The sequence below is a fragment of the Bidens hawaiensis genome, unplaced genomic scaffold (genome assembly GCF_021521415.1).
Source record: "Bidens hawaiensis isolate Kalapana, Puna unplaced genomic scaffold, B.hawaiensis_p1.1 tig00016775_1, whole genome shotgun sequence".
In the NCBI taxonomy this organism is placed as follows: domain Eukaryota; kingdom Viridiplantae; phylum Streptophyta; class Magnoliopsida; order Asterales; family Asteraceae; genus Bidens; species Bidens hawaiensis.
Window position 1 is genome coordinate 29,745 of NW_027492544.1, and position 72,089 is coordinate 101,833.

The following is a 72,089-nucleotide window of genomic DNA, read 5'->3' on the forward strand; positions in this document are numbered from 1 at the left end:
TGTGCCGAGTCTAGAGACTCGTTAAACGTTCCGATACTTAGAAAATCTCTTTGTTATTTTAGAACGCTAGAGAGTTTTCTACGACGCGCATCACTTGGTGATCTAGATCGGATATTCTTCGCAAACAGTGAGTTCACTTACCCCACTCTTAAACTGTTTTCAAACGTTTTTCACTTGGGGGAGATAACATACTCCGATAAACATATTTTCTGAGATAAACGCATATGAAAGATTTTGTTATAAATTATATATCACTTGTAAAGGCTAAGCGGCATACGTAACATTTGAAGTCCCACACATCGGACCGGTTAATATTTGGAATAGCGAGTCACTTTTGGGTAGTACTACTGGGTTTGACAAACCCCACCCGACGCTAAGCTCAACTGGAGGTTGAGTGGGTGTAAATTTTGGCTAACACTTACCATGGTCTGGAGGACCTGGTGACGGGCACTTGATTAACAGTCAGCTTCGATCGCGAACCACTTAGCGATACTTGTTGTATAGATTAGCTACCTATCGATATATAATTTGACATAACACTATCTGGTAATGCAAAACACTTAAACGCTGTAACGAGGTTACACACTCAAACGTCGTAACGGGGTTACGCAACACTTAAACGCTGTAACGAGATTACACACTCAAACGTCGTAACGGGGTTACGCAACACTTAAACGCTGTAACGAGGTTACACACTCAAACGTCGTAACGGGGTTACGCAACACTTAAACGCTGTAACGAGGTTACACACTCAAACGTCGTAACGGGGTTACGCAACACTTAAACGCTGTAACGTGGTTACACACTTAAACGCTGTAACGTGGTTACACACTCAAACGTCGTAACGGGGTTACGCAACATTTAAACGTCGTAACGAGGTTACGCAAAACGCTAAACGATTTATCTTATTTTACTTGTGAACTCACCAACCTTGTGTTGACACTTTTAGTATGTTATTCTCAGGTAGCCGAGGCGGGCGGCGGTTTAGGAGCATGCATTAATTGAAAACATCTTTACTCTGCAAACTTAATTTTAACATTTACATTTGGTTTTAAGTCGTCCTGCGTGACGCAACTTTTGAATTAAGGTTTTACGCTTCCGCACTTACTTTCATTTAAACGTTTTTCTTTGGTTTGGTTATAACTAATGATTCCGATCCTGCCAGTTCACACCCTCTGACGGTAAAACTCCGTTAGTGGATTTTGAGGGTGTGACAGTGTTGGAAGCCGATCCCATTGAAAAGGTGAATACGCCCTACTTTTACAAACTTGTTTTAAACAAACAAACGTGTTATGTGTAAAAACTTTATATGAGGCTACGTGTCTCTAAAAACATTATAAATAAGAGTATAAGCCAGCCCTCAGGCTATGGTATACGTTTGTCTGGATCCTTACATATGTGGAACGCGGTGGGCACATCGCACCACGCTTGGTCACAACCTCCAGCCACGATGGGCCGGACCTAAGTTATGTCCGAGTGAGGAATGGCCATGTGTATATTTATGGTACCTAAGTTATGTCATAAACGCTGCGGTGTTTCGCTGAGGTGACCTAGTGCAGAGACTCGAGTTTATGATGATTGTTTATCTTGATTATTCCTAAGCCAAGATGGGCCGAGACTTACGTGGTCTCGAGGGGTAATTAAGTAAAGAAAATATTTTAAGCGACAGCATATTCACCAGCATTCGTTGCTGACGTATTTTATTTACATTTTGCAGGTAATCATGAGTAGAGCTTGAAGGACGAAGAAGCTCAAGTATCCGATGGCTCGGATAACTTTTCTGTAAATATAAAAATGTGGTGATTTTGTAAACTTATAAACAAGTAAAACCAAACGAGACTTTCATCTCGTCTTTTGTATTGTAAATATTTATAATATCGATCCTTTGTTTTTATAAAGTCTTCCGCTTAAAACCGTAACTCTGATTTATTTACAAATATGGTACCAACTATGGTTCACACTCCTAGGCCTAGATTGGGGGTGTGACAGGAAGCAATGCAATCGAAGATAAACTCATTCTTCAAACCTAATTATTCTCCGGCGATACAAACTGAAGTCGTAGATGTATTTGATAATATGATACATGAAGAAGAAGAAGAAGAAGAAGAAGATTTCACCAGAGAACCTGAAGTTCCGGTTGTATACACGTGACGTACAGCAAACCACAAAATAAATAAAAGGAAAAAGAAAGGAAATGAAAGAAGGAAAACTCCATCCCACATTGGTGGAGGAAAGGAAAGGGGAGGCTTCCACCTTAGTATAAATAGGAGTGTAAGTATCTTGTTCCACATCGCTAGATTATAAAACTAGTGAGCTCTTTATAAGAAAGGAAATTTCTATGTTAATGTTCTTATAAGACATATCACACCCAGTGGTCCTAGCGGAGGGTGCGAAGCACCCGAACGCACACGCGCACGGGCTCGGGCTCGGGCTCGGGCGAAGTGCGATGGGCGCAATGTGGCGCTTTTCAGCTTACTGCACAAGAAGCGGCCATGATTCCAGACGTCATTGCGGGTACGTTCCTTATCAATAACGTTTACGCTAAAGTATTGTTTGATTCCGGAGCAAATCAAAGTTTTATAAACACGAAGTTTTGCCAAGCCTTAAATCAACCATTAACCAAACTTAATCGAGTCTACACGGTAGAAATGGCTGATGGAAGTTCCATTTATATTCATGAAGTACTTCAAGAAGAAGACATAAACTTACTAGTCTACAAGTTTAAAGCAAATTTACTCCCAATGAATTTGGTTGGATTTGATGTCATATTAGGAATGGACTGGTTAGCAGCCAATCATGCTCGAATCCTATGTAATACAAATTCTATTGAAATCCGTACGCCAACGGGAAAAATCATTACCATTCAAGGAGATAAAATGCTCAAGCCAAGGAAGTTCATATCAGTAATAAAAGTGGCAAGCTATCTAAGGAAACAAGGCATAGCATATATGATTTCTGTAATCATTAGCGCCAAAGGAAAAGAGCTAAAGGCAATTCCGGTAGTATCGGAATACTCTGACGTCTTTCCAGAAGATTTATTCGGACAACCGCCTGATCGTGAAGTGGAATTTAGAATCCATATAATACCAGGAGTAGCGTCAGTTGCTAAAGCACCATATAGATTGGCGCCAACAGAGATGTTGGAATTAAAGAAGCAATTATATGAATTGCTAGAAAAAGGTTTCATACGACCTAGCTCATCACCCTGGGGAGCACCAGTACTGTTTGTCAAAAAAGAAAGATGGGTCGATGCGTATGTGTATCGATTATAGAGAATTGAATAAAGTCACAATTAATAATCGGTATCCTTTACCGAGAATTGATGATTTATTTGATCAACTCCAAGGAGCTCGATATTTTTCTAAAATCGATTTACGCTCAGGATACCATCAATTAAAAGTGCAAGAAGAAGATTTTCCTAAAACAGCTTTTAGAACAAGTTATGGTCATTATGAGTTTACAGTCATGCCCTTTGGTTTAACCAATGCACCAGCTGCATTCATAGATATGATGAACCGAATATGTAAACCATATTTGGATAAATTTGTAATCGATTTTATAGACGACATACTTATTTATTTCAAAACTAGTGAAGACCATGTTAAACATCTTCATACACTTTTGACACTATTGAGGAAAGAGAAGCTTTACACTAAATTCTCAAAGTGTGAGTTTTGGTTACAAGAAGTACAGTTTCTAGGACACTTGATTAACCATGAAGTTATTCACGTGGACCCTGCTAAAATAGAAGCTATTACTAATTGGGAAATTCCTAAAACTCCTAAAGAAATTCGAAGTTTCTTGAAATTAGCAGGATATTATAGACGCTTCATTCAAAACTTTTCCTGAATAGCAGTTCCGTTAACCAAGTTAACGTGTAAGAATGCCAAGTTTGAATGGGGACCTAAGCAAGAAGAAGCTTTTGTAACTTTGAAGCAAAAGTTAACAAATGCTCCAATACTTGCACTACCAGAAGGAACTGAAGACTTCACAGTTTGTTGTGATGCTTCTAAATCAGGATTAGGATGTGTACTAATGCAACGTGAAAAATTTATTGCTTACGCATCTAGACAATTAAAGAAGCATGAAGAGAATTATACAACACATGACTTAGAATTGGGAGCAATAATTTTTGCCCTAAAGATCTGGAGACACTATTTATATGGTAGTAAGTTTACTATCATAAAAGTTTAAAATATATCTTTGGGCAAAAGGAGCTTAACATGAGGCAAAGACGCTGGATGGAAATTCTTAGCGACTATAATTGTGAAATCCTATACCGTGAAGGTAAGACAAATATAGTAGCCGATGCATTAAGCAGAAAAGAGCATGAGAAACCTAAAAGAGTGCGAGCTCTAAGGTTAGAACTTCAAATCAATTTAATTGATGAAGTAAAGAATGCTCAGAAACAAGCAATAGAAGAAAAAAATATTGCTGATGAGAAAAGAAATGGTACCATTGATCTACTTGTCAAAGGAAATGATGAAATTCTCCGAATGGGGAACAGGATCTGGATACCAATCATAGGAGGATTACGAGAAAAGATTCTCGAAGAATCCTATAAATCCAAATACACAATGCATCCTGGAAGAGATAAAATGTATCAAGATTTGAAGAAAATCTATTGGTGGATAGGAATGAAAAAGGACATAACTAGTTATGTTTCAAAATGCTTAACTTGTTCACAAGTTAAAGCATAACATCAGAAGCCATCTGGATTACTTCAACAATTAGAAATGCCATAATGGAAATGGGAATTAATAATAATGGATTTTGTTACGAAATTACCTACCACAAGAAGAGGTAATGACATAATTTGGGTAATTGTGGATAGATTAACAAAATCAGCCCATTTTATACCAATGAAGGAAACATTCAAAATGGAACAATTAGCTAAGCTGTATGTAGACAAAGTTGTCTCATTACATGGAGTTCCATTATCCATTGTATCGGATCGAGATAGCCGTTTTACTTCTCATTTTTGGAAAAGTTTCCAAGAAGCTATGGGAACAAAATTAAACTTGAGCACAGCATACCATCCACAGACCGATGGTCAAAGTGAAAGGACCATACAAACATTGGAAGACATGCTGAGAGCATGTGTAATAGATTTTGGTGGAAATTGGGATGACCATTTACCATTAATAGAATTCTCCTATAACAAAAGTTATCATACAAGTATTAATGCTGCCCCATTTGAAGCCCTTTATGGACGAAGGTGCAGAAAACCAGTATGTTGGGCAGAAATAGAAGGAAAACAATTATCTGGTCTTGAAATCGTACAAGAAAGTACTGATAAGATAAATCAAGTTAAGGAAAGATTAAAGACCGCACGAGATCGTCAGAAAAGTTATGCTGATCATCGACGTAAACCATTGGAATTTCAAGTGGGAGACAAAGTGCTACTGAAAGTATCTCCATGGAAGGGAGTAATCCGATTCGGTAAAAAAGGAAAGTTAAGTCCAAGATTTGTTGGACCATTTCAAATTCTCAAACAAATTGGACCAGTAGCCTATCAGCTAGAATTACCAGAGGAAATGTCAGGTATACATGATGTATTTCATGTAAGTAACTTAAGGAAATGTTTAGCTGATAAAACACTAGAAGTACCCCTTCAAGATATAAAGGTAAATGAAAAGTTGAAATTCGTGGAGAAACCTTTGCAAATTGAAGATAGAAAGATCAAGAATCTCAAGCATAAAAGAATAGTTCTGGTCAAAGTGAAGTGGGATTCAAAGCGTGGACCAGAATATAATTGGGAATTGGAGTTTGAAATGAAACGAAAGTACCCACACTTATTCCAATCAAATCTCGAGGACGAGATTCACAATAAGTAGGGGAGACTATAACAAACCGCAAAATAAATAAAAGGAAAAAGAAAGGAAATGAAAGAAGGAAAACTCCATCCCACATTGGTGGAGGAAAGGAAAGGAGAGGCTTCCACCTTAGTATAAATAGGAGTGTAAGTATCTTGTCCCGCATCGCTAGATTATAAAACTAGTGAGCTCTTTATAAGAAAGGAAATTTCTATGTTAATGTTCTTATAAGACATATCACACCCAGTGGTCCTAGCGGAGGGTGCGAAGCACCCGAACACGCACGCGCACGCGCACGGGCACGGGCTCGGGCGAAGTGCGATGGGCGCAATGTGGCGCTTTGATGGCGCACTTTGCACGCCTTAGTATTTTTGTCTCATCGCGTACCGCGATGACGTGTAACCTTATACAAATATATGGCGGCGTAGCGATACGCGATAGGCGGATATAGCTACCCATCGCGTACCGCGACATGGAGGTTACGCAGACGAGACACGTGGCAGGCCTAGGGCTGACTCGACATAGCTACAAGATTTTTCACGATACGCGACGGCTTTCTATTTATGGCCATCGAGTACCGCGATGGGGTCCAAAACCTGCTATAAATAGATTGGCAACGGGACGTTCATTTCTTGCTCAAAATCTCACATTCTCTCCTAATTTCACACACATACATTGTATTAAGAGTATAATATAATACCCAAGTTATCGTAACGATACCCGATCGAAAGAAACATACATGAATCTGAAAGCTCTGCCTGTTAAGGTATGACATTGTGTCATCGTGTAAAGTTTCTACTCTCATGATTATCGTTATGTTTATTGGTTTTATACTAATCTAGGTATACTACATTGTGTTTATCCTAGGTGCTTAATACCAGGAGGTGTTATTTAAGTGTAAACTTGCAAGGTGAGACATTCGAATTTTTGTACCACTCACATTTGCGTGAGACAACTATTTTTCCGACACTGTCATGGTGATTTCAAAACATATAAAACCCATGATAGATAGTCTAAATATTTTCAAATGTATTTATAAAGTATTTAAAATACATTACAGTGATTAAGTCTCTGTAGACTTACGAGATAATTACTATTGGTATTGTGGGGTTTTGTATACAAGGCTTGCCTACTGGGCTATTACACGTTACTTATTGGACAAGTGTTAGCCAATAAGTAATATGACCACAGTCATAGATACGGTCGAGTGACAAGTACCTTTCGGTAATTTGTAAGCAAGCAGATGTAAAAACATCTTAATGCTGTAACTGTAAAATGTGTCATTTACAAATGAATGTACTCACCACTATTTCTTGCTGATCAAATATTTTAAACATGTTTCAGGTGACTTGTTAGAGACAAAGGAATGATGCATGCGGGCTTCCAGTTTAAATAAGTGGCTTGTCACCAGAATAAAGAAACGTATTTTGTAAATAAGGGTTTAACCCTATAAAACTTATGTTTGTATTAAAAGGGAATAAATTCCCGGTTTATCATAATAATAATCATGGTGTTTTTATAACTCTGATCATTTTTCCTAACTACGGTTCTGATGAAATTTTTCGCTGCAAAATAATTTAATAAACACCGATACCACCAATCAATGTTCATAGCTCCCCTACCAAGGTATAGGGGTCGGGAGCTGTGACACGACGGCCTCCGAAAACCGACAAGTATGCTTTTCTTCGTATTACTTCGTTTATGTTCGTTCGTTTAATTAATTAACGGACACGAACGGAGGCCGTGTTCGTTTAACTGTGTTCGTTTACATCCGTTTATGTCCATTCATTAATGTTTATTTTATTAAAGGTTTTTAATATTTTTTTATTTTTTAAGAAATAATAATTTTTCTAATGTGTTATAAATTTAAGCAAAACTATTAACTATAAAACAAAAATATATATGATGAGTATTATGTGATTACTTTATTCGTAAAATACGAATACGAATATGAATGTTAATATTATTCGAACACGGATTTGGTAGTCTGACTGAACCGTTGACACTGACCATTCTCGGTCATCTAAATCAAAATAAAACATTGTTTGTGTTCGTGTTTTATTATCGTGTCTGGTTCCGGGTTTGGGTTTTTTTTTTTCACCTCTACCTGTTAGTATTCGGGATCCTAACAATAACACAAGTGGCAAAATAAATTTTTTTAACTCAACCTTATCATCTTTACTTTACCCGTTAAAACATTTTAAAGCGACCAAAAAAGGATTTTAAACGCATTATAGAGCTACTTTACCCGCTTAAGGTTTTATATAAAAACACATCAAATAAAACCGGTTAAAGGAAGAAGAAGAAGAAGGATATTTCACCAGAGAACCATTATCATCTTTATCTTACCCGCTTAAGCATTTTGGGGGCAAGCAAAATTAGGGTTTTATACTTGGCGGGAAAATCAACAATTGAAAGAATAATCGAAGATAAACTCATTATTTCAATTTGAGTATTATTATTGGAAGCAATGCAATCGAAGATAAAGTCATTCTTCAAACCTTATTATTCTCCGGCGATACAAACTGAAGCCGTAGATGTATTTGATAATCTGATACATAAAGAAGAAGAAGAAGATTTCACCAGAGAACCTGACGTTCCGATTGTATACACGCGACGGCCTCCGAAAACCGACAAGTATGCTTGTCTTCGTATTAGTTCGTTTATGTTCGTTCGTTTATTCATTAATGTTTATTCATTAAAGGTTTTTAATATTTTTTTTTATTTTTAATAAATAATAATTTTTCTTATTGTGTTATAAAATTTAAGCAAAACTATTAACTATAAAACAAACATATATATGATGAGTATTATGTGGTTACTTTATTCGTAAAATACGAATATGAATATGAATGTTAATATTATTCGAACACGGAACCGTAGACACTGACCATTTTCGGTCATCTAAATTAAAATAAAACACTGTTTGTGTTTGTGTATAGAAAGCAAAAATATTAACTATAAAATAAAAGTATATGAGTAGAATGTGATTTATTTATATGTAAAATTAAAATATTAATGAGTGTTAAAATAAGAACCATTGACACTAGTCATTCTCGGTTAGCCAAGTCAAATAAAACATATTTATGCTTGTTCGTTTGTGTACGTGAACCATTCATGAACAGGTTTAGTTTCTTAATGAATGTACACAAAAAAGTAAATTTTGTTTGTTTAGGTGTTTGTGAACCGTTCGTTTGTCTGATAAAAGTTTAACGAACAAACATGAACAAGGCCTTGTTCAGTTCGGTTCGTTTACAGTTTTTATTGTTTCGTAAATTTCTATTCTTAATTTTCTTGGAGCTTGAAGAGCGATTTTTGATGTTGGGTCAAAATTGGTTGGCATACAGTGAGAATGATGGTGTACTTGAAGGGGATGATCAGAGCAAATTTGATTATGGAAAACAGTTAGTGGCGGCAAATTCCAAAACTGTGTTAAACAAGAAAAGGAAGTATGCACAGTTTCATCTGGATTTTGGTCAGTCTGATTTCATGTTCCGTAACTGTAAAACTTGTGGATTGAAGTTTGTTCCTGGAGACGAACAAGTTACCAAGCTTCACAAAGAGTATCACAAGAATTTCACTCATGGAATTGGATTCAAGGTACACATTATACTGTGTTGTAGAACTCGTTTGGTGCTCGTGATTAATCGGATGGGAAATTTTGTGAGTAAATTTTCAAATTCTATAAAAGTATATTTATACCTATATTTACAAAATAAGTATGATTTTCCAAAATTTGACCAAATCTGACTGAATTTTGACCGTTTTCACTGATTTTGACTAGTGGCTGATTTGGTGAAATCGAATCAGAAGCACTCCTATTTTCTATTAATCGTCCATTAAGCGGCGCCTGATCATGATTTTTACAACACTGCATTTTTATCTTCGATTAGCAGTATACTATGTTTAGGTTATTGTACACAACTGCTTTCACTTTATTAATCATTCATGGATTTCATTACTTAAGGGCTGGCGTAACGAACGAGTTATAGATTACAGTCGTTAGAACATGGGCGCATTATTTTGGTACAGAATGATGATCCTCCTGCTCATATTAAAAAGGTACAACAGACACGTGTTAAGTTATGAAATGTTTGCTTAATGTAAGGAATAATATTATTATTAATAATGACTCTTTTAAATGAATGTGATGGCAGGTTGAGGAGGTTATTAAGATGATGGAGATGGAGCTTGGTGATGGATGGATCTTTCATAAAGATTGTAAGGTGCCTATTTCAAGTTTTCTACAATTCCCTTAAAACATATTCTTGATTTGACTTTTTGACCGTTTTTCGGTTTCTTGTAGGTTTATCTTTTTATTTCTTCCAATCGGGTTGCTGGCTGTCTTGTTGCAGAGCCGATTAAAAAGGCGTATCGATTAATTTCAAACTCAGATGAAAATTCTGATGTAGTTACCACACGGGAAGAGGGAAAGTTGACTTCAACCACCCTTCAATTCGGTAGCATTAGTTTTCAAAGAGAAGTTGTGAGAAAAAACCCGTCAAGTAGAAAGGAAAGTAAACCAGAAGACGGTCTTCTTGGAGCCATAATATGCGAAAAAGACGCTCTGCCAGCTGTATGTGGCATCCGTGCAATTTGGGTCACACCGTCCAACAGAAGAAAGCATGTTGCTACTCATTTACTGGAGGCCACAAGGTAGAGTTGATCTCAAAAAGCATCTTTTAGAGGGTGTTAAAAATGGGCGGGTCGTAGTTTTATGCGCAGGTTGAAACGGGTCGGGTTGGCTTCGTTTGACTTGATTTTGACCCTAACACTTTTTATACAAAAAGTTAACTTCTTTATTATTATTATTATACAATTAACGTGACAGTTACAAAAAGTAACGTGCAGGTTGAAACGGATCGGGTTGGTTTGACTTTGACCCAAACATCTTTTGTCCAAAAATGTGAAAATCTTTATGTACAATTCATCTGACAGTTACAAAAAGTAACATGCAGGTTGAAACGACTCGGGTTGGTTTGACTTTGACCCAAATACTTTTTGTCCAAAAAGTTAACTTTATATATAATTAACGTGGCAGTTACGAAAAAGTAACGTGCATTTTGAAACAGTTTGGGTATGTTTGACTTTGACCTAAACACTTTTTTTCCAAAAATGTAAAAATCTTTCTATACAATTCAAATGACAGTTACAAAAAGTAACGTGCATGTTAAAACGGGTCGGTTAGGTTTGACTTTGACCCAAACGCTTTTTCTCCAAAAAGTTAACTTCTTTATAACTAGTAACGTGCTGGTTTAAATGGGTCGGTTTACCTTCTTTTCTGTTGACCTAAATGAATTAAAATCGGCACCTGTGAAGTTATCGTGCAACTTGGGTATGTTTAAAGATCTAAGCTTTTTAGCACGAGTGCAGGAAAAATTTCTGCTCGGGTTTGGTTCTTGAACACGGTCAATTAGCATTTTCTCAGCCGACAAATGCAGGGAAGTTGTTAGCAACGAGTTACACCAACGCTAAATCTTTCTTGATCTACACCACAAATTAACTGTAAGCTATTAAATTACCAAATCTTGAATTCATTTCTTGCACATTGTATCCAGTTACAATATTTTTTATTTAAAACTTTATTGATGATGTGATGTTTATTTAAAGAGAAATATGGGAATATTAAAATTGTCAAATAAGTTTATTGTGTATGCTTTGACTGTCTTTTTCATCCGTCTTGTGTCATCTCGAGTCATAGGTTTCTGCTTGAAGCATCTCTTGTATGCATTAAAAATACAATTTTGATGATCTTTTAACCTGTTTGATTAGTTAAATTTTTTATGTGGCATGTTTGAGATAATAAGGGATAAAACAAATCTATCCAGCTATCCAGCCATAAGTATATGGGTCTAAATAGCCACCTCTGATGATTAAGAAAGTATGTAAGTAGCAGCATCAGCATTTTGTTTGAGTCAAATTACTAAAAATAAGAACACATTATTAACAAAATCTTGTTGCTTAAAGCTGTTTCAATTCGTGCTGCATTTGTAATTCTGCTCCATGTCGTCCGAGGAGTTTAACCTTTCAATAAAAATATTTCATGGCGACCTCATTCGTATTCAATAACATATATCTTTCATTTTTAACAACTTGATCACTATTGCCGTTATATTTTCATGAGTTGTATCATATCTGATATAGCACTAGAGGTGCACAAAAAAAACCGGTTCCGGACCAGACCCAATGGTTCCTACTTGGATCCAGACTCGACCCTTCCCTACCCCTGGGTATAGACTGGGCTTTGAGTTTTTCCCCAGAATTGTACTTGGAACAGGTCCACCAATACCTGGTCAAAACCCCACCCAACCCTACCCAAAATTCGGTCAAATACCCGACTATACACAAAACTGGTTCGTACCCAATTTTGGTTCCTGAAAATGCCCAGTAAGATGAGTAGCAATTCATAACTTTTATCTCAAGAGACAGAGGTTGCTCCGAACATATTACCACAACTAGTCAAAATCTCTAAAAAATTTGATCACTTTATACATTCAAAAGTCAGCCTTGCTAATGAACTTGAACGATTTTTGGAACAATCGGATAGATTTTTATAACAATTTCCGAACATAATCGATAACTTTGGTCGATCGATACATTTTTTTTCTTTCTAAACCGCCGTCTAGTTAGCAAACACTGTCACAATACACTACATCGTTGCCTACAATCCAAGACAGGCAAATCTACAAAGTACAAACACAAAACTTATCCTAAAAACCTTAATCCAAACATGAACACAAACACAAAAGAAACCACCAAATGACCGAAACATCTAACACCAGGAAAACAAATGAAGTTTGTTTGGTCTTTATCTTCTTCACACAAATGTTACATTGTACAGAGAACACAACACCACCTCCACTATGATACAATCATCACCTGCTTTCCAAACATATATATATAACCAACCTCATTCTATCTTTTTAACAAAAGCCAAAACAAAAATCAACAAATCATACACCTAACCAAAAGAAACAAAAATCATGTAAAACAAAAACCAGGAACAGCAAGGTTAGGTTCAAACAACCTCCCGCTTTGCCAATAACCGACCGTTGCTATGTTTTTTTGCCATCTCAAATCCTTCATTTTCAGCACGTTTCACTAACTATATGGGGTCAGGTTGGGAGGGAGGATACTGTTGAACAAACAAATTCTTGAAAACTCTTGAACGAACAAACCGTAGCAAGTTTTCTTTCTGAATAAATTATATGATATGAAACTTCAACTACATCCATGCGAGAGAATCACGGTCATTACTAACTTGTGGACGGCCCCTTGTTGGTGTTGGAGGTCTGTTGGCATTAAGTTCCTAATCACATTAAAGAATATGTTAACATCGATATCTGCTAGGTTGTGCAAAAAAAACACAAATAAACCGATATAACCGAACGATATAAAAAATCGATGGATTGGTTTAATAATTTTCTAAAAACCGACAATAGTGGGTCGGTTATGGTTAAAAAGGTTTCCAAACCCACCTAAACCAAACCGAACCAATTATATGTACTGTTTTTTTAATATTGTAGGTCATATGTAATATTATACTAATATATACAAATGTGCATATAACAATTTATACAATGATAAAAAATTTTCAAGCCAAAACTCACACCAAAATTACGCCCAATTAACTGTTTTGAGCTATATTATTAACTGGGCCCATATTCACAGTTAACCGACCCATAACTTTCAAAACTGATAACCAAAACCACCATAACCGATGAGTTTTGATTATGGTTATCCATTAACCGACATCTATGGTATTGAGCCAAAACTGACCCATGCACACCCCTAAATTATCTGCATGATTAATATAATGAATTTTTTAAAGGTACCTGCATCCATGTATCTTCTAAATGGCGTTCAGGTGAAGTTTCGGGTGATGAAATCGCTGGTGGTAGAGGATGAATGAGCTTTGGCACTACTACAAGATCTCTACCCAAGACTAATATTGCACCTGCATTATTTGCAGTACCTACATGTACACCGGGTTGTATTATTCAGTAATATATCAATAGATATGGCAAAACCTTATTGTAAAAATATTGAACGGAAAATTACCACAATAATTAGTGGCCGAGAAAAGGGTAATCAAATGTCCTTGTGCAAAACGTTCAAAGCCATCCATTACACATTCATGTGCACGAACAATCAGTTGAAGGTCATTGTTGTTGCAGAATTCCATCACACGATCAGGCTGTCAAAACCATGCATATGCAAATCGTTTATAAACCATTTCTTTTTCAAATGAAATAACTAGAAAGAAACAATACTCACCCCAAAAGTAACTAAACCAGGACCTCTGGCATTTGGTCGCAGCCCTTCCACACTGTCATTTTCTGTTGGGTCAGACCTGTTTGAAAAGATAACTGTTAGAACGTGTATTAACAAATTCAGTTAAATTCACAGTTGAGCAATTGATGGACAGAGAGCCGACCATAATAAATCCATAAGTACAATTGAACCAGCTTCCATTGTGATTGGCCGTTGAAGGTTTTCAATCTGCTCAATATGATTAATTGACCTTCCGATACCACCATGCATACAAATAATCTTTTTCTCGATTAAAGCGGCCAGTGGCAACCAGTTGAATAATCTATTTATCCTGTGCCATACCCAGATTCCATCTCTCTCACCCTGTTTATAATTAATTATAACCATTATTGGAAATTGAGGTTAAATAGTATCTCTAATGAGTCAAAAATGTCAAAACACACCCAAAATGTACTCTTAATGCAACAAACCTCCTAAATCATTTTGTTTAAATGAAATGACTATCACTAAAATGATGTATAATCATATTTGACACGCTCACGATTTATTAAAAAATTATAATTAAAAAATTTCTGGGCCACCAGTCACGATCCTATTCCTTTTGTACCATGCAAAAACGGGCAATTTAGAGCTGTTACCTACATTTTTAACCTCCACAAAATAAATAACCTCAAAATTCAAACTGGATAAACAAGTTATATAACATGATGTTACCATTCGTTCTATGCACTCGATTCGAAAGCCAAATAGTGCATTAATATCTGCAGCTTCATGATTCCCACGAATTAGATGAACATTATGCGGATACTCAACCTACAAAGTTTCACCAGTAGAAGCATATATAAATCATGTTCTTTATAAAGCTAAAATCAGTTTCTGGTACAAAATGAGACACAATGTGGTACCTTTAGAGCCAACAGAAGGCTAATGGTCTCCAAACTGTGTTGGCCTCGATCAACATAATCTCCTAAGAAGAGGTAATCGATATATCTGAAAGTTTAAAGCATAAAAATTAAAACGCCAAATGGCAGAAAGTTGGAGGTTATGATCTAAGTGAACAGTTGCCAGAAAAAGACTCACTATGAATTCGCAAATATAGATCAAAGAAACAGAACAGATTAGTGAAAAATGACTGTGACCTAAACCATTGACTTAAAGGCCAACCAAACCATGTCTAGACTAAGTCCTAAGAATACTGTTCTTTGGCTATAAATCTAGTTTATTGACTATAACAATAAAAAATAAAATAAAAATCTCTAAACATTATTGAACAAATTAATGAAAAATGACTGACATAAACCATTGACTTAAAGGTCAAGCAAACCTATCTGGACTAAGTCCTAAGAATACTGTTCTTTGGCCATAAATCTAATTTATTGACTAAAACAATAAAAAAAAATAAGAATGTCCTGGAAGGATCTCTTACGCTATGTCTCCAGCCGTTGATGGTGAACCATACTCATCAAAAAGTCTCATGAGATCTCCAAATTGCCCATGCAAATCACCAAATATCTTGATCGGGGCCCTAAGTTGTAGAACACTAGGTTCACTTGAAAAAATTCTTTCAGAACTATCACAAAGATCAGCTATCTCATTACAATCCAGAAAAAACTGCCTGCGAACAGGCGGCTTCCACCCACGAGGCTTCAATAGGTGAGCAATCACCTAAAAATATAGGAAGTAACCATTATTTTCATAAACCATAGACGTACATAAACATACAGAAACACAATGCGTAGAGTGTTCTATACCTTTTTGGGGACACTGTTGATTGACATTTGGCGATCTAGAAGCTTCCTTGCAGCAGTTGCGTTTTCTGGGGTACCGTAACTAACCCTCCTGCCTTCATTTTCAAACTGATCTATTGACAGCTGTCTCACCATTCCACCTAATGCTCCACCAGTCTCTGCAGCTACTACCACCTGTAATTCCATGAAATTCAGATATTATGTTGTACTTACACTCGATATAGAAAAACAAACAAACTGGAATAATAACACTTACAGCTCGGTGATGCAACCGTATGCCAGCTGGAGCAGAATTAGTTACAACATCAGGTTCAGGTTTTATCATTTGTTTCCCACTAGGAGTAGCTTCTGCTCCACGATCCCTATCTGGCAGGTCAACCTCACCATTTGACTGACGTGCTTTTGCAGCAGCTAGGGTTTTAGCAATAGCCTCAGCTTCTGCTGCTGATGCCTCAACCAAGTATTCAACTCCTTTGCTTAATCTCCTGCATATCAATCATTACGTTCTCAATATCAGACTTATGTACGTCCTTCAGTAAAAACACCACTCAAATTGGTTAACTACCTTGACCCAGGGAGCATAGCATTCTCAGTGCTGACATCTGTATACATATCACCATTTGCAGGTGGAGCGACAGGATCCCCGAGTACAACTGCACTGTCAGCATCCGTTTCAGAATTTGGTTGTCGTGTTCTGTCATCACCGAATCCATACCGTCCAGGTGGCCTCCCACCTACCTGGGCATTAGAGGCTGCAGCTGCAGCAGCTGCATGTGATGCTGCTGATGTCATTTCAGCAGCAGCCAGGTCTTCAGCAACTAAAAGATCATCTAACAATACCCCTGCAGTTAAAAAGCAACAGTGAATATTGCACCATAATACCAAAAATAAATAAAACGACAGATATAAGGTACTTTTTGGAAACATGAATTAGTGTATCAAGAAAACTTTTAACGCGGATCATGTATTACCTCCACGTAGACCACCATATATGAAAATTAGATCACCTACAGCAGCAGCTGCATGCCTACACCGCCTTGTTAATTCAACCGCAGCATCTCCACCGGCAGCATCAGCACTGTATCTACCAGTCCTTGGAGAAGTAACAACAGATTTTGTATCACACCAAACTCCTGCTGCAGTATCAAGAACTACACAAAAGAAAATGCAAAAAAAAGAAATGATAAATATTTGAAAAGATCATACAAGTATATACAAACAAAACTAAAAGTAAAATTATAATTAAAATACACCTCGGTAACAGATCCTCAACATTCTATTCTTTATACAAATCCAAATCAGCTATTTTCCATATAAAGCCTAAATTTATATAGGTTAATGTCAAATAAGCTTTATTATGTTACTATGTTTTAATTTATTTCTTGGCAACTTGTTCATTATTGTTTCATTTTATTATTAAACTATAGCCTGATAAAGTAGCATAAGCCTGCAGTATCTAGTCAAGATCTGGTAATTTGTCATCATAAAGAGCCACCTTGGAATTCAAAGTAAAAGAAAGAAATATTGGTTGCTTAAATTGCTTAATATTCTGGCATAATGAAAGATTAACTCATTAATTTTAGTATTGAAATCTATGCATATCGCGGATATATCCCGGTTATCGGCCCCTTTGGTAAAATATCGGTACCGATAATATCGACGGTATTGACCAATATATCACTGATATTCCCGATATCAGTATTTTAAGTCTTAATTAATGTTAGTGTTTTAAGTCTTAAGCAGTTCCTATTTGCTACAATTTTGCGAGTTGGCAAAGGTTAATTTGTTATTCGCAGGAAGGTATACTGAATTATTAGTGTTAAATTGCTATACATATGAACTTTACATGATATCAAAATTATTGATATCCCACCACGATAACTAATACCTCAAATATTGGTCGTTGACCGCTACCCGCTATTTGTCGGCATTAACTGCTTAGATTGCAATAAATAGGGTCAAAAGTACACCCAAATCATACCTGCCACACTAGATGAGTCCTCGACCATGCGACCACCACCAAGTGCCCCACCAGATACATGGAGCCTAGCGTTAACAAAAACCTAAACACAAGAAATGAACACCTTTAAGCACGCTGTGTGTTTGTTTGGGTTTGCTAGTGTAAGTGTTAGTGTTTGTACTATAAATAGTATTTGAAAAAAACGAACTGCTGCATGTTGATAACGAGGAGATGGTGAAACCCCAGGAGCGATGGCCCATTCCCATCTACCATCTCTGTGTTTTGCAAGTCCGTAAGCACTTGCCAAAGGCTGCAGATATGATATTGAAAACAATACCAATTAGTTGTGGTTAACACAAAACCATTACAAAAGCATAAAAATCCACAAGGTTTCACGAGATGATTAAAGTATAAACAATTAAAACACTTCTGCCAGAAAATGAAAAATCTTGAACAAATTGTAAACAGTGTTCTTTTATCTTTTCGATTCCAGTACGTTTCTTAGTTTTAATATTCTTGCTTTAAAATTACATAGACAAATCTGGGTGCAACTATAACATATTGCTCACCACACTATTTGCATCCCGGCCTCCACAAAGCAAAAGAAGACCATCAGAACGTGCACTTGCAGTAGCATACCTACAAAGTGGAAGAATCCAATGAGAGCTTAAAATAATAAGAATCATAAGGCAAACATAGGTAAAAAAAGACAATAGCTTGACTTGTCAGATTGGAATGTAAAAGATTGCCTAAAATGCTAAGCATCAGGTTAATAGAAATCTATACACTTATCAACAAGACCAATTGAATACAAAGTTATCAAAACTTCAAGAAATGTAATAGGTCTTCTATTGCATCCCTGTGAAAAGTTATCATTTTTGTAACTTGATTAAGGCAACCCTTATTAGATATATAATACAATAAAGGGATCATGTATTACATCAGTGTGGTACCTTTATCATTTCTGTAACTTTAATGAGACGAACTTTATCAGACAGATGACAGCCTAAAAATTTCTAAATTAGTGTTTTCGCTATAGATAATGTAGAGTTTATTTAGCATAATTCGCTAAGATAAATTACCATATTTATCCTAGTCGCAAATAAAAAATAAATAAATCATGGCAGAATGATATGGAAACAGGAAAGAGAACTAGAATCATAATATATATTTTGGAGATACAGCAATTATGTTTAAGGTGTCGTATAGAAATAAGTAGACGTACATGCATGGTGGCGGACCCTCTCCCTCTGGTTCCAATTTCCGCCATTCATACGGTTTTGCGGCTGTATCCAGAGCCCACACATCAGCAAGAGGCCGCTTTCCTGTTTATAAAGCATGGTATGTGTTAATTATGTTTAGAAAAACAATAACATGCTCATTAACTGCTAAACGAAAACATGGAAGAGACTGACCATCGTTTCCACCAATAGCCATCAGATATCTTTGTCCCACAAGAGCCATGACATGCCCGTATCGTGGGCCTGGACCTGGGCCTTGGACAACCACTCTACAAAAGTGAACATTTTATTAAGCGTATTTGCAATACTGGAACTATCAAGATATGCAGATATGTACAAATAAAGAACAAAATGTTTCAAAATCAAACCTATGCCATCGAGGTCGTTGCTGTGTTAGGTCAAGAACATGAAGATCCTCAGCAGACAGGCCAGCTGGACCAATCCCACCCTTTGTTGGAGTAAACAACAATTAATTAAAATATAAAACATTAAGCAGCAAAATAGAAAGTTGTATAGTTACTTTAGTTCCAAACTAGCACACCTGAATGACGACCATTGTACCCACAGCAGTTGCCACATGTGCCGCCCTTGGTGTAGGCGGTTCTCCAAAGGGAGTTATTCTGCAAATTCCTCGGTTATATATTGAATTGGAGAAGCATTTCATTTGGAGCAAAAAATAATAATAAAAATGAACAAAATATAAACTTATTATGAAAAAATACTAACCTAGACCACTTATTTGTTAATACATCATAACAGTGCACGTCAGCAGTCGCGCCAGATAGACCTGTGATACCAAAAAACACATGAAATCAGGCTTTAAGAACACTTGAAAGTAATCACATGCCTGCAAGAACGTTCCACTACTAATAAAAAGCAAAATCATATCCTAAAGTTCTTATCCTACATGAAAAGTTAACTAGGTATCCAACTATCTAAAAGCAGCTTCTTTATCCGAATGGGAAACCTATATAAAGCCTGAATCCAGTTGTAAACATGTGCAAATCACATGTTTTCCTCCTAATTTAACTCTGTATTTACCCAAAGTCAACAACATCAATACTTTTTTGGCACTATCCCTACAATGATAAATATAGATATACTATAGTAGCCGAGAATTGGAAAATGCAATTTAAAGTCTCGTGTAGATTAGGCTTCCAATTCACTTCAATTAATTAAAGAGCGATGCAATCAATAAAACTTAACTAATGCAGTCTACACTTAATCACTTATATCTAACAAAACTAATCCAACATCATCAAATAAACATTAACTCAACCGAAAACATACGTATTCCCGCGCCTCCAGCCGACGTAGGCGTCCCAGCATTCGCCGAATTCCCTTCAAGAGCCGTCGCACCTCCAAACAAAATAAGCCTAGGCCCCATATAACTCGCCGTCCCTTCCTCCCCAACCGCAGCAACAGCCGTCAACGTATGCCCACACCTCGGTCCCGGACCGTCCTCCTTCTTCTCCAGTATCGCATTCACTACAGAGTAATTCGGCGCGTGCCTCGGCCCACTCACCGTCGAGTGAGCCGCCGCGGCCGCCATAGGAGCCGGTGAAGGCGGAGACGACGATTCATCATCAGCCGCGGTTCCAGCCAGTGACGGTGACGTCATCTCCGTTCCATCCGGTCCGTTACTCTCGAGGACACGAACGTCGCTGGTGACGTCACCTGCCTCGGCAGGTGACGTCATCGACGAATCGACATCCATTTGGAAACGGTTAGTAAGTAGATCGGAGATTGAATAATTGAATGATTAAGTAATTGAATCAGTGATTCGCATTCATGAGGTTGAATTATTATTATTACAGTATATGTATATATATATATATATATATAATTATATAAAACAAACCCTAGGTTAAGGTAGAAATGAAAGTAAAACCCTAATTGAACGCTTTTATATAGATATATGTATATGTATATCTATTATATATATAAGGAAATAGGTATAGAGAGAGTTATAATATGTATATGATATTATTATTATAATTAGTATTGTTATTAATATTATGGATGCCGGCGGTACGGAGCGGTGAGACGGCGGAGCGAGATCGGATTCGATTGGGCTTGCGGGTGGTGATGAAGGAGAGAGGATTTTTTTTTTTGTAGAAAACAAAATAATATGTAATAATAATAATTGATAAAAAAAATTAAAAAAGGAAAGAGATTGATGATGAAATAATAATAATAATAATAATAATAATAATAATAATTTACAGATAAGATATTTGTTGTTTTACTTTTTTTATTTTAGTTTAAGTTAATAGCAATACTAGAAGCATTTCGGTTAGACGATGGAATAAAGACTAATGATTAATCGGGATTAGTCGGATTTATTTATATATACATTTTCAAATATACATATACATTCCAAATTTTATGTATATATCTTTCAATTTTGACCGACTTTGGACAGATGGGATTAATCGGCAACAAGTCGGTACCTCGGTGGTGTAGCGACTAGCGATTAATCGACAACTAGTTGGGATTTTACGACACTATTGTCATGTAATACTTTATCTTAGGGATTAGCTCGGGATGGTACCGGTACCGATCCCGAAAGTTAAAAATATATGGTACCAGTACCGAAAGTTGAAAATATTTGGACACCATTTGTGACCTATACAATTTGTATAGACCTATATTGCTCGTATAGACACAATTTGTTCATTTTTTAACTTTGTTTTTTCTACTAATTAATACTTTTAAATAAAAAACATAAATTTTATGAAATAGCCGAAAAATAGAAGAAAAAAAGTTGAACAAGTGAGATATTATTGCATATACGAGGTGTGTAATTCATCCAAGAAGAGCTATACGAAACGTACAAAGCCACAAAGAAATATATGAGACATCATGACATATAAGACTTGTATTGGCCTATATAAGTCGTATAATTGCAAAAAGCTTTGACTCTGATTTTTTCATACATGCATCAGACAAATGTTGTCTATACAAGTAATATAGGCCTATACGACTCGTATAGACCTATATAAATATGTTGGTGTTTGTATGTAACATTCCTTTATAAAACCTAACGTTTCATAGGTACTCTCAAACACTCATTCATGAGTTAATTAAAATTCATATATATCACTTTCATTCACATTCTTTTTGTGAAACAAACAACATAATAATGCAATGTACACGTAGTCATGCAAATGAGGTGTCAAATACAACGTGCACATTTTCAAATTATTAACTATTTTATAATTGATAAACAAATAATGATATAACTTATTATGTATCTAAGATTGAGTACAAACATTATAAGCAAATATTTGAGTGATTTTATTTTCTCACAAAGGTAAAATGTTACGTGCAACATCTCAACAGCCTCATACGCAAAGGCGTTACGACTCGTAACAAATATATATGATAGGTACTAGCTTAGTGCCTTAGCCGCTCGCAACACCAATTTACGTGTAAAAAGTTACGAGTACGCCACTCTTTTAACTCAAGAATATTGTATAAACATGTTTCTTTGTCTTCTTAGATTTTCTTGTTAATTAGTTTTTGAAGTGTGCTTTTTAGGATCCACATAGCATATCATACTTTTGTTGTATTATATTCTATGTTTTGAAGATACCTCCATGTTGATAAAGTAAACTTAATAGTGCTATAGTGGTAAAGTCAAAAAGGTTTAATAATTAATAATAGAGATCACACATATATGAGTGTCTCTTTATCATGACTAACTAGTTTTTTACCCGGCGTATTATGCCAATGTTGGTAAAATCCAAGCATTTCCAGTGCTGAGTGTTTAAATGGTAGGTTGACGTGAATCCGGTCGGTTCCTGTTCATATTATGTGTGTTATTATTGTACAAGAACTAAAACAAAAAAGTTATAAAAATTGAGATTGACCAATGGGGTGGCATCGGTCGGAAAATTCAAGCGGAGTGGATCTCTAGCGGTGATTTTATACAAATCGGTCAGTTTTTTCATGTTCGTTAAGAAACGAGAACTAAAAAAAAGGATTTACATTCGGTTGTTTTCGTTACGTTCATTACGGTACTGAAACTAAAATAAAATGTCGTAAGTCTACGCAAATTAGATCAATTTTTGTCACGTTCGTTACAATATGTCTGTATCAGAACTAAAATAAAACTAGTAAAAAACATAACAAAAAAAATTAGAAACATAATTATCAAAGATAAACAAAAAAACCCAAAAAAATATATAAAAAACTTGGCCCAATGACACATTGCCAAGTGGACCAGTGAGGTTTCAACATCACAAAACTTCTCTTTTATATATATATTAGTAATATTAATAGTAATAGTAAGACCACCCGCTATGGGGCGCGGTGGTGATTGATGGCGAGCGCCCTTGGCGCTGAACACCACCAAGGGGCGTCCCTTGGTGGTGGGGCGCGTTGTTGCCGGTCGTTGGAACGCCGGGCGCGAAAGAGAGGAAAAAGTGGGGTATTTTGGTGGGCCCTCTCTCTCTCTCTCTCTCACACACACACACACACACATATATATATAACGGGTGTTGTACGTTGGGCATTAAACTATAGCGGTGCATTATTGGTTGGGGCTTTGATGTCCTTTACCATGGAGGATAGTCTAATAATAATAGTAATAGTAATTAGAGCATTGGTTCCACCAAGTGCTTTAGTTTACCTAATGCTTAATATTTCACTCAACAAAACTTTTACTTATTTGTCAACCAACTTTGAGCATAGTTCTTTTACATCAATGTAAGTACTACATAAGGGAGCAGTTTTACGTCAATATGTTGTTACATACGGGAGTAGTTTTACATCAATATTTTGTGTTAATTAAGTAAGGGAGTAGTTAAGAGAACACCCAACATTGATAAGTTACATTTAAGTCTTGTTACATGTGTTAGCTCCCTTAGTTGCATGTTAAAGATTAACCAAACACTTGATAAACCAATGGCGTAGTCGGAAATTTTTTCTACGGGTTAGGAAAATTTCGAGGGACAGACGGTCATATGTTTATCACTAATATTTGGGTTTTCTACGGGTTTGATGTCAAAATACACTAATATATAACACTAAAACAAAATTTTGCACGGGTTCTGCCGAACTCGTACCCTTAAAGCTGCCTACGCCCTTGTGATAAACAATGATTACGAATACTATCAGCTTATCAAGTTAATATTATTGATTATTGAACAAATATATAACGAATTTTCAAAGATCAACTACTATATATTCAATTTGAGAGTTTACATGTTATTAGATATAGTTTTTAATAGAAACTTGCATCCTAATTAGAGCCTGAACGATTAAAAGATGAGGCGAAAACTTATTTACAACTTTTGATCTTTTGATTTGATTAACAAAATTCGTTAAAACATTTTTCTAAGCACGCGTTGAAAGTAGGAAGAGACATTAGAACAAGTTATTACTTAAATTAATAAAAAGTGACTTTATATATTAAGAGCATGAGAACATACATAATGCATTCGGAATCTAAGTCTGGACTTCAGGCAAACAAACTTCACCATTGTGGAGGTGAAGTCCATAGAAAAGACTATATAGCCAAACGAGAATCTGAACAGGAGTGGTGGGCCGCGTAGCCATTCCTTGTTGTGCGCACTCGCGCGCACACACACATATATACACGTTATGCACACACACATTTAATATTTTTTAAACGAGGATTGTGAATGTTCGGTGTTGTTGAAGAAAGTGATAGTTTTTTTTAGAAAATTTTAGAATATGATGTGTAGCTGATTTGACAGTTTGTGAATGTCCAACGTTGCTGGTACTAAAAGGAATAAGAGTAGCGTTTAAGGTAATATATGCTACGTGTCTTTGAACATGGGTAAATTAGTTACTAAAAATGTAGAGTTAGATAATGAAAATGATGTAAACCAACGATGAGGCTTTTGTGATGAACGTGCGTTACTTTCAAGTTGTTTGTCAAGTTCCAACGACTATATGACTGTGCGTAACATTCAAGCCATCATTATCGTTGTTTATCGTCACTTGAATTTTAAGGTGCAACACAGTCAATAATTATTGTACCTAGAGATTGTGAAGCAGTCCAAGAGCATCGTGCATATTATTATTTCGCTCAAAATCCCATGTACGGGTGATGCGGTGCTTACAAGAAGGTTTCGCATGTACATAGAAATATTTCTCTAAATAGTTAGTGACAAATGAAAAGATTATGAACTTTGAATGGTTTCAAAACGGCTATGAAACTAAAAGAAAAAAAGTTTCACGTAATTGTAGAAAATTCATATCGGCGATACATTAGCTAGCATATTAGAATACTCTTGACGCGATGATTACTTAAGTATACCCAAAATATCTTCCCATTGAATGACGAGGTGATGATTTGTATAAAAAAGGGTAATAACCATTGGATGAGATATATGGAGTAAAAGCTTTTGTAGGCTGGTTTAAAATCTAATATGACATTGCTAAGTTGGCTCTTTAAATTCTAATGTAGTATGCTGAATTGTGACCGAAGACACATGATCCCTATAATATGATTACATTACGATTTTGATCTCTAAATTTAAGTATTCCGAGTCAATTTCTTACCATATCCATATAATTATACTAATAATTACTACATTTTTTTCTTTTGCAATTAAATAATATTTTTATATGTTTATCATCTCTCCCTCACAACCATGTTTTTAAAAATATTACACAATATATATATATGGTAGAAACCTGTCTTAAATATAAAAAAAAAACAAAAGGTTTTCTTTTTAAAATTAATTACATGAATGATCACAATAATATGATCATATTACGATTTTGATCTCTAAACTTAGAACATTCCGAATCGTTCCTTATCATATTCATATAATTATGCTAATAATTATTGCATTCTTAGTTCTTTTTAATTAAATAATATTTTTTTATATCTTTATCGTCTCTTTTTCACCACCACTTTCTTTAAAATATTATAATATTATACAAATACAATATATATATATACACAGACATATATACACAGTATAAACCTGTATTTAACATATCACCATCACCATCACCATCACCATCATAATCAGTCATCACTCATCACTGTCACCATCACAAAAAACACACACACTCCATGAATTCATCACCATGGCTTCCAACCCTAACTCTCCTCATACTCTCACTACCCATGATATTATTCTTCACTTCCCACCTCATCCCATCACCACCACCAGTCTCACTCCCGGAAGAACTCGATGACCTCACCCTCCTCCGCCGTGCCGCCGCCGTGGAGTCCGACCCGACCCGTTTACCCAAATCAAGACTCGGGTCCACCAATTCCAAACCCAAGATTGCATTTTTATTCCTCACCAATACCCACCTGCATTTCGCCCCTTTATGGGAAAGATTCTTTAACCCTAATTACCCGAATCCGACCCGAAATTCGACCCGGATCAGAACCCGGATTCAGACCCAGATACGAAATCACACCCGGAACAAAACCCGGAGCCCGATTCGGAATCTGACCCGGATCCGAACCCGATCCCGGAACCCGAATTATAAGAATCTTTATAATGTTTATGTTCATGCTGACCCAACTGTTAAACCCTACATAAAACCCCCAGGTGGGGTTTTCGCGAAAACCCGATTCATACCCGCGAAAGAAACCCATCGTGGGACCGCGTCGTTGATCGCCACGGCCCGACGACTGATCGCTACCGCGATTCTCGATGACCCGGAAAATCAGTTTTTCGCGTTGGTGTCACAGCATTGCATACCGCTTCACTCGTTTCGGTTCGTGTATAATACATTGTTTGAGGTCGATTCGCATCAGCTTGCGGAATTGAGAATGTTGGAGTACAAGAGTTTTATTGAGATAATTGATAAAGATGATAATTTGTGGGATAGGTATACTGCTAGAGGGGATAATGTGATGGTTCCGGAAGTAAAGTTTGAGTCTTTTCGGGTCGGTTCGCAGTTTTTCACGTTAACGAGGCGGCATGCTTTGATGGTGGTTAAGGAAAGGAGGTTGTGGAATAAGTTTAGGCTGCCGTGTTTGAGACCGCAGTCTTGTTATCCGGAAGAGCATTATTTTCCGACACTTTTAGCGGGTGAGGATCCGAATGGGTGTGCGGGGTATACGTTGACTCGGGTTAATTGGACCGATAGTGTTAGTGGACACCCGCATACTTATTATCCGAATGAGTTGTCGCCTGAGTTGATTTATAATCTTAGGAAGTCTAGTTTTGCTCAGCCTTATATGTTTGCCCGAAAGTTTTCGCCCGATTGCTTGAAACCGTTGATGGATATGGCCGATAGTGTCATTTTCCGGGACTGAGTTCTTGTGATTACTGGTAAATTTATTTTCAATCAACTTGCATATTAATAAATGTTGATTTTGATTGATTTGTTAATTGCTTAAGTAGCTTATGTTAAAATGGTGATTTTTTATATTTATTATATATTTCATTAAAAAGTAGTGTTTGCATCGATACAGAAGGTAACCGGTCAGCAAGTAGGTTTAATTTGACTCGATTTATGGATATTAATGGAGTTGATCATGTTGCACATGTTGTGTGTTTGCTCTATTGTCAGATAATATCAGTAGTATGAATATGATTTGGTAAATGTGATTATTCATGTATTGGGCGTTTTGGTGTGTATCTTTATTGGATGGTAGGTGTGTCGAGGCTCTTTGGTTTCGCTTGTTAACCTAGCTTTGCACTATGATTACAAATCTTTATGTTTCCTAATTTTAGTTTTATTACGCTACAAAAATGATTTGATGCCTTTTCCGCGCTTGCCCTCTCGTTGCTATGATTTCACCTTTTTTTCCTTTTAGGGGAGAACCGAGATGTTTTTGTACACGTACCTTATTATTAGATTTGTTGTTTATTCGTTGTTGAGATTGCACAAATCGTGTTTGTGATGCATACAATCTTCTAAATATCTCTGATTTTGAATTAAAAAAATGGATTATTAATAAGGTGTAAATATATCTAATGCATTAGTTATTGATAATATTTTTTGAAAATTATTTGTTTTTACTAGACCCCTTTTAATCCGTTGCCCAACCCGCTTGACCTGCATCTTTTAACCTATCTGACGACTGACATTGCTTCAATCAACAGGTGATCCGAAACCAGCGTAAGCTGGATTTACTATCAACATAAGTGTACATACAAATGCTAAAAAGAGTACAACGAGCCAACTGCCGACACAATGTGAGGATGAACGATTCAACAATGCTCAAGTGATCAAGGGTTATGATACATGCAAGAGCATAGGCTTTTTCGTTTTTTGGGAATTGTAACCTTAAGTTATATGATGAGTCTTTTGTTGTTCATCACTCATTTCTTTTGTGTTGTTTGTATATCTTTCTGCTGTAGGTAATGCGTTTTTTTGAGTAAATCTTCGGTAAATGCGTAGATAATCAAATGCGTAGATAATCGTCGTAAATGTTTGTTTGTTTGTTTGTTTGTTTTAGTAGGAGATTCAAAACATAATTCTTCGAAAAATAATTAATTTGGTAAATATAATTGTTGAATCAGGTAACACATACATGTATTTTTCTTGTTTTATATAATAACTGAATGTCAAGTTTATTAAAATGGTCAATATACGTTTGCCACATTTGACATAAGCTGTATGCATCTGTTTGTAATATAAGTGTCAATGGATCAAGTAAATTAGTTTTTTTTTTTCTTTTTTTGGTTTGAACATATATCTGTTAAGAATTCTAACAACCATCAATGAACATCAAGGACATAAAAGGTTAAAATAAGTTTTAATATAACAGTAGGTATACTAGTACGGATCATAAAAAAAAGGGGTAAACTAGTAATTCCACATTTTTAGGGACTCAAATTGTTCGTTACTGAAACCACAGGGACTCAACCAGTTCAAAAAAATTTCAGGGACTAAATGTGCCTTCGCTCAGAAATCATAGGGACGCAAACAATAAATTTCTTTTATAAAAAACGAACAAATTTTGGAAATTTTCTGCTGGAAGATGTGTGTGTGTGTGTTTTTTTAATTTTTAACATAGAATTGTATGTATACAAAATTTAAGTATAGACCTACATACATGAGCCTCCATAATCACACAAAACACATGCATGTATGCATACATCATAAATATAAAAGAGTACATATTGAACCTTTTTAAAGTTGTACAACAAAATCTCTTCAAGATACCTGCATTTCCAACTATGTAACTCACTCAATCTATAACACCAATTGATTATTCATTGCTACTTACAAATATATCAAGAAACAATAATTACAAGATATTCCCAAATGAATCCAATGATCTTTTTCATCTTTTTGATAATATTATATTTATATACAAACATAGGCTTGTCAAACGCTCAGTCTTCTCGCAACTGATTTACCAGGTTGACGAGTCATTTGACTGCCGAGACCTTGCCTTGTTTTGCCTGTTCAAATATACAAAATTCACACTTTTCTTTTTTGTCATAAGAGTAAACTGTGGTTTTTGCCCCCGTGGTTTGTCCAAATCTGCGGTTTTAGTCCAATAATTTTAAATTTGCTATTTTCGTCCTTGTGGTTTCATTTCACCTGCAATTAAACCCGAATTCATTAACCCCGTTAAGTCTGGTCGTTAAACCCATTAGCGTGCCCCGTGCGTGAGGGGCAGCTTTGTCCTTTTTCTCCCAAAATAAATCCCAGTTCTAATTCTCAAGCCCCCTCATGTGAGAGGCTAGGGCGCATTTGGGGGAAAAAAGGACAAAACTAACCATCACGTGGAGGGCACGCTTATGGGTTTAGCAATCAAATTTAACGAAATTAGTGAATTCAGGTTTAATTGCAAGTTAAATGAAACCACAAGAACGAAAATCGTAAATTTGAAACTATTGGACTAAAACCGCAGATTTAGACAAACCGCATGGACGAAAACCGCAGTTCACTCTTGTCATAATTACAAAAACAATATCAATCTGAACCTTGAATAAAATTGTTAAAGAGGTATGGACTAACCATTATCAGGCAAAGCCCATCGCTTATTTCCGTGAATACTATCGAATCTGGACCCGACACCATGTCTCTCAAGCTCGGCTCATTGACCGAGTCAACGAACAAATTTGACTTTGTATTGACACATACCATGTCAGGTAGTTCCAATATACTAGTTGACCTTCTATGAAAAGAATCAACACCATGTCTCAAGCTCGGCTCATTGTCTTGTTTAGCCGACACGTGTTCATGAATCTTGATATCATCTCTTGTATTAATGTCAAGAGAACGGTTTTCCCAGGGACGAACCGCCATCCATCTTTCCAACCAGTTCCAACCCCAGTTACTTTTATCGGGTTCAAATCTGGAGTTGACTGTTTGTTGTCTTGACCTTGCCTGCCACTGCAACATATAAACAAATAAAAGTAACTCATGTACATCATAAGTATCAGGGTAAGGTTCATGTACATTTTAATCTTAATATGAGAACGTAGGAAATAATACTAATTTATAAAAAAATGAGAACGTAACAAACAATACCAACTACAATACCAATCTACATAAACAATGATTTATAATAACAAAGAAAAAAACCTAAAAATTATAACAAAGAATCAAAATCAAGAACAAAATAATAACGCAAATACTTAGAACAGCAAAAGAAAAAAAAACTAATAATAACAACAAAAGATGAATCAACAAATACTTATAACGTCTCATAATCGAAAATTAGCAAATATGAACAAAATATACCAGCAAACACCTATAAAAATAAACCTAATGATAACAGCAAATTGGTTCTCATTGTTTTCATGTTAAAAATAAAATGTATTTGATCTTGTTTCATAAGTATCATGCATTTAAGATTTCATAATATTTAATGTTACCTGATGAGCAAGAGCATACGCCCTGGCTCGCTCACGTTTTGCAGCCGCTTCCTGTCTTTTTATCAACTTCGCTTGGATTTCTTCGACCGAACCAACACTATCACACCATCCTTCCTGTCAATAAAATAATGTATATTGGTTTTAAATAATCCCAACTATCACCTTTTGGTTGTTGTCGGTCCTAACTAACCAAAATGGCCGGTAACGCCGTGTTCCCGAGTTTACTTACCGAAAGAATGGAAAGGAACAGAAACCATTTCCATTCCTTTCCTTTCCTTTCTCACCCTTCATTTTCTTTTCCATCCTATTCCTTCCATTTTGGAAAGAAACAATTTGCTCTTCTTTCTCTCTATATTTCACTCTCTTTCCTTTCCTTTCTCCCCTTTAATGAAACTCTGGAACACATTATCATCTACTTTCCTTCCATTTCTTTCCCTAAAAAAATCTCAGGAACACCACCCTCTCCTTCTTTCTCCCCCTTTCCTTTCCTTTCTTTCCTTTCGTCGAAATTTTTTTCCGCTGACCGGAGACTAACAGAGTTACGCTTCCGTTAGTCATGGACCATTGGAAACAAAAATGTTAAAAGGTGGGATGGTTACTAGCTATTTCGTTAGTTGGGACCGACAACTAACAGAAAATGATAGTTGAGATTATTAAAAACCAATATACCATAAAATAATAAACAAATAAACAAAAAAAGCGGGTAAGGGTCAAAACAGGTTGACGTAAAACCGTGTTTACAGTCGCGTTGAGTTGACTAGAAACACTTTTTGCCAACATGTTTGACCCGTTAAAGATACCTTTTGTGATCTCTAACATCAGTATATGAAACTGTGGAATATTTTTACCTCAACTTCTCGAACACGGGCCTCGTTTCGAAGCTGTGGCTGGGCCGGTTGATCTAACGAAAGGCAAACACGCCTAGCCTTAACACGAGCCTGCACCCGAACTAATGCCTGCATACACCGAAGAGTTATCGCAGCTTATTTTCTCACAGCATGCCCCCTCACAAGTGCTTGCAGTCTCACCAACCCTTTTAAAGCGCGCAGGGCCCGCCTAGCCTGCATTTTACACAACTTAAAGTTTAAATATTAAACTGTCTAATGTAATATTATGTACCAATGATAAAAAAAAAAAAAAAAAAATCATTACCAAAATTCCTCTAAAAGCGGTTTGGATTCGTATAGCTGCCCATTCTTCTCTAGTTTGTGATCCGGTTTCGGATGAATCTTGCAATGTGAGTGAAGTGGAGGGTACATTGGTAATATATGGAGCTGCATTGTTATGCAGATCTTCAACTAATTCAGCATGAATAATATTATTATTGATCTCTACAGAATTCTTTCTCCGGTGCCGAAGCTTTCCAAAGTTAAATGTTATCTGAAACGGTTTTTACACATGATAAATATATATACGATGGTTGCAGAAGCCGTAAGGCGCCTCAGGTCGGTTGACTGAGGAGTTGTGAGTACTCAACCTAAGCGAGGAGTACTCGGACATGTTAAATTATAAAAAAATAAAAAAGATTAATTTTCAGGAAATTATATATATGTCAAATATCATAAGTTTACTGCTATTTATTAAAAAACATGAATATCAATTTTAAAAATATATACATATTCAAATAATAAATTATTAAAAAAATTCATAACCTTTCTTTAATATTATAGGCATAGTAATAATTCAATTCTCGTCTTCCAAGATGTCTCCATGAAAAAAAGCGAAAATTGGTGAAAATACGTGAAAAACAACGAAAATCGGTGGAAAACAATAAAAATCCCACTTGAACAAGTTGTCTGAGTCAGACCGACTGCTAACAAAAATTGGCAGCCTAGACCGATTTTTACAACACTTACTAGAATATACATTTTATACTAACATTATAAAATGAAAATTATCTTTAATCTTTATTCAATCCTGCTTTTCGGCTTTTCGGTTTTCTTGATACCAAGGAGTGTTTTAATCCACTTTCCAGATATACCCATGTTTGTATCTTTAATCTTTATTCAATCCTGCCATGAAAGCTTCATAAATATTAAACAAAAAATAATAAGAAACTGAAACCATAAAAATGAAAATTTAAGTTTTGAGACTTACTATGAATAATAATAAGTGGTTATGAAGTGGTTGAATGGACATGAATGAGAGAATGAAAACTTAGAAGGAATCACATGCATTGGTTACTTAGAGACAATAATAATATGAGGTAGTGTAATTTGTACTATTTGAATACCTTAGGGCTTAGACCTAAACCTCTCCGAGGACATGGTTGAGGATAGGAATTCGTGGAGAAGTATAAGGATTTTTAGAGAGATTTGAATACCTTAGGGCTTAGACTTAATTTATTTAGATCACATACCATAATGGTATTTCCCTTACATATATTATTATTATTATTATAATTATTATTAGCTTTTATATAGCTGTTAAACTGTGATCTTATTATTAATATTATTATAATTAGTAGTAGTTTTTATATAACTGTTAAACTTTAATTTCCTTTATTTTGCTTCATACACATGTACTTAGAGCCGAGGGTCTCTCTGGAAGCCACCTCTTTATTCCTTTGGATAGAGGTACGGTGTGTCTACATCCCACCCTCCCCAGACCCTACTTATAGCTTTACTGTCGGTGGAATTTTACTGGGCATGATTGATTGATGATTGATTGATAATTTGTACTATTTGGATTTTGTTTTATAATAAGATTTGTCACACACAAAAATGCCAGTGTTGTGGCCAAGCATTGCATGTGACCACATGTGGAATCACAAATTGTTATTGTCTCATGGCTAAAAGTGTAACTTGGGGTTTACTATTTTATCTTGAAATAATTATAATTTTTTCTATAAAAGATATTGTTTTTATGATTTTTTTTTTTGTTTTCTATTTTAAGTGGTTTTATATTGTTTTCAGCAAAAGATTATGTTTTCATTCCCAAATTTTTTCTTTCTTTTTTAACAGCTAGGGGTGAGCAACAAAACCGAAAAAACAGTAAAATCCAAACTGAAAAAACCGAATCGAAATAAAAACCGACAGTTGGGTTTTATGTTTTTATAAAAACCGAACTAATGGTTCAGTTTGGTTTTCCATGTAATAAAAACCGAAAAAACCGAATCGAATTCCTAAATTTTAATTTTTATTTTAAGTAATTTATAAAAATTAAATAAATATGTAAGTCAGATATTTTTGGTCAAATATATAATAGTCTATTAGTTAACAATGAACAAAGTTATTTATATTTAAATTCATTAGTTTTTGCTAACATTTTTTCTGCCTCAAATTTTCAAGCTCAAATGACAAAAACTGAAAAACTCAAAACCGAACCGAAACCAAAATGAAATCCAAAAAACCGAAACCGAAATTACCAAAACCGAACGGTTTCAAAAATCCAAAAACCGAAGTTTAATTTTCGGTTTGGTTTTAGCCTAAAACCGCACCGAACCACACCATGCACTGCCCTATAATAACAGCTAATACTTTACTCCTAAATCCATCTAACCCGTCTATCCCGGGGGATAAACCCTCACCTTCAGATACCATTGGGCCAAACGCCTTTGGTAACAATATACCAATTGTTTTGTGTAAAATTGATTACATCTGAGTAAGGTAAGAACGATTGAACCAAAGTCACTAAATCAATTTTTGTATATGTTAAACGAACACGCCTCACACGTATCTTACCTCTTTAATGCATAGATATAACTCGCGGTTAATCAAAATGATTTAAAGCGAAGCTCTCGCTCTTACATTCGGATGGATGGTATTATAAATATCTAGGGGTGTAAATCATGTCAAATTGGCGGGTTAAATTGTTCAAACCCGGACACAGCTCATTTGAGCTGATTATCTAAACGTGTCAAGTTATTAATCAGTTGTAAACACGTTAATCAAGTTAATGGGTTGTAAGAAAATGGGTTGAACAGGTCATTAACAGGTTCGTAGGTTGGCATGTCGAGTAATCACGCTCAAGTCATCATTTTGTATACGAATAGGTGGCTTCGGCTTTAACCATACTAATGTACCTTAACATAGTAACATACCACACACAAACAGAGACCAACAAAAACAAAGGCTTTGTCAAAGATGTTGAGATATATCTTTACTCTTACAACATTAATCGACGAAAAGAAAAACGTTGCATTTAGTATTGCTCTTTTAAACTGAACCATATACGGTTTGCTATGAGTCTTGAGTTGGTTAAACTAATATACCGGTTAATTACCAAAATAGCCCAGCCAATGGACGAAAACCGCAAGCAAGAGCATTGTTATTGCCATAACTAACCCATTCCTTCCCAGTAGCCAGTTTTTTGTATTTCTTGCACCTTCAGTGATTCTTTGTATTCTATTTGCCCATTTCATCTGTCGAGACACGAGCATTAAAAACAAACACACACACATACTGCACAGCTGTATTGTGCTTATATAATAATGTGGGGTGGTTATGCAGTTACATAGGCTACATGCATTTTAGTCAATTTATTAATAGGGCTGTAAACGAACCGAACGAACACAAACAAGGCCTTGTTCGTGTTCGTTCGTTAAGGAAATAATGTGTTCACGAACGGTTCATGAACACTTACCGAACGAGATTTTATGTTCGTGTTCGTTCATTAAGGAAATTAATGTGTTCACGAATGGTTCACGAACATAAACGAACACAAATAAAATCGAAAGAGCCTAGAGATCAAGACCGATGTATTCATCAATCTGAATAATGAAAGCATGTAAACGAATTGAACGAACACGAACAAGGGCATGTTCGTGTTCGTTCATTTAACTTTAAACGAACACGAACACTTAATCTAACAAGTATTTATGTTCACGTTCGTTTATTTAAAAAATGAACATTTGTGTTCGTTTGTTTAAAATCTAAACGAATATAACTGAACAAAGATAAATGAACATATATGAACACAAATTAACAAATATAATACTTTAAGTAGATGACTCATCCAAATAATATTTAATTATTTTTTATTAATACATAAACAAACATAAATAAACAGACAGAAACGAACATAAACGAACGTTCATGAACATAAATGAACGAACGGAACATGTGTTCATGTTCGTTCGTTTAATTAAATGAACACAAACTTTTTGTTCATGTTCGTTCGTTTATTAATAAACGAACATAAATGAACTTCTCGCCGAACAATTCACAAACAGTTCAGCGAACGTTCGATTCATTTGCAGGCTTAGATTTATATAATTAATTGTACAAGTTATAAAGCAGTTCTTGCAATTCTCAACATATGAAACAATACCAATAACATGTTGAGAACTGCAAGAACTGCATAATACATTTCTACATAGTGCTTTGAATGTACATAGTGCTTTGAATGTGATACATAATACGGTTATGTAATCGTCATTCTCCCGCTACTTTGATTATCTTTTATGCACTATGTACAAGTGCATTATGGTTCTCAACATATTATTTGTTATGAATGAACATAAATTTTACCATTTTATTGAGGCTCTCAGGCGATAAAGATGACATTGCTTGTTGAGCTCGTTCCGCATCTTCCCGTGATAGTTTAAGTCCAAACTGTTCACTGATGTTTGTCATCATGTCTGGACTCATATTTTTCATCATTGATGACATCATCTACATATGTTAAACCACATATGAATTCATGAATAAGTTATATTAAAGATATACAACTAAATACAAGATAACATTGAGGTATTTAGTGTACCTCGCGCATAGCTGGATTATTCATTTGACTTTTAATTTGTTCCTGCGTATCAACACTTGAACTACTATTGCCGAGATCATCATTAAGTGTTGTGTTTTCACATCTTTCTTGAACTTCTGAGCTCACATTCAATCTGGATCCATTAGATTGTAAACCGCCATCTGTTGAAGATGACATTTTGAACATTGTTTGGAGGTCTTCTGGTGGCATCTTGTTCATCATATCAGTTGCTGTTTTAAGCATGTCATGTCACACCCCGAAAACCTTAACTTAACACAGCGGAAGTCTTAACTTTAATTCATTCGGGTTATGACAGATGCCGATAGTCAACAATAATAACCATTTAATAATAAAAGCATCATCTTTTATTATAAGAAATATTTTACAAAATCAGAGTTTACTACACGTGCTAATGCACGGTTTACAACACATCACTTTTGTTCAAACACCCCACGCTCTCGTTTCCATGCCACCTCGAAACCTTCACTTTCCTGCAAAGCATATTTAAATAATATTTGGGTCAACACGAATGTTGGTGAGTTATTCCTGAGAAGAAAAACTTATTATATAAATATAAACAATTTATATATAAACAACACATGAATATAATGGTGTACGGCCATTATACTCCCAATAAAACCGATCATAACACGGTATAACACAATAACGAAACCCGCATTTTACCTTTAAGCACAAAAAGCGTTAGTTGTAAACTAGCTAAGAGTACAACGCGTGTATGACTACCAATTTGATAACTCGAAACGTACCATACTCGAAATATTCCCACTTTTAACCCAACGCGAATGGAAGTGGGGGGCGTCACCCCGATAGATCTACCAACATTTCTGTGCCCTCAATTCGGTTAACAGTTATTTAACCAAATTGATTCATTCCACAATAACGACAATTTGTAGTATAATGCGTTTTCAAAACATATATATATATATAAATACGAATATAGATATACAATATGCTTTTCGAAGGAAGAACTCACCTTTGATTTCAGTGTTCGAATAAATGCTCATTCCTATATTAGTACACGTTCGTTAATTTTAGGTTTGACTAAAATATATATATTCTTATTCTAAAAATCCACACAAGCATATAACACATAAAGTTTACTACTTATAATCTTATAATTCTATACTTAAAAATATAAACAAGTAATAATCAACTAATAATTGTTTTATTTAATAATTTAATTTAATTATTAAAATTTATAAAAATTATTACCTTTAGTTGCTGGAGTGTTTTGGAAAAATTCAAGTTATTATTTTATTTAAATTTTTGACTCTATTATAATCGGTTTTGTCGGTTTTGCCGGTTTCGTTGATTTTGAGCTTAAAAACGAACTGGTTGTCATTTTTATGAAACTTTTAGTTTTAAATTATCTAGAACACTTTTTATATAGTTTTTAGTCAAGTTTTATTGGTTTTTCAATAAAAATGTTTTGGTTCTTATTTTGTTGTCAATTTCTTAAAAATGTCAATTTTTAACGTTTTCGTGTCGGTTTTCGCGACACGAACCGTGTTGGTTTAAGTTTTGCTATTCTTGACTTTTCTTATACTTTAACTTATGTTAAATATAAGAATATTATGACTTTGGGAGCTGTTTTAATTCAGTTCCAAAAACTCATGTCGGTTCACCTTAAAAGTCGAACTTTCCGACCGTTAAAGTCACCGACAAGCTATTTAAGTCACAATGTCAAAACCAAACCATTTGGTACAGCAAATATACATATAATAACAAGTAATATATCATCACATCCATGTTTGATCATCTAGCACCAAGTATGCACACAAAACAAATTTTTAACTACACATGCTCAAGCCTTAGCTTAAGTTTTCAACTATACAATATACATGTTATTTCTACAATCTCTACAAGGTGTTTATGTACCAAAATTTCCAGATCTTATTAACCCATATTAACATCTTATTTCATGCCATTGTTATCCTTTAACAAACACATTCTTGATTTCTTTAACAACAAAGTTTCTATTACTAGTAAGTAGCAATTTTTAATAACCTTATTATCATACTAACAATCTTTACAATAGAGTTTACTAAAGTAATCCTAACCACAAGTCTTTAATCATCCACACAAGATTATGTTCACTTATCAAATCATTTTGCAAAACATCTTGTACAATTTACAAAGTTTCCTTTATTAGTAAGTTTAACACAAACTCTTGTTTATCTAAGTTATCATGTTTCATGCATCCTAGTACTTCTAGTAGATTTTATTCCTTTCCATATGTCCCATTCAATCACTTAGTTTGTCATTTTCAATCCATATAAGACAAGTATGAGCTTTATGATCAAAATCAAATTTTTGTATTACTTGCATGTGTAAGTAACTTTCCAACAAAGTCAAATCCCTACACTTTTGTCAACCCTTTTCCAAGATCCTTTCAAAACCATTATTATTATTACTTACAACTTTTTCAAGTAATCAAGTATGTGGGTTTTCAAAATTATCATTCTTTCTTTAACCATTTTACCATTTAACAAGCTTACAACTTCAATCCAATACCAAAATCAAAACTCACGGCCTAACATGGGTATTTTTACTCATTATCCATCTTTGATCTTTTGGCCATTTACACATTTACTTCCAATATTAAAACAATACCTAAACCCATTTGTTAAACAAACTCAAGTAACATCAATATGGACAATCTATACAAGCTAAAATGCAACCATAACAAGTCCTATAATCAACAAAACCCATCTTATACATTCCTATGTAAACTCACGGTTCACACATATGCATGTATATATCCATATTATACCTACATGTACACTACCAAGCATACTAAAATCAAGCTTTAAACATCAAATAGCAACTAATATACACAAATCTTGAAGTGGGTTACCTTGGGTTTCGGATTTGGTGTCTAAGGAGGTGATAATGTGACCTTGTGTTGGCTATAATCCTTCCTTTGGCTTCCTACTTCTTGTTATTAGCTTAACCTTCCACCAAAGATCTCCTAATCAAGTGTTGTGTGTATAAAAATTTGAAAATGTGAGATGGTAAGGTGGTGGTGGGGTGGCCGGTTATATGAAGGGAGAAAGAGAGGTATAGGGTTGTGAGTTGGATGGTATAGGGTGTGCATGTGTCCAAGTGTGTAGCTTCCAAGTAATCTATCAATCATTGCATACCTATATGTAAGCTTTTCATTGGTGGGTTTGGGAGGTGGGTTGGGCTGTGTGTAAGTGGCGGCCGAGAGAGATGGGAGAGGGAGAGGGAGAGGTGGTTTTGAATAATGACATGTGATAATACCTAGGTGTTAAAGTTTAACGTATCTCGTAATTTATCTAGCCAAACGACTTCCGTTTCTAATAATTTTTATCAGACTTTGAGCGAAATTAGATTACAGTCAATGTCTGCCTAAAAACAAAATTTTCTGATAAACTTAATGTCGGGCTCTTACGGTGTCCTCTACCGGCTTTCGGTTACTTATTTTCTAATTTTTGCGATTCGAACCTTCTAAAATTAAGTTTATTCACTATCTCTAATATCCTAACATAAAATTTTATTTTTCGAGGTCATCTTGACACGTTTATGAATTTATCCGTTTTGAGATATTACCCGGTGTCAATCTGTACAGTGTCAGCTACACGACAAAATTGAACTTTTTCGGGTTCCATATTTTAAAATTCAACTAAAGTCAAAAACTTTGACTAAAAATATTATTCCTATGTATTTATTTTACTAATTAATACACGATTACGGTTAAGATAATTACCAGATTAGTCTAATTTTTGGCGGTTGTCACATGTCAGGTGTGACACGTGGCACGCCTGGCCCACGATTTGAGCTGTTTAACGGGTTATTCCCCTGGAAGGAAGCAGCCATTTCAAGCATTTTTTGAAATTCTTCTGGGGGCATATTGGTAATTATATTTGAAGCAGCTTTCACCATATCAGGAGATATCCCTTCGGGTTTTCCACCACCAACAGATGCCAGAGTTTCTGGATCAGCTTGAGACACAAAATTTTGTAACGATCTACAAAACGAACATCGATAAGTGCATGTTCCAAATGAATAAAAGATAAAATCTTGGCACAATGGGATTTAAGAAAAGGTTATAATGTATGCAGACCTGATAGATTCTTTGTCATCTTTAAGAGATTGGAGATACTCAGTATTGGTTGGAAGATACTCCCTTTGACTATTCGTTTGTTTACTAATTTCTTTTGTATTTTGGGAAGAAGTTTCTGAAGATGAAGTTTCATGCATTGTCGACAAGGGAATTGGGACCTTATCAGTAATTTCCTCAATTTTTAAGCCTGCTAAAACGCATACAAAGTCTTAGAAGAGAGATAACTTAATATGATTCAGTCGATATTCATTTATTATTCAGCAAAACACAAAGTACCCCTCTGTATATCCTCGCCACTGTGTGCATTTAACTTTTCCTCGGCATCCCTGTATAACGAAAAAAAGTATGAAACTGAGAAAAACATTGTACAATGATAGAAAAATAAGATAAAAAAAGAATATTCCAACGAACATCACAACATGCACCTTAAAACATCAGCAATAGTTTCATCATCAGGAGAAAATTCAAGTGCTTTTTTCAGGTCTGAAACTGCGTCCTAACAATTTCAGGAATTCCATTAGATTGATAGATATAATAACAAGTGAAGTAACATAATGAAAGATGATTTAAATATTACTCACTTCAAATTGCCCTAAATTTTTGTATGCTTGACCTCTCCTGTAGAGAGCTTTAACATTTTTAGTATCAGTTTCCAACACCTGAAAATATTAAAACATAGGACCATGTTCATTAGAAAAAGTCAAGAGTAAATTGCATTTAATAACACAATGATTAAGGACTATTTGTATCATCAACAATACACGTCGATCTAAAAAAACAAGTGAATAAATACCGAACAGAACTTTACATTGATGACCAGATTATGACACAATGATAAGATAAAATGAATAACATAAAGCTTGATACAAATACCTTTGGTGCGTACCTCAATACCTTCTTTTATGCACTCGTCAAATTGGCTCGTCTTTAAGTAACATGCCATCAAATTAAGAGAGCAGGCCAAAAGAAGAGTTCCTCCTTTAGATGCGGGTACATCTTTTACATTGTTTTTTGCCTGGTTAACATTAATACATAAACAGATAAAACAATTAGTGTTGAAAGTTTACAGATGAAATTACATATGTACATCAGAAACATAATGAAAAAAATGTTCAGAATGCAAACCCTTAAATACTTCTCCAATGCCTCATTGTACATCCCCTGACTGTGAAGCTCGTTCCCCTACCAAAACGGAAATAAAGCCTTGTGATCATGCTAGTTATCTTGGAAACAAATAACTTATGGTTCGTATATAAGACCGGTAAGAATATCAACAGTCAGTTACCTTTTGCTTCAACATTTGGGCTGCACTTACCTGATAGTTTATTTGTGCACCTGCCCTGCTACTCATAGCTGCAAACTCCTCGGGTGTTGTATTTGCCATCTTGGCACCAATCTCAGCCATTTGATCTGGCTGAGTATACTTCAATTGTTCTGCAGCACGCCTCAAATCCTCAGGTTTCATATTTTTCATGCTATCAGACGCCATCTTCATCAACTCAGGATTAGACATCATCTGCAGTTTCACGCATCACCAAATAAATTAAATAAAGATATGTATACCTGCAGCCGCAGGGCTGCAAACAAGCCGAATATTCGGCGAACTAAATGAACGAACACGAACAAAGGCCATGTTCGTTCAATTGTGTTCGTGAACGTTCGACAACATGTTCATTTACGTCTGTTTATGTTCGTTAATGTTTGTTTGTTCATTTAAGGTTTTTTATATTTTTTAGCGACTTTTGACTTTTCTAATATAATCATATATATTTAAGCAAAATTATTAACTGTAAAACAAAAATATATATGAGTATTATGTGATCAACTTACATGTAGAATTAGCATATAAATACGAATGCTGAAAAAACACCAACACAAATTTGTAGCCGGACCGAACCTTTGACACTGACCATTTGCGAACCGTTTTCATTTCCTTAATGAACAAACACGGCCAAGAGATTTCATTCGGCCTTGTTCGGTTTTCACTAAAAAGTTCATCTCCTTAATGAACGAACACAAACAAGATTTCATTCTGTTAGCTATTCGTGAATCATTTGCTTATCCGATAAATGCTTCACGAATGAACATGAACAAAACCTTGTTTGTTTTTCACGAAAAAAGTTCATTTCCTTAACGAACGAACACAAATAAGAAATTCCATTCAGTCAGCTGTTCGTGAACCGTTCGCTCGTCCAATAAAAGCTCAACAGACGAACATGAACAAGGCCTTGCTCAGTATTAGCCAAATCCAATAAAAATAAAACATTGTTTTGTGTTCATGAACCGTTCACGAACAAGTTCACTTCCTTAATAAACAAACACAAGCATAAAACTTCGTTCGGTTAACTGTTGGCTTCTCCGTTAAAAGCTTAACTAGACGAACAGTCGAACACGGAACACATACAATGTACATGCAACAAACCAAAGGTATAGTATTATAGAATAACTAATTTACATCTATAAGTATCACAATTATTATTATTATTATTATTATTATATAATAATATATCACCAATAATGTACATGCAACAAGCCAAATTAAAACACACATTGGCATAATTAAACTATAACTGTTATCGTGATTAATATTATTAATGTATAAAATAAAACAATGAACCTGATGTTGGATCCTGGATAAGTCTGCAGGTGACATGCGACTCATTTGCTCTTGAGCCAGTCGGATCATCTCCGGATCCATAATAATAATAATAATAATAATAATAATAAAAAGTGAAGGTGAATTAGTATCGTGTGATTGTTTGCGTGTTGAACAAGAGATTCAATTGATAATGTGTTGCAGAAAATTGAGAGGTTTGTTAGGTTTCATGTGTTTTGAATTGAATTGTTTTGTTTGTATATGAATTGCAACTGAAAGTAAATATTATTATTATTATTATATTTTGTTCAAATTAATTTTGAGTTAATTACACAGAATGATCCATCGGGTTTAGTTAAGGTATAAAAGTAACATATTTGAGCTAGGCTTTTTGCAAAAATGTTGTTATTTTGAACCCTGAGCCCACTCGGGTTTTCGTCCCACCGTGTGTTATGCAGAAAGTTCTACTCTTGTGGTGGCATAACGACAGTCAAATGGCAGTCGACGGTTTGGTTTCTCAGGAGAACGCCCAAGCCAAACTCTTAAGTTAGCATGGGTCCGGTTAAGACAACATAGTCTGGCCAGAGTAATAGGCCATCAAGACTCTCTAAATTTAAAGAATGCGGTAGCCTAAATATAAGAAAGTCGTCGTTCTAAAAAAAGTTTAAAAGTAACAAGCTCGTAGTTTTGATTTTTAAGAAATTTGGGTTTTAGCATTAACTTTTTGTTAAACATACGTGAAACAACCAAAATACACTTTTTTTAAGAGAGACTTCGTATAACTATTTACTTGAAATTTGGTTTATGTCAAACATATCAGAATTACTAGAGTTAAGTAGGTGGGGAACGTGGATTAAGAACTTGTTCGACTTTGTATAACTATTTCTAGCCCCTAGCCCATGAACCTAGTTGGATACCTTCACTGGTTGGTAATTCGTCATGATTTTCCATGACTCCAACACCCCCCCCCCCCCCTCCCGTTTATGTAGTGCGGTAACGCTCCAAGCCACCTTACTCCTATTGTCTCCTTCAAAGCCCACCAACCCACTTTCAAAGATTGGCAAGATGTAAAGAGCCATTTTTGGTGCTAACCAAATGAGGAGCACGAGAGGCATAGTGTGTGTTTGGATGGGTGGGTTAGGGGTGTTTTCAAACCAATCATATTCACTCATTTATGTTTCATATTATAAAAGCATTAAATAATAACTTTTTAAACAAATTAAATAATAATTATTTAACTATTATTAAACCAATAACACATCTTTTAAATTTGTAACTAATTATTAAACCAATAGCACATCTTCAATTCATCTGACCTAACTATGGTTATTCGACACCCCTTATTCAACCCTTTCGTAACACTATCTAGTAAGGCTGAAACAATAAAACAAAAAAAAATAACAACTCATTTTCCATCTTATCGCTTACGGTATCATCATTTACCCCCTTTTCATTTACACTAAGGCTAGTTGGCAACCTCCAATGGTCATACATGGCCGCCCTTTCATTCATATAAGGCTAATAACTCGCTTGAAGCTTGCTCAAAAGTAACTCGAAAAAAGATCGGCAATAAAAAGCTTGTTTCTAAATGAGCTCGGCTCGATTTCTAAACGAACCGAGCTCGATCCAGGGTCAGCCCGACTCGTTGCTTAGTCTTGGCTCGACTCGTTAGCTTGGCTCGTTTAGATTAAATCCCAAATTGTAATCTATATATATATATATATATATATATATATATATATTAATAGCATAACAAGAAAGAAATAAATAAAAATTATATATATTATGTTCCTCGATACCTACAACTTATGAAAGAATAATTTAAATAAAACATATAAAGTTATTAATTATCTAGTTTATAAATTTTATATAATATATATATTAAAATTATAATTTGTAAAATATAAAATAAAAAAATAATAAATAAAAACAAATTTTTTTATAAAAATTAAAGGAGCCCAACTCGACAGCTCGAGCTCGATTTTCAGCTCGATAAAGAAAACAAGCCAAGCTTAAGCTAGCTCGATTAAGTTCGAGCTCGAGCACGCTCTGCGGCTCTGGCTTGACTCGACTTAATTCATTTACAGCCCTAACGGAGAGAGACAAAGCTGACGTGGCGGCGACTGTATGACAAATGAAGGGGTATGGTTCAAATTTTAGCCTAACAAATAGTCCAATAAACCCTAAAATCAAACCATCCACCATGACCACCATCTTCCACCGTTACCTCCACACAATACCACCATCTTCACCATCACCATCCAAATCCACCATCATCACCTACCTTGCACAAACACTAGGCTTCCCAAAATCAAGAGCCATATGGTTCTTCAACCGCTTATCATCACCACAAACCAACCCTCAAGCAGTCATCGCCTTCTTACAGTCACACAACTTCAACCTCACAGACATCCAATCATGGGTTTTCAAGTCACCCCACATCCTCTTTTCAGATGTCAACAAAACCCTTAAACCAAGAATTGATTTTTTTCAAGATTTAGGCCTCAAAGATCAAGACTTGTGTAAGTTTATTTCCAAGAATCCTGTTTATTTAACTCATAGATTTGATGAAAGAGTTAAACCTTGTGTTGATGTCTTAAAAAGATTGAATCTTGATAATAATAATAATAATAATAATAATAATAATGTGAATTTGATTAGGACATTGAGGAGGTGTAACTGGGCTGATATTAAGGACCCGGTGACTCGGGTTAGTAATAATGTTGAGTATTTGGAGAAATGTGGGATTGTGGGAGCGCAGCTTGCGACGGTTATCACGAGGCAGCCGAGGTTGTTGATAATGGGTGAGTCCGAGCTTAAGGTTCTCGTGTCGAAGGTTTTGGATTTCGGGTTCTCGATGGATTCGAGGATGCTGGTTCACGCGATTTACACGGTTAGTTGTTTGAGCGAGGAGACGTTTGAGCGGAAGGTTGAGTTGTTTCGGTCGTACGGGTTTACGAAGGGGGAGTTTATGAGTATGTTTGTGAAGGCGCCTCCGTTGCTTAGGGTGTCGGAGTCGAAGTTGAGAAGTGGGATTGAGTTTTTTTTAATGAGGTTAAGTTTTAGAAGGATGTGTTGGTGCGTCGGCCGAATTGTTTGATGCTTAGTTTGGAGGAACGGGTGATTCCTCGGTTTAGAGTGTTGGATATTATGATGGAGAAGAGGATTTTGAAGAGACGGCCGAAGTTTCTTAATGTGTTGTCGATGCCTGAAGGTAAGTTTTTGGAGAAGTTTATATATAAAGATGGAGATTATGCTGACGAGTTGTTGTTGGCTTACAAGAGTGGCGGTTCGCTTTTGCAGAATGAATGAAACACGAAAATATTATCGGTTTCAGGGTTATTTTTGGTAATAGCTGCAAAATAATATTAGTTCGGGGCTTCTTCAGATTGCCTGCTTGTTTGTAAGATTTTTCGGTGTTCTGCAGATGTTCTTGGTAGGATTTTAACCGACAAACAGAGAATTCGGATCATTTGTTATAAGTTATAAAAGATTCAGATTGGTTTTTTTCTTGAAGTGTTAATGAATCAACTTTAAAGACATGGTGTATTTAGGATGTATTAACTGCTAATTGACATTGTGACGTTATCGAGACCTCGCTTGACTCGAGTATTTATGGTCTCCATGTTGTTGGTACCCGTTTTTTGGTTCAGAACTTGCTAATAAACTACCTCGGTAAAAACTCGCTCGTAATCAGTGTTGCAAAAATCTCGACTAGGCACCGATTAATCCCGATTTATCGCTAGTCCCCACTTCACTGATTAATTTTGGGCTAGTCGGCTAATTAATCGGTCAACAGTCAAATCTATCTAAAATCGGCGGTTTTCGGTGAGACTCTGACCAAAATCAGTGGTTTCGGCGAGATTCCGACCAAAATCAACGGTTTCCGGCGAGATTCCAGTGAAAACTAGCGGCTTCCAGCAAGATTCCAGCCAATTTCCGGCAAAAATATGTTTATGTATGCATAAAACTGACAATTACATATAAAAATGTGTGCGTATATAAAACTGAAAAATATACATTAAAGTTCGATCCGATTAAATCCCATTAGTTGCTAGTCCCCACCTAACCGCTCGACTACCGACTAACGATTTTTACAACACTGCTCGTAACACAGCTTGAGCTAGTTGGCTCAGTTAAACATTAAGCTAAGATTGAGCTAAATGTAGGATCTTTTGTTATTTAACACTAAGTTTGATGTTTAATTTGAGACTGTTATGATTTGGAACTTGTTACCGTTCGTTTGTTTGTGTCCAGCATTCGACGCCAGTCCTAAAACGGTTCTGTTTACAACATGTTCTAACAATCGAACACCTCTAGTTGTAATATAAGCATAAGAAAATAGCAAAATGGAAGGCTATAAAATGATATTAATCGTCTCAAACTGAACACGCTTCAAATTTCATCCTCAAACACACAACATACGAATACGAAGCACACCTCAAGCCAAATCAAAAGAATAATTATCTCGAGTATTCACTATAACATTTTGGCATCTAACCCAACTCTTTTTCTACTTTCGGAAAAGACCAAAGAAAACCGGAGAAAAATTAATAATTTATACAACACGAAGAATTATAATACAACACTATAATATGAATATATATAACTCAAACTCGACTCGATTTATTAACATCCAGCTGCCTTTAAAAACTTGTCGTATGGGCTCGAAGGTGGAAGTCTAAAAGACTGTTGTTGACTGAACTCTTTTGTAAAGGGAATAAGTTGATCATGTACGCGGCCGCTTGTGCCGTTTGTTAGTAATTTGACATCTTCTGGGAACTCTGTTTTCTGTAAAAACATAAAATAAATGTTATGCTGATTTTTTACAGTTAGACCTTAATATAAAATGGTTATAAGAGTAATAAGTGAACTGTTCAAGAACCGAGTTAGGATTCTTATAGTGTTTGATGTAATTAGGCTTTTGGTTTCCTGTTCACCGGATATAATTATTGTCATGCAATCTTGTTGCTTCTTGAAACTCTGAAGCACGGACATTTTTTGTTGTTTTCCCGTTACCAAAGCCTCACATTGATCTTTGACTTGGTCATATGATACAGGAGTTGAGGAAACGGGCAAGCTTGCAACCTGTCGGGCTGTTTCCAGTACCTGTCGGTGGCACATAATCAATCAATCATGCCCAGTAAAATCCCACCGACAGCAAAGCTATAAGTAGGGTCTGGGGAGGGTGGGATGTAGGCACACCGTACCTCTATCCAAAGGAATAAAGAGGTGGCTTCCAGAGAGACCCTCGGCTCTAAGTACATGTGTATGAAGCAAAATAAAGGAAATCAAAGTTTAACAGTTATATAAAAACTACTACTAATTATAATAATATTAATAATAAGATCACAGTTTAACAGCTATATAAAAGCTAATAATAATTATAATAATAATAATAATATATGTAAGGGAAATACCATTATGGTATGTGACCTAAATAAGTTAAGTCTAAGCCCTAAAGTATTCAATTCTCTCTAAAAATCCTTAACTTTAATTCTACTTCTCCACGAATTCCTATCCTCAACCATGTCCTCGGAAGGGTTTAGGTCTATCAAATCATGCCTAATCCTCTCATCCCAAGTCAATTTCGGTCGTCCTCTACCCCTCCTCCCCTCTATAGTAATGTTTTCTACGGATCTAACAGGATTCGTCGTCTGTCTTCTCTTTACATGTCCAAACCATCTCAATCTCCACTCTCTTATCTTGTCTGCTATGTTCGCCACCCCTAATCTCTCGCGAAACACAACGTTTCTTATTCGGTCTAGCCTTGTGTGCCCACACATCCAACGTAGCATTCTCATTTCTGCTACCTCCATCTTCTGCACGTGTGCCTTCTTGATGGCCCAACAATCTGTTCCATATAGCATTGCAGGTCTAACTGCCACCCTATAGAATTTTCCCTTTAGTTTAGTCGGGAAACTCTTGTCGCACAATATACCTGTGGCTGCTTTCCATCTACACCATCCTACCTGAACTCGGTGGGTCACATCACTGTCTAATTCCCCATCGCTCAGTACAAATGATCCTAAATACTTGAACTTCGTTACCTGCGGGACCACCTGCCCTTCAATTGTGATCTGTGCGTCTTCATTGTCGTTTATCCCACCAAAATCACAGTGGAGGTACTCCGTCTTAGATCGGCTAATCTTTAAACCTTTTGTCTCTAAGGTTGTTCGCCACTCCTCAAGCCTCATGTTTAGATCTTGTTTTTTCTCAGCAAGTATCACAATATCGTCTGCGAACATCATGCACCACGGGAGAGTCCCCTGAATCGACTTTGACAACTCATCCAAGACTACTGCAAAAAGAAACGGGCTCAACGCTGACCCCTGGTGGCACATAACGCAATTCTTTTAAATATCTTATTTTCTGATTAAAAGTTATATAGCGTATATTGATAGTTAAGGTGTTCTGTAGTAAATTATTATTTATTAATGAGCTATTAAAAACTTTTCATGCAAAACGTAGATGAAAAGTAATTATGTTAATGTAAAAAAAACAAGGGTAAATATTTACATTCTAACTTTCACTTAAATAATTAGAATAAGAATCAGAATCACTTTATCGAAACACTAAAAACTGATTTTTCGTGACTTCAATAAACATCGAACTGCTAGTTGTATAAATTTATATCATAAGACATCAAAACAGAGGATAAAAACATAAATGTGAAAGCAAAACATACCGATTCCAGTAACTGGTTAACACTCAAAATATCAAGTGAATTCATGGAGAGTGAATCTTTGCGGCCCGATTGGCCTCCATATTGTTCTTGAAATGTATCATCATCTGTTTCATCAGCATGGGGCATTACCTAAACAAAAAACATATCATTTAAGCAATATTAATATATATATTATAATGGAGTTATGAAACATTAAATTAAAATGGCATTTAAAGATTTACTTCCTCAAAAGCCTGAAACTCCGTTTGAGCAACCGGAGAACATGGCAGTGGTGTCTCCATAAACAACGGGCCACCCAAAGGATATTCATCATCAGGAGAAAACTCCTGTGACAGTTGTGCTTTCATATTCAACTGTTCTTCCTGCATAACATAGAGAGAATGATTATAATTACTGTTATATATTGTTAAATATATTATTTTATTAAAACATAGAGATAATGATGACACCACATTTTATTTCCAAGCCAGCCGTTGTGACGACTTATATACCAATATTGTACGTAATAATGTACTTTCAAAAGTAATAATAGATGAGGGGGTAAAGTGTAAATACCTCTGACAAATTCTCAAGCTTTGAAAGCAAGTGGGTCAAAAGTGTGTCTTTTAACTGCTGTTCATTTAATTCAATTGCAGAGAGTGATTTCAGTGCAGCAGCTTCATCCTTTTGTGATCCATAAGAATTATCTTCACCAGGTTTTGTACAAGTTACCTGCAGCCTCATACCTTCATCCAATGCAAGATAAGGATCCATCTGCATAACAACTAACTTTAGCAAATATTATTTGACAAATGAGCTGTTAGTGGGTTGAGTAATAATAAAAATGGCCCGGGTTGACCCCAAAATATGAGTAGCATGAAACAAAAAACCAACCATTTCTTCAGTCAAAGTTGACCTAACAATAGGAATAAGCTCCAAAAGACTGCATGCGTTTGCAGAAGCAATAATCATGCATGATCCTAATGTGAAGAGAGACCTTCTATTGGATGGTTGCAGACCACCTTCAAAATGTGAAAAATTAATATTATAAACTTATGACAAAAGATAATAATCGGGTGAAACATGTCTATTGCTACTGTCTACACAAGATACATAATTATTACAATATTTTAACACAAATTAAATCTACAAGCATTAGAAATTTAACAATGGCTTTATTATATATAAATCTTACTTTGTTCATCCAAGGAGATGCTTTGAAGGGTAAGCGCCAGCTGAAAGCACCGGATTAATGCCATGTGATTTGAATTCTGAAAAAGAAATTCAAGTATTAAGGTTTAGTAGATAGAAGAAAAAGAACAAATATAAGATTTCATCCAATTGTTTTATATAAAGAGCGCACCTTTGATAAAGTAAAAAATAAAGCAAGGTTATACGTCTGTGCCATTGCCTCAAAATTCTCAGGGGTATTTCCTGTCATTGTTGCTTGAATCCAAATTGATGAAAGCACAAGGCTCACTTGATGGCGACTCAGTCTCAAGGAACTCGAGATCTATAAAATAAAAGAAGAAGAAAAAATATATGATCAAATGTCTACATCAAGAAACAGAAAAAAAAAATTTGATCATGTATTTTTTTTGAAAGTTGCATCATACTGTTTTCCCATCTGGCAAAGATTCAACAGCCTGATTTTCTTTCTCCCTTGAGAAATTTTCATTTGTTACCCTCCATGAAAACGATGGAAGAACGCCGGATGGAATAAGCACATTGAACAACACACGATGTGCAAGAACACGTGTTTCATTATCAGGGTGTGACATGGCTAAAAGCAAGTGATGAAACAGAACATCAGGGAATGCCTGCACAGAAGGAAGTTAAGTATTAGAAAATGCAGTGTATTTATGAAATTACCCTTGTTACATGATGCTAATAATATAATTTGTACTCACTTTTTTGTTGTACGATATGTTTGGAACAGAACTGATAAGTTGTGCAGTTCGATAAAGAGCAGAAATAGTCGTTCTAGCTAAAGAAGCAATTGCAGGAATATTTTCAAGCACTACAGCCATCATATCAAGAATCGGTCCCACATCTCCAACCTACAAATATTCAAGTGAAGTAGAGACCTGAGATACAATTTTCCAACTAAAAACATCAAAGATCCAAGGGGCGTTAAGAACCTTATGCGAGAGACTTGAAATACAATTTTCCAAAGCACATTGAAGATCCATATAAGAGCTATCAGATCCCGGTCTAGGACTTAACGGTTCAGACAAATTCTGCATGCATTTTCGCAAATGTTTCATAAGATCGGATATTGCACCAACAATGGCACCTGAGACCTGCTGCTTTACATATTGTGACAATTGTGTAGCCACATTTGCAATGTGCATTTGCATAACCGGCTGTTTAACAACATCCTTGTGGTCCAAGTGTTTGACCAAGACTGACAGGAGTAGATGAGGTTTATCATCTGAGTTAAAATGGGAAAAAGGTTAATGCTTTATAATGATTGTTTATAACTGTATTTATAACTTATAAATAATCTAACATGATTCCTCTAACACCATCTGCAGATACTTCAAGATAGAAAAAGCCAACCCTTTTTCTGGGAACCAATGTTTGTCAGTGTCGAAATTGTGAAAAAGTGGTTCAAGTACACGTCGTACAGTTGTTCCCTCATTTGCCAAGTGGGCCATGTTGTGCAAGCAAACACCAGCCCAGTAAGTAGGGCTTTTCTGTACATCCCTGTGAAAAATCAGAAAATACGTGCATAATTTAAGATCTGTATGTACAAGTGCACTTACCACATGGAGGCGTCTGTTTTAAAGTTAATGTTTGTGATCGTCTTATTTATATCCAAAAAGTCAGCGTGTTCTCGTGTCTTTTCTTGTTTATTTGGTGTCTCCACTAAATTATCCAAGGTTACTGATACAATCTATTTAAGAGAAAAAAGTGATTAACAATCAAATTAACAAAATTTACGATATATGTGAAGGGATTTTGATCACAGTTCTGATATTGAAACAACCATGCTTCATACCTTGTCAAAGTCCATAGAGATGTGGGATTGCTCCCCCATAAACCGAACCTACTCAAATAAAAGGATCAAAATTAATATGAGTAATGAAGACGGTTAAAAAACAACCAGATAATTTGGATTATGTCATTAGGAAGACGGTTCATAACACAGTAACATGACATTCCAAAAATACAAAATACAGAGGAAAATATTGAATTGTTCATAATACATCAAATCAATATGAGATAACGAAGACGGTTCATAACACATTAACATGACGTTCTAAAATTACAAAAATACAGAGAAAAATATTGAAAATTGTTCTTTTATTACTAGATTTTCAAGATTTATAAATAGAAGTGGAAAACAATATGCAATTAGTAACTTTATGCACATATATACACTATTAAGACAAAGATAATGCAGAATATATATGTTTACCATGGAAGCCAAAACTTGAAGTCCTGCTGACCTCAACTGCAATGCTCTTTCATCATCTCCTATTTCTTGAGCCAGGTCACAAAGTTTGGGAATGAGACCTTCTAAGTTGAACATGTATGTACTATCCACCTGTATTTTAAGAGATTAATCATTTCCATATTCAATGTTTAATTCTTTCTTTTTTTTCCGTTTATTTATTCATTCATTGTATAGGTGACCGTTTCGAGCCATTTACTTGAATGGATATGCTCAAGTTATGTTTTATTTCTAACGGCCTAACAGGTCAAACGGGTAAACTTGGAAAATAGCACAAAAATGAAACATGTCAAATGGCTCAAACGCGCCACCCAAAGTGTATTTTAATGGATGAAACTACCTAAATCTTTAGATCAAATAAAATAGATTATTATTGTAATAGTATAATATTTGCAAACATACTTTTGAAACACTGGCTGTTTATATCAAAATCTAAAAACTTTGGATAAGTGTCACCCGAAACAACCAGACGTCCAGACCATAAACATTTTTAACTGTTTTGACCCAAAATGAGATACATTTGTGACTCAGGCTCCAGGAATCGTGCTAATTACTACCAGTCATTAAAAAGCAAAAGTTACCTGATTATTTATGAAGCTCACAAGAGTCTGACAAGCAAGAATTTGCATTTCATCGTTCTGGGTTTGATCTAAAAGGGTCCGAACAACTCCCAACAAACTACTGGCAAAAAGTGGCCTGCAATGTAAAAGAGAAGTAGTAATTATTATTAGATAAATCATAAGCGACAAAAAAAGGCCAAAGCTTATGTCAGCACCATGCCACCGAATACATTTTAAATATGGCGTCCTCTTTCTTAATGTTCTTGCAACTAATTAATAATGCAACTGAACTTATTATGATTAGAAGGACTTAAAATCTTAAAAAATCAAAAAACCACAAATTATATATGATATTCCAAGTTGAACTTACATCTGCTCCTTACATGAGGATGGCAATTTCCCATAAATAAGTGGCACAGCTTTTACAGGACCATAGTTTTTATTACGCAACTCCTTGTAAAACTTCTGTTCTAGGTAATCAGTAATCTTTATGGAAGAATTCGTCAAGCAAAATAACTTATTAATAAAATGGTATAAAACCAGTAATATTTTATAAGATAATGAAATTGGTAACATGTCAGTTTAGATGAGGGATATAAGCTTTGCCTTTGGTATACGCAAGGGATTTTTACAAGCATATTCACAGAGCTTCCCAATCTTCCGATCATTTGGCTCAGCATCCTGCCATTTGAAACCGATTAATAACTTATTAATTGTAATCCTTTCAAAGATTAATATTTCGAAAAGAAGTATTAAACAATTTAATAACTAGACAATTGTGCACAAAACAGAAAATCTGGAGAGTATGGCTCCAATCAAAGTAAATCATTGCCAGTCAATTCAACTCGATTGAAGTAAATTGATACCGTAAAAGTCAAAATATTCACCTGAGATCGAGGAAATATATCAGCAAGAAGCTTCTTATACCGTTTCACCGGCTGCCTTGACCTTGCTCTCATAGAAGGGCAAAATATACAGAGGTTACTGCAGACAGGTAACACCCGTCTTGACATAACCCCCATTTTCCCAAAACTTTACAATCAGATCACACAAATTGAAGTGCAATCACCTGCTAAATTCAACAATACTTAGTTAAAAATCCAATCTAATGAAAGGTGAAAAACAAATTAAACCCTAACTCACGATGAATTAAATACCAGTTAAATTCCACAAAACAGATAATAATCCGATCAAATTGAAGGAGAAAAACAAATTAAACCCTAACTAATGATGAATTAAACCTCAATCTAGTTAACCACCAGCTAAATTCAACAATACAGCTAAAAATCCGATCGAATGGATGAACAAAAACAAATTAAACCCTAACTAATGATAAATTAAACCTCAATCTAGTTAATCGCCAGCTAAATTCAACAACACAGTTAATTATACACTAACTAATGATGAATTAAGCCCCAATTTAGTCAATCGCCCGCTAAATTCAACAATACAGCTAAAAATCCGATCAAATTGAAGGCGAAAAACAAATTAAACCCTAACTAATGATGAAGAGTAAATTACTGTAATCGTTTGCCTGCCACTTTATTGTAATCGTTTTATAGTAAATTATATAAATGATTCCATGATTAAAAAAATAAAAAAAAATGATGAATTAAACCTGCTAAATTCAACAATACAGCTAAAATACAATCCAATTGACAGAGAAAAACAATTAAACCCTAACTAATGATGAATTAAACAACAATCTACTTAATCACCTACTAAATTCAACAATACAGTTAATTAAACCCTAACTAACGATGAATTAAGCCCCAATCTACTTAATTCCCTACTAAATTCAAGAATACATCTAATTAAACCCACACTAATGATGAATTAAGCCCAATCTAGTTAATCACCCGCTATATTCAACAATACATCTAACAATCCGATCCAATTGAAGGCGAAAAACAAATTAAACCTGCTAAATTCAACAATACAGTTAAAATTCAATCCAATTGACCGCGAAAATCAAATTAAACCCTAACTAATGATGAATTAAACCTCAATTTAGTTAATCACCTAATAAATTCAACAATACACCTAATTAACCCCTAACTAACGATGAATTAAGCCCTAATCTACTTAATCACCCGCTAAATTCAGCAACACGGCTCAAAATCCAATCCAATTGAAGGCTCAAATCAATTTAAACCCTAACTAATGATGAATTAAACATCAATCTACTTAATTAAACCCTGACTAACAATGAATTAAGCCCTAGTCTACTTAATCATTTACTAACTTCAACAACACAGCTCAAAATCCAATCGAATCGAAGACTCAAATCAAATTAAACCCTAACTAATAACAAATTAGCCGTACTCACCAATGCAATCAACTAACTCGATACCTTCTGATCCCGATCTAAACGTAACTGAAATCAAACAAATCAAAACTCATCAATTAATAATAATAATAATAATATGATCGAAACTGACAGTGACGTTACTGGTATCAAAATATATCAATCTGTATGGAATTAAATGCAGTAAAATAAAAGAGAAGAAATTGAACGGATGATTCGTAAATACCTAAAATCGCATTGTGAAAACGTGCCGGCAGTTGTGAGTTTGTTTTGGGAGTCAATAACGATGCCTTGCGTCAGAGGGAGTAATATTATTGTTATTGTTATTGTTATTGTTATGATTATGAATGAATTTGAGTGTCACGATTGTCTTGTTTAGTCACTGCAAGCTGTATCTTCTAAAGTTATGATTATGAATGAATATATGTTGTCATATTATTATACGGCTGTTTCTAAACTAAAGTTAAAATGTATATTATTACACGGTTGTTTCTGCTCTGCTTTACTCTCACGTTTAACACATTAATTTCATTTGTAATTACTCTATGATATAATTAACGTGTTAAACGTGAGAGTCAGGTAGAGTACTTATATATACGAGTAGAGTAATTACATGATTACTTCTACGATGTAATTACATAATTGCTCTATCTGTATTTATAATTACACTACTTGATTCTCACGTTTAGCATGCTAATTTCATTTGTATTTGATCTAAACCATATATTTAGTATTAAGATCATGTTTGTGATTGAGTTTGAAAAATGATTATTGCCTTGTTGGTGTATTCAAAAAGTCAATAAGTTAAAATGTATTTGGCAATCATACTTTTTCTTTATTTTAGCTTTTTGAGATGATTAAAAAGCAGTTTTCTAAAAGTCTCAAATTCTGGCTTTTTAAATTGACTTTTTGAAAAAGTCAATAAGCACTTTTCAAACTCAACCTTAAACATGCCTTAAGACGTAGTTGTTTGGAGATCGAGAACGACTTGTTTTGACTTTTAAGCTTTTTTTCTTGAAGCTAAGCTCGTGAGTTGTTTTTTTAAGCTTAGGTTCGGCTGGTTTAGTGTTTTTTTTTAATTAATTTTTATATGTTTTAAATTATTTATATTTATTTTGAGAGAAGTTTCAAAAGGCTTAAGCTCGGTGATGCACTGTGATTTGTGAAGTTAATTGTATAGATTTCCAAAAGAGGTCAAAATTGAACATACACAAGGCTCGATAAGGCTTGACGACCCTAAACGAGTTTCCCATACAAGGCTCGAGCTCGAACTTGAATACTAGACGAGCTTTAATCGAAGACTCCCAGACTTTCAATCAAAAGCCCTAAAACATTTGTCTGAATTTCAGACAAAAACTTGTAAACAGAGGTCCGATGAAAGCAATTAGCGTGAAAGGTGTGACCGACGACAACTACTGTCTGAGGTGAGATTACTATCGACCAACTGCAAAAAGAGTAAAATTATTAAAATCCAACTTATCTTTTTTAATTAAATTATATACGTTTTTAGTTATTTATATCTAAAATGAGAAAAACCTTAAAAGGGCTCGGCTTGAGCTCGAACTCGTGCAGTACCTTAAACGAGCCTAAGCGTGACGCTGCAATATAAAGTTAATTCATAGAAGTCCAAAAGAGGCAAGACTTGAAAATACATAATACTTGTTAAGGCTCGACAAGATTCTCATACAAGGCTCGAGCTCGGACATTATAACTAAATGAGCTTTAACTGTGACATCTGACCCGATCCGACCCGACCCAGGTACCCGTTTCTCCGATCCGATCTCTCTCTTTTATGATTTAATATTTATACTTATATTTTACTTTTAATAATAATATATATTTTCCTTCCCGCCTCTTTCTCTCTCTTTCTTTCCGCCGTCCCGTCCCTCTTCTCTCTTTCCGCCTTGTTTCCCTCTTTTTCTTCTAACTCTGTGCTTGTCCTTTGTTCCTTCCCGCCTAAGGTTGTCTGCGCAGCTCCACGCGCCAGACCCCTTACAAGGAATCCTGCGTGAAGACCACCTGTTTCAGCGATACGCGAGACGAACTCTTCTCGCAGCGCGTTAAGAATTGTAATTCTTCTCGCAGCGCGTTAAGAATTGTAATTCTTCTCGCAGTGCGCGAAGGACGGAAGTTCTTCCCGCGACGCGCTAAGGATTTGTAGTTCCTTCTCGCAGCGCGCTAAGGATCGTAGTTCATCCCTCGACGCGCGAAGAATTATAGTTCTTCCCGCGGCGCGCTAGGAATTTTAGTTCCTCCCGCGGCGCGCTAAGAAATGTGACTCTTCCCGCGGCGCGCTTAGAAATGGTAGTTCTTTCCGCGACGCGTTAAGGTTAGTTCTGTCTGCCTTCGCGCTCGCGCTCTCTTGACCTTCTGTGTCAGCCTTCTCGCGTCAAACCCTTTGAGTTTTCTTCTGTTTAAGCTAGCCGTTGCTTTTGAGTTGTCTTATCTTTTGAGCTGTTGACCTAATCTGCTTTATGTCTGAAAAGTTACTTTCGGCGCAGCATGCGCACCAACCCCATTGGTTGGCAGAAAAAGTGACTGACATTATCTTTGGAGATCTGCTTTTTCCATGCTTGACCTGTACCTTTATCTGACCCGCCCATGCTTTTTACTGTTCCCTGACAGCTTTTCCTTTGCCCCCTGCAGCTGCCATATCTTTCCATATCTTTTGCTTTTGGAATCTTTTACTTTTTGAGATCTTTTCCCCTTTTTCTAGGGATTGTGTCTCCTAGGGTTTCTCTATAAATAATAGTATTATTTTTCCTAACACTACACACACAAAACACTTAATCTCTCCTGTTCTCTTGCCCCTTGCTCTCTCTGCCGTCTTCCTCTCTGCCTCCGTCTTCCTCCCTGTTCTGCCCTGCTTTTTCGGTAATATATATATTATATATAATAATTTACTTATTAATTATGCTAACTCATAATCAAGACTTAAAACCAATCATTAAAACAATAATCTTATTTATAGGTTAACTTGTGCTTGTTTAAAGTTGGTTCTTGCTTTATCTTACACCGCATCGTTTATCAAGTGAGTAATCTCGTACCTAATCCCTTTTTGCTTTTAAATGTTTTGGGATGTTCATGTGTTCATACAAACTTAGAGTCTTAAACTTGTTTATGAACTTTAGTCGCGCAGTATCCCATGTGTTGAGGACGTTTACTTGGCTGTTTATTTGTATGTGTGTATCATTAACCGCTTTGTTCGGCCTATTCCGAAGTTTTCATGGATCCATTAGATGAACACGGGAGACCTATCGTTTACGGTTTTCTTTGTTTACACTTGCACAGATGTTTTCTCGTTTTTGTGCTCAATTGGGAGCACGGATTGAACTATGAACTATGAGCTATGATCTATCTAGGCTTGATCACAATCTGATTGCACCCTTGTTAAACACCAGACATACACGTGTTGCGCGCAGATTTTATTGTTATCTATGTATTGTATTAAACTTGATTTCTCACCAACACGCAAGTGTTTGACGTTTATTTTAACACATGTTCAGGGTTGCAGTAGCTGTTTTGGAGCTTGTGGACACATAGGAAGTTTTCTTTATTTTGGACCTAGATTAAAATGTATCAAGACAAGTTATTGCTGTTCGAATATTATGATTTATAATATATTGATTTATGATGATTTATGTTATCTACTTTTACCCTGCGCGTGCGCAAATGAATGTATTTATTAAATATTGACACCCAATAGTGTCACGAGTAATGAAACAATATGTGGCGCCCCGATGTATAATCCGCCTTTGGTCGGGGTGTTACAGATTGGTATCAGAGCTCGTTGACTTTAGGATAGGTGGTTAGACGTAACGGCCTAGAATACCTAAGAGTCCCTTCTCGCGCATGAGAGAAATCTCATGTTTGCGCGCTTATTGTTAATTACTCGTTATTTATGAGTATGCTCGCGCTTGCGCAGTATATGATTTTATGTTTTATTTCGCGATATTTCGATTTTTGTTGAATTTCGATTTTTATTGATTTTACTTACATATTCGTTTGTTGGATTTGAAAATCCGAAAAGTCATGGTGATACATGAATAGTTGATTTTCAATTTCCATTTACGATTATGTTCTGAGGTTGGAGACTTGAAAAGTCATGGTGATACATGAATTGTCAACCTCCAATACTCATTTTCTTGTATATTTTATATTGAAGATTGGAAAGTCATGGTGATACATGAATCGTCAATCTCCAATACTCGTTTACTCGTATATTTTAAATTGAGAATTCGGAAAGTCATGGTGATACATGAATTGTCGATTTCTGATTCGAATTTGTTACCTTTATTAAGTCTGCAATTAGGGTCATTTATTTTACTTTAACTTTTGATAGCATCTAACTCCGTGAAACCAAGCTTTATAAGATTAAAACTTTGCGATAAAAACCAAGATATTAACTAAAATTAAAAACTTTTATAGAATGCCTCCGCTATCTCGCCGATTTCAGAGAAGAGAAGCCTCGCGCATGCGTAGACAGCAACGTTCCCAGGAAATGGCCGCCGCGATAGCCCAAGCCTTGAGCCAAAACAATACCAACACCTCTGGTTACAACATTAAATCCTTTAACGCGGGTAACCCTCCAAAGTTCACAGGTCTTGGAGGAGCCACCGTGATGCTCCAATGGCTCGAGAAGATAGAAAACACTTTCCTCCACACCCAATGCCCCTCAGACAGACGAACCCTATATGCTTCCAGTGTCCTGGAATCCAGAGCGCTTACATGGTGGAATGGAGTAGCTCATGCGCGTGGCGCAGAGGCTGCTTCTAGCATGACATGGGAGGAATTCAAGGAAATTCTTACGCGAGAATTCTGCCCTCCCAACGAAGTTAAGCGCCTGGAGGAAGAATTCTGGAACTTGAAGCAATACAGTGGCGAAGCGCGCGAGTACGCGACGCGCTTCCACGAGCTAAGCTTATTGGTCCCTCACCTTGTTACCCCTTCACGCCGAGCAATCGAGAAATTCCTTGGGGGTCTCCCCATGGAAATTCAAGATTCTGTATGGGCCAGAAACCCAGTTACCCTCTCTGACGCCATCGAGTTGGCCGCTGTGCTCAGCGACAACCATGTCAGAGCAGGAACCCTGTTCCTGCGGGGAACTGAGAAGACCAAACTCACCAAGACTGCCCCTGAACCAACAGAAACCAAACCAGAACCCTCAAACCGTAACAACCTCAAGCGCAGGCGCAAGGCCTATGCGCTTACCAACCCGCCCATTGTCCAGCAACCCGCTTACCAACCTCCAGTTTACGCGCCTAACCCTCTGTCAGCCTACCCAACACCTCCTGTAGTCCATAACTATGCCTTAACCAATCCAGCACTCCCTGCCCCGCCAACTAAGAAACCTTACACAGGAAATCAACCCTTTTGCCCAACCTGTAGATTTCACCACCCAACCCAAACCCCGTGTCGACTTTGCAACCGATGTGGCCGTACTGGTCACACTGCTGAAAACTGTAGAGTCCTTCCCGCCAATCCAATTGCGCCAACACCACCAGTCTACCCGCAGAATCCACAACCAACCTACCAAAACCCACGACCCAGATCGTGCTTTAACTGCGGTGATCCCAGTCATTTCCGGAACGCGTGCCCAAGACTACAAGTTCAGATTACGCAAGCGAATCCGGTGAACCAGATTTCAAACCAAGTGACGCGTGGACGAGCTTTTAACATAACCGCGCACCAAGCGCAAGCGAATAATGACGTAGTTAATGGTACATTTTTGCTTAACGGATTTTATGCTTCTGTACTTTTTGATACTGGCGCCGATCGAAGTTTTATTTCTCGCGCCTTCGAGCAGAAGCTTGCGCGACCGCGCAACGATTTAAAAGAAGATTTTTCAGTTGAATTGGCTAACGGTGAAACTGTTTTAATTAACTCGGTGATTAAAGATTGCACACTTAATCTTAACGAAAACGATTTTCTAATCGACCTCATCCCTATGCCTCTTGGAAGCTTTGATGTTATCATTGGTATGGACTGGCTCTCGAAGAATCGCGCCGAAGTTATTTGCGCCAAGAAGATGATTCGCATACCTCGAGAAAATGGTGATCTTCATATTTACGGCGAAAAACCCTCCCGCGGTCTTAAACTTATGTCTTGCGCCGAAGCCCAAAGACTCATGCGGAAGAAGTGTATTGCATTTCTAGCCCATGTGGTTAAACCTGCTGAAGAAGAGAAGCTTCGCGATATCCCTGTTGTGCGTGATTTCCCTGAAGTTTTTCCTGATGATCTTCCTGGTATCCCTCCCGCTCGTGAAGCCGAGTTTCGTGTTGATCTTGTCCCTGGTGCTTCCCCCGTAGCTAAATCTCCTTACCGTCTTGCACCCGCTGAGATGCAAGAATTGGCCAGCCAACTTCAAGAGTTGACTGCTAAGGGATTCATTCGCCCTAGCTCTTCGCCCTGGGGTGCTCCGGTGTTGTTCGTTAAAAAGAAAGATGGATCGTTTCGCATGTGTATTGATTACCGCGAGTTGAACAAACTCACCATTAAGAACCGGTATCCCTTACCGCGTATTGACGACCTCTTTGATCAACTCCAAGGTGCCTCCTGTTTCTCGAAGATCGATCTCCGTTCTGGTTATCACCAGTTGCGCATCCGCGATGAAGATGTTCCGAAGACTGCTTTTCGAACTCGTTATGGCCATTTTGAATTCTTGGTCATGTCCTTCGGTCTAACCAACGCACCCGCCGTTTTCATGGATCTAATGAATCGGGTGTGTAGGCCTTTCTTGGATAAATTCGTGATCGTGTTTATCGATGATGTTCTGGTGTATTCTAAGACCAAGGCCGAGCATGAGCAACATCTCCGATTGGTGTTGCAAAAGCTTCGAACCGAGCAACTCTATGCTAAGCTTTCCAAGTGTGAATTCTGGTCTGATGAAGTACAGTTTCTTGGCCATGTTGTAAACAAGATGGGTATTCATGTCGACCCATCCAAGATTGAAGCAATCAAGAACTGGATCACGCCATCTACTCCTACCGAGATCCGTTCCTTTCTGGGCTTAGCTGGTTATTACCGGCGCTTCATTTCGAACTTCTCGAAGATCGCTTTGCCTTTAACAGCTCTGACGCACAAAGGTAAACCGTATATTTGGGGCTCGAAGCAAGAAGAAGCCTTTCTAACGCTCAAGCGTTTGTTGTGTGAAGCTCCTGTTCTTGCGCTACCTGAGGGTAATGATGATTTTGTCGTGTATTGCGATGCATCCAACCAAGGTCTCGGTTGTGTTCTTATGCAACGAGGCAAGGTTATCGCTTACGCATCAAGGCAACTCAAGGTTCATGAAAAGAATTATACAACTCACGACCTCGAACTTGGTGCAGTTGTTTTTGCCTTGAAGATCTGGAGACACTACCTTTATGGTACTAAGTGTATCCTTTACACTGACCATAAAAGCCTTCAGCATATCTTTGATCAAAAGGAACTTAACATGAGGCAACGCCGATGGAACGAACTCATCAGCGATTACGATTGTGAGATCCGGTATCATCCTGGTAAGGCTAATGTGGTAGCCGACGCGCTCAGCCGAAAACCCTGCCAGCTTAACTGTATCTTGCCGCGCACCCAGCTTCACTTTGCGCCGATCCAAAGCAACCTTGAATCGCGTATTCGTGACGCGCAGCGCGCATCCATCAGTAATGGTAACCTTCGCGCCGAGTTAGCGTGTGGCGCGGAAGCACATTTTGTCCCTAATCTGAGTGGAATTCTCTGCTATCTCAATCGCATCTGGATTCCCTTTGATGAGAATCTTCGCGCTGATATCCTGAGTGAAGCGCACAAATCTCGATATTCTATTCATCCTGGCGCTGATAAGATGTACAAGGATTTGCGCATTACTTATTGGTGGCCCGGTATGAAAAAGGATATTGCTGTGTTCGTAGCTAAATGTCTGACTTGTTCTAAAGTGAAAGCTGAACACCAACGCCCATCTGGTTTGCTCGAACAACCAGAAATTCCTACGTGGAAATGGGAATGTGTAGCGATGGACTTTATTACCAAGTTACCTTTGACAGCAAGCAAACATGATAGCATTTGGGTAATAGTGGATCGATTGACTAAGTCTGCTCACTTTCTGCCCATTCGTGAAAACTACCGTGTTGAGCAACTCGCGCAGCTTTATGTCAAGGAAATTGTCTGCCGCCATGGTACTCCTTTGAGCATCATATCCGATCGCGATGGCCGTTTTATATCTCGCTTTTGGAAATCTCTCCAATCTGCGCTAGGAACTCGCTTGGACATGAGTACGGCATATCATCCTCAGACTGACGGTCAGTCTGAGCGAACTATTCAAACTCTTGAGGATATGCTCCGATCTTGTGTTCTTGATTTTGGAGGTAATTGGGATTCACACCTGCCTTTGATTGAGTTCTCTTATAATAACAGCTATCATTCCAGTATCGGTATGGCCCCATTTGAAGCACTTTACGGTCGTAAGTGCCGCTCCCCGATCTGTTGGAGCGAAGTGGGTGAAACTCAATTCACAGGACCCGAACTTGTTCAAGAGACAACCGATAAAATCGCCAAGATCCGTGATCATCTGCTGACTGCCAGAAGCCGACAGAAGAGTTACGCAGATCGTAGGCGAAAGCCTCTCGAATTTCAAGTTAGTGATCTTGTTCTCCTCAAAGTGTCGCCTTGGAAAGGTGTTGTCCGCTTTGGGAAGAAGGGTAAGCTTGCTCCTCGTTATGTTGGTCCATTCAAGATTCTCGCGCGTGTGGGAAAAGTTGCCTACAGACTTGACCTGCCGCCCGCGCTCAGTAATGTGCATCCAACGTTCCATGTATCCAATCTCAAGAAGTGTTTAGCCGACGAGAACCTTCACATTCCACTTGATGAAGTTCAAGTTGATGAAACTATGCATTTCGTTGAGAAGCCTGTTGAGATTATGGATCGCGAGGTAAAGCAAACCAAGCGCAGTCGTATCCCTATCGTGAAAGTTCGCTGGGAGTCCAAGCGCGGAGCCGAGTTTACATGGGAAAGGGAAGATCAAATGAAGATCAAGTACCCGCACCTGTTCTCTGCGCAACCTACTTCGAGATAAATTTCGGGACGAAATTTCTTAAAGTAGGGGAGACTGTGACATCTGACCCGATCCGACCCGACCCAGGTACCCGTTTCTCCGATCCGATCTCTCTCTTTTATGATTTAATATTTATACTTATATTTTACTTTTAATAATAATATATATTTTCCTTCCCGCCTCTTTCTCTCTCTTTCTTTCCGCCGTCCCGTCCCTCTTCTCTCTTTCCGCCTTGTTTCCCTCTTTTTCTTCTAACTCTGTGCTTGTCCTTTGTTCCTTCCCGCCTAAGGTTGTCTGCGCAGCTCCACGCGCCAGACCCCTTACAAGGAATCCTGCGTGAAGACCACCTGTTTCAGCGATACGCGAGACGAACTCTTCTCGCAGCGCGTTAAGAATTGTAATTCTTCTCGCAGCGCGTTAAGAATTGTAATTCTTCTCGCAGTGCGCGAAGGACGGAAGTTCTTCCCCTCGACGCGCTAAGGATTTGTAGTTCCTTCTCGCAGCGCGCTAAGGATCGTAGTTCATCCCTCGACGCACGAAGAATTATAGTTCTTCCCGCGGCGCGCTAGGAATTTTAGTTCCTCCCGCGGCGCGCTAAGAAATGTGACTCTTCCCGCGGCGCGCTTAGAAATGGTAGTTCTTTCCGCGACGCGTTAAGGTTAGTTCTGTCTGCCTTCGCGCTCGCGCTCTCTTGACCTTCTGTGTCAGCCTTCTCGCGTCAAACCCTTTGAGTTTTCTTCTGTTTAAGCTAGCCGTTGCTTTTGAGTTGTCTTATCTTTTGAGCTGTTGACCTAATCTGCTTTATGTCTGAAAAGTTACTTTCGGCGCAGCATGCGCACCAACCCCATTGGTTGGCAGAAAAAGTGACTGACATTATCTTTGGAGATCTGCTTTTTCCATGCTTGACCTGTACCTTTATCTGACCCGCCCATGCTTTTTACTGTTCCCTGACAGCTTTTCCTTTGCCCCCTGCAGCTGCCATATCTTTCCATATCTTTTGCTTTTGGAATCTTTTACTTTTTGAGATCTTTTCCCCTTTTTCTAGGGATTGTGTCTCCTAGGGTTTCTCTATAAATAATAGTATTATTTTTCCTAACACTACACACACAAAACACTTAATCTCTCCTGTTCTCTTGCCCCTTGCTCTCTCTGCCGTCTTCCTCTCTGCCTCCGTCTTCCTCCCTGTTCTGCCCTGCTTTTTCGGTAATATATATATTATATATAATAATTTACTTATTAATTATGCTAACTCATAATCAAGACTTAAAACCAATCATTAAAACAATAATCTTATTTATAGGTTAACTTGTGCTTGTTTAAAGTTGGCTCTTGCTTTATCTTACACCGCATCGTTTATCAAGTGAGTAATCTCGTACCTAATCCCTTTTTGCTTTTAAATGTTTTGGGATGTTCATGTGTTCATACAAACTTAGAGTCTTAAACTTGTTTATGAACTTTAGTCGCGCAGTATCCCATGTGTTGAGGACGTTTACTTGGCTGTTTATTTGTATGTGTGTATCATTAACCGCTTTGTTCGGCCTATTCCGAAGTTTTCATGGATCCATTAGATGAACACGGGAGACCTATCGTTTACGGTTTTCTTTGTTTACACTTGCACAGATGTTTTCTCGTTTTTGTGCTCAATTGGGAGCACGGATTGAACTATGAACTATGAGCTATGATCTATCTAGGCTTGATCACAATCTGATTGCACCCTTGTTAAACACCAGACATACACGTGTTGCGCGCAGATTTTATTGTTATCTATGTATTGTATTAAACTTGATTTCTCACCAACACGCAAGTGTTTGACGTTTATTTTAACACATGTTCAGGGTTGCAGTAGCTGTTTTGGAGCTTGTGGACACATAGGAAGTTTTCTTTATTTTGGACCTAGATTAAAATGTATCAAGACAAGTTATTGCTGTTCGAATATTATGATTTATAATATATTGATTTATGATGATTTATGTTATCTACTTTTACCCTGCGCGTGCGCAAATGAATGTATTTATTAAATATTGACACCCAATAGTGTCACGAGTAATGAAACAATATGTGGCGCCCCGATGTATAATCCGCCTTTGGTCGGGGTGTTACATTAACCAAGGCTTGGGCTCGGCTTGGCTCGAGCTCGAAAAAACCTCGGCACGTTTCGAGCTTTCCATCTGTCAGATTTAATGGTTTGCGAGTGACTCGGTTAATTTACACATCGAACGTGATTACATATACCGAGGACATAGAATACGAAAAGTAGAAATGACAAACAATAAGACGATATGGTATTTAAAAATTTGTAGACCGTTAAAAAATGTGTAGTTGAAGTTTGTATTTCGAGACATTTTTTTATATTTCAATTATATAGTTTAATAAGAACACCTTTAAAAAACTATTGATGGCATTTATATTTTATGGCAATTTGCAAGTTTACGTTACAAATATACCATGCAAGTAAATAACGGTCGCTAATGATTTCTTATTATGATGTGAACTTTTGAAATAGCCGTTATTGTTGTTGGTTCTAAAATGAATTTCTAATTCATAATTGATAAAAATATATTGTATTTGATATCTAATCTAACTATACTAATAAAAGAAAATAATGAGGATGTTGTGGCAATCCCACATCCATTCAAGGTTTAATCTCTCTTTTTATTCATCCTACATATCCATGGGTTATGGAGTAAAACCATATTGACAAATGGGTTATAATTTCCTTTCTAATTATCTAATTTATCATCTCATTCATTTTAAGTATCCATTGGTAGGACTGTTCAAAGGGTAAAACCCGACCCTTTTACCTAATACCCTACCCGGACTCTTTACCCTTTTAGGAAGAAACATGGACCCTAGACCCTACCCTCTAAACAATAAAAGGGGCGGGTATAAATAAGGGTTCAACCCTTTACATTTTAAGACATTAATCACATCTCTTTTTTTACATTTATTAGTTGCATATCTCATATATGACTTTAATATATGAATCCTAGAATAATTATACTTTCATTTAATAGCATAGTAAAGTCTAACTTCGAAAATTTATAAACCATTTAAATTGATGCAAACAATATTCACATTCACAAATTACATGTAAAGAACAATTCAGTGATTTCTATATATATGTTTCCATTTAGTAGTATGACCCTTTAATTTTATTTTTTTTAGTAGTTGGGAAATTTCTGATTAATCATATATGAGATACAAACTCATAAATTTCAGATTAGTCGTAAATCTGTTGTATATCTATATAGTAAACGGGTCAAGGGTTTGAAAAAAGGTCGGACCCTTGAAACCCTTTTACCCTTTATGGTGAAATTTAAATACCCTTTACCCTACCCATATTATTTATTCGGGTCTAATTAAGGGTTTTAAGATTCGGGTAACCGGGTTTCAAGGGTCCGACCCTTATCTTGCTCACCCCTATCCATTGGTCATGGGCCAAAACAATTTTGACAAATGGGTTATAATTTCATTTCCAATTATTTAATTTCACATCTTATTTATCCTACATATCCATGGGTCATAGGACAAAACAGTTTTGAGAAATGGGTTATAATTTATCTTTTAATTCTCTAATCTCTCATCTCATTTATCATAGTTATCCACGGGTAATTGGTCAAAACAATTTTTGCAAATGCTATACATAAAAAAATCAAATTTGTAAATTTGAGATTTTAGGTTTCTTATTGTTTATACTATATATTTTATCTTCTTTTACCTATATTTATGTTCATTTCTTTTTAGATAATGAATTTTTTTTATTTTTATTATTTGACGTGTAATGTACGGGTTTAAAAACTAGTATTAACTATAGTAAAAATAGGTGTGTATTTTAGTGTGTGGGCTCTAGTCCACCTCCTTGCTTGACTAGTTATTTGTTTTATAATTAAATATGTTGAAAAAAAAGTAATATTTATCTTAAAATGTTTGAAATACTACTAACAGTATTAGGAAAGTAAGAATAACAAATTTTTAATCTACCATTATAATGTTACAATGTAACATTATAATGTGTTTTTTCTAAAATATTTAATGTGCTTGATATATTATGTTAACTCTTCTTATCCTTGTTTGATATATTATATCAGGATAAAGTTAAAATACAAAGGACAACAAAAATTATATCAATACATGACTAAAAATGCATCTGGACCTACGGGTGGCTATAATAAAAACCAAACGTTATGTCACAGTCACTAAAATAAGGATGAGTACAATAAATATAACAAAGACAATATTTGAATCACTAACGGGTCACTGAGTCACACAATAGATGTGGAAACCTCCTTACCCGACTTAGAATCCCCTATTTTTCTTACATTTGAGACTTTAACCAAGGCCTTCTTTTTTTCTAATGAAATATTTTGTTAGTTCACATCAACCACTTAAATCAGAATTCATTAGCATATTAGAAAACAATTGTATATAAAAGTAACTATAGATTTTGATAATGATAAAAGTTGTGTTATAAGTCAAATAATTTAATAATGATTCACCAAAAAGTTGACAAAAGCTCCATATTTGATGGGAGCATCGACCATGGATCAAGGATACTGATTATGCCCCCAAAATATTAAAAATATAAAATAAAGTTATAACTGCAAATATGAAAATTATAGTTGATTTAAGTTTAGAATATATATTAGTAGTTCGGTTCCATTAAAATACTGAATATAAAACAACACAGCATGTCCATGCTTGATGTCATGGTTCAACCATGTATCAATCTTTTGAACAACTAGCTTAAACTAAGAATTCAAGCACGCTTCAATATAATAAATTAATAACTGAATTTTGGTCATGTTTAAAAAAAATATCGAGAAAACAAAGAAGATATGTATAGTATGTTTTTATAAAAGCAAATATATCTTGAGATTAATTTAACTTATTACATAACATTTAAGTTTAAAAAAGTTAAGCTTTTAAAAAACAAGTTCGGAACTTCGTAGGTCAGGCATTATTGAAGGCGACATATATATAGCAGGCCATGCAGCATTGAAGGCGGCATCGGGAAAGGTTGCTAAACACGGGAGAGCTTGTTTGGAGAATCAACACGTGTTTATCCCCTTTGCCTTTGACACTTTTGGTTTCTTAGCTCCGGATGCCGTGGACCTTTTGAATAGAGTTCAGAAAGTTGCGCATAGTAACGTATCGGCCCATAAGAATCGAAACTTTGTTTTTAGTAGGATTGAGTTTGCTATCCAAAAAGAGGTTGCGACGCAGCTTGTTGCCCACTTACCTGCCACTTCATTGTAAATCATTTGGATGTTTCAATATAATTAAATTAAAGATTTCATTAAAGAAAAAAATAAACAGGTGAATGATTATATAAATTAGAATGAAACATAGTTTCTTTTCCTTTTTTTTTTGTAAAGAAAGATGTCAAACCCGTAGTTTCTTTTCTTTTCTTTATTGTAAAGAAAAATAATAAATTATCTTGCTCATTGAAATTGAAATATTTGTTGTTTCTATCATATGTTGCTTAGGGGGAGGGGTGGTGGATGTGGTGTGATCACTCATCACACACCCCACCTAATCAAATGGTGTTACATTACCAACCCCAAATCCATCACATGTGATGGTTTTTACTAGGAGTGGTGGTGTGGTATGATGGTGTGTGATGTTTTTTTTAATAAATAATAAATTAAATAAAAAAAAACAATATTTTACATTAATTAAAAAATAAAGCAAGATTACATTAAACAAAGACAACTAAATTAAAAAAACCGACCAAAAAAAACCTACGGCCCTTCCCAACCCCACTTGTCGCATATCTCGCGTTTTCGTTGAAGTAGGAGCGATTTAAAGGATTCATCAAGATGGTCGTGCGGTTGTAGGAGGAAAGTTAGATCGGCGTTTTTTTTGTTTTTCATTCAAATGGTTGATATACGTCCCCTCACGTTTCATTTTTGACATATGAGCCTCTTTCATAAACTCCTTCTTCTCGGCCATTTCCCCCTTCTTAGCCGACTTGTATTCGACGAAGTTTTCGCCCACCGCTTCCTTTCCAAGTCTTGACGGTTCCCCACTTTTCTTGCGATTCAGCTGTGTGGGTGTAGGCATGTCTTCGTCGGGATTGTCTTCGGGTTCTTCGTTCAAGTTCATGTTCGGCATATTGCATGACAAGCCGCCGATAGACGTCGTGTAGTCCCCGGACTCGAAAGTTTTTGATCTTTTTGAACAAGATCCTTTCTTCCTTGGAGCCGTTGGTCCGTTCAAATCGACCAGCAGAATCGGTACCCCCTTCGCTTGACGTCTCGCAATCTGCCACGCATCCAAGTGGGGAAAATCCTTACATTTGTAAACTGAGACATATTCGCGCAAAGCGTTCGTTATCATAGTCGCCTCGCTCGCTCCGCTTTGTGGAGTTCGGGACTACAAAACATTTAGAAAAAATTATATATATCAAATTATAAAAATAAAGTAATAGATTATAAAATAAATAAACTAAAATAGTTACCTCTTGGACGTAACAAACATTAAATTTTGACATTTTTTTTATTCAAATCTCCCCACTTGCCAATCATTTGATCCTTGTTTCGTTCGGTTGCACCGGGAAGTTGCGAGAAATGTTCTTTAATACGTTTCCATAACGCGTCTTTTTTTTGTTGGGTTGTGCGTTTTTTTGATTCGGAGCAATGTAAATAAGCCTTGGTCAAGGCAACCTCCTCATCGGCCAACCAACGCCGAGCACCTCTTTGATGCGGCTCCTCATCCTCGGATTCATCTTCATTATAAGTTTGCACATCGTGACGAAAAGCACTTGCAAATTGATGTATAACATCGTTATTGTCTAGGGGATCGACGGACATTTGAGACGGTTGAGAGCCA

At 36.2% G+C, this 72,089-nt stretch overlaps 5 protein-coding genes and 2 pseudogenes across 7 annotated transcripts; 3 read left to right on the forward strand and 4 right to left on the reverse strand.

Moving 5' to 3' along the window:
• Window positions 1-8,761: 8,761 nt before the first annotated feature.
• Window positions 8,762-11,319, forward strand: LOC143552130 (protein CHROMOSOME TRANSMISSION FIDELITY 7-like; annotated as a pseudogene). Its single transcript, XR_013138592.1, has 5 exons — window positions 8,762-9,416; window positions 9,784-9,878; window positions 9,974-10,042; window positions 10,123-10,472; window positions 11,190-11,319. The product of XR_013138592.1 is annotated as a protein CHROMOSOME TRANSMISSION FIDELITY 7-like (transcript).
• Window positions 11,320-12,553: 1,234 nt separating this feature from the next.
• LOC143552105 (serine/threonine-protein phosphatase BSL3-like) lies at window positions 12,554-20,847 on the reverse strand. The gene is made up of 21 exons (XM_077042398.1): window positions 20,330-20,847; window positions 19,766-19,826; window positions 19,581-19,659; window positions 19,408-19,487; window positions 19,214-19,308; window positions 19,024-19,123; window positions 18,368-18,437; window positions 18,007-18,108; window positions 17,820-17,901; window positions 16,810-16,989; window positions 16,404-16,680; window positions 16,095-16,323; window positions 15,842-16,012; window positions 15,517-15,755; window positions 14,996-15,080; window positions 14,805-14,903; window positions 14,254-14,453; window positions 14,094-14,169; window positions 13,878-14,013; window positions 13,652-13,791; window positions 12,554-13,125 (listed from the first exon to the last, which is right to left on the reverse strand). Exons 1-21 carry the CDS (start codon window positions 20,754-20,756, stop codon window positions 13,042-13,044), a joined length of 3,012 nt encoding a protein of 1,003 aa, XP_076898513.1. The 5' UTR covers window positions 20,757-20,847; the 3' UTR covers window positions 12,554-13,041.
• A 5,252-nt stretch (window positions 20,848-26,099) lies between these two features.
• On the forward strand, window positions 26,100-28,393 carry LOC143552089 (glycosyltransferase BC10-like). The gene is made up of 2 exons (XM_077042387.1): window positions 26,100-27,318; window positions 28,096-28,393. Exon 1 carries the CDS (start codon window positions 26,100-26,102, stop codon window positions 27,300-27,302), a length of 1,203 nt encoding a protein of 400 aa, XP_076898502.1. The 3' UTR covers window positions 27,303-27,318; window positions 28,096-28,393.
• Window positions 28,394-29,904: 1,511 nt separating this feature from the next.
• Window positions 29,905-33,000, reverse strand: LOC143552097 (protein IQ-DOMAIN 5-like; annotated as a pseudogene). Its single transcript, XR_013138588.1, has 5 exons — window positions 32,750-33,000; window positions 31,981-32,219; window positions 31,677-31,889; window positions 30,829-30,942; window positions 29,905-30,343 (listed from the first exon to the last, which is right to left on the reverse strand). The product of XR_013138588.1 is annotated as a protein IQ-DOMAIN 5-like (transcript).
• A 1,990-nt stretch (window positions 33,001-34,990) lies between these two features.
• On the reverse strand, window positions 34,991-43,397 carry LOC143552090 (outer envelope protein 61-like; the record flags this gene model as incomplete). The annotated part of the gene is made up of 12 exons (XM_077042388.1): window positions 34,991-35,191; window positions 36,300-36,443; window positions 36,535-36,777; window positions 40,318-40,546; window positions 40,643-40,829; window positions 40,919-40,968; window positions 41,068-41,138; window positions 41,224-41,301; window positions 41,529-41,657; window positions 41,768-41,824; window positions 41,928-42,158; window positions 43,260-43,397. Coding segments are annotated over 12 exons (1,704 nt in total), but the record flags the coding sequence as incomplete, so codon positions are not given.
• A 2,044-nt stretch (window positions 43,398-45,441) lies between these two features.
• LOC143552098 (transcription termination factor MTERF8, chloroplastic-like) lies at window positions 45,442-46,550 on the forward strand. Its single transcript, XM_077042392.1, has 2 exons — window positions 45,442-46,292; window positions 46,346-46,550. The coding sequence occupies exons 1-2, from the start codon at window positions 45,442-45,444 to the stop codon at window positions 46,548-46,550; spliced, it is 1,056 nt and encodes a 351-aa protein (XP_076898507.1).
• A 1,317-nt stretch (window positions 46,551-47,867) lies between these two features.
• On the reverse strand, window positions 47,868-55,019 carry LOC143552106 (protein SEMI-ROLLED LEAF 2-like). The gene is made up of 19 exons (XM_077042399.1): window positions 54,813-55,019; window positions 54,532-54,606; window positions 54,296-54,411; window positions 53,947-54,061; window positions 53,330-53,458; window positions 52,910-52,957; window positions 52,674-52,804; window positions 52,418-52,614; window positions 52,047-52,339; window positions 51,816-51,965; window positions 51,522-51,725; window positions 51,269-51,418; window positions 51,101-51,176; window positions 50,800-50,927; window positions 50,482-50,679; window positions 50,148-50,288; window positions 49,927-50,055; window positions 48,143-48,347; window positions 47,868-48,031 (listed from the first exon to the last, which is right to left on the reverse strand). The coding sequence occupies exons 1-19, from the start codon at window positions 54,945-54,947 to the stop codon at window positions 47,868-47,870; spliced, it is 2,784 nt and encodes a 927-aa protein (XP_076898514.1). The 5' UTR covers window positions 54,948-55,019.
• Window positions 55,020-72,089: the final 17,070 nt, after the last annotated feature.

Bases quoted from the DNA above. Each gene is read 5' to 3' on its own strand.
- LOC143552105 (XM_077042398.1), bottom strand. From the start codon at position 20,756: ATGGATGTCGATTCGTCGATGACGTCACCTGCCGAGGCAGGTGACGTC. The intron at 16,324-16,403 runs GTAGTTAACCAA...ATTGATATGCAG, and splicing joins GCTATGCTCCCTGGGTCAAG to GAGATTAAGCAAAGGAGTTG. The intron at 14,904-14,995 runs GTACCACATTGT...GAAACTTTGTAG, and splicing joins GCCTTCTGTTGGCTCTAAAG to GTTGAGTATCCGCATAATGT.
- LOC143552089 (XM_077042387.1), top strand. From the start codon at position 26,100: ATGAATTCATCACCATGGCTTCCAACCCTAACTCTCCTCATACTCTCA.
- LOC143552098 (XM_077042392.1), top strand. From the start codon at position 45,442: ATGACCACCATCTTCCACCGTTACCTCCACACAATACCACCATCTTCA. The intron at 46,293-46,345 runs GTTAAGTTTTAG...TTTGATGCTTAG, and splicing joins ATTGAGTTTTTTTTAATGAG to TTTGGAGGAACGGGTGATTC.
- LOC143552106 (XM_077042399.1), bottom strand. From the start codon at position 54,947: ATGGGGGTTATGTCAAGACGGGTGTTACCTGTCTGCAGTAACCTCTGT. The intron at 50,056-50,147 runs GTAAATCTTTAA...TTTTTTGTTTAG, and splicing joins AGTTTCAGGCTTTTGAGGAA to GTAATGCCCCATGCTGATGA. The intron at 48,348-49,926 runs GTATGTTTTGCT...TGCCACCGACAG, and splicing joins TTAACCAGTTACTGGAATCG to GTACTGGAAACAGCCCGACA.